At 50.1% G+C, this 72,089-nt stretch overlaps 1 long non-coding RNA gene across 3 annotated transcripts; it reads right to left on the reverse strand.

The window, feature by feature from the left end:
- Nucleotides 1-23,575: 23,575 nt before the first annotated feature.
- Nucleotides 23,576-49,656, reverse strand: LOC101904776 (uncharacterized). Of its 3 annotated transcripts, none has more exons than XR_009494721.1 (7): nt 49,357-49,656; nt 46,627-46,769; nt 37,456-37,531; nt 36,401-36,573; nt 34,828-34,913; nt 32,207-32,259; nt 23,576-31,468 (listed from the first exon to the last, which is right to left on the reverse strand). It is a non-coding gene; the product is annotated as an uncharacterized lncRNA (long non-coding RNA). The 3 variants fall into 3 exon arrangements; XR_001500438.3 differs by having other exon boundaries at nt 37,509-37,636; XR_003034900.2 differs by having other exon boundaries at nt 37,456-37,636.
- Nucleotides 49,657-72,089: the final 22,433 nt, after the last annotated feature.

Raw genomic sequence — 72,089 nt, forward strand, 5'->3', positions numbered from 1 at the left:
CTTAGTCTGAACATCAAATTAGGAGTTGGGGATTAATAGATACACACTACTCTGTACCTATATGAAATAGATAACCAACACAGTCCTACCACACAGCACAGGGAACTCAACTCAGTATCTTGTAATGACCTATAATGGAAGAGAATGTGAAAAAATAATATAGATAGATATGGAAAGAGAGACATTACCCATCAATTATACTTCAATAAAATCTTAAAATTAAAAAATACAAGGAAAGCAAGAAAGCTGGATGTGGACGATTGAAGGCACACTCAGTCACACTGGGACTCCTCATGAGTGACTCCATTGGAAACAGACCTCATTCAGAACAACAGCCCACTCCCTACTCCTTGATGACGTCTCAGTTCAGGAAAATTACTCAGTTCTTATTGTTATCGCAAATCTCCAGCTTTATGTAGTCTCCTTCAGTTACCATGTTAGGTCACGGATGTGAAGCCTCCCCCACTCCTCTTGGGCAGAGGGTGACGACAGATCTCGTGGCTGATGGTTCACAGAACCCATCACTGATGCCGCAGTGCCTCAGCCGGCAGCATCCTCAACCAGGACCAGGGGGCCTCTTCCATTCTTCCCACTGTTCATCTCAAGCAAATGTTGAACATCACTCCATTCCAGCTGGGTGTGCAGAAGACCAGTGCTCTCTGCCTGAACCCACCCGTGCCGGCCACCACGCACCCCTGCAGCAGCCCCTGCACCCACCAAGCCTGCGGAAGGCGCGGTCCCTGCTCAGGTCTCCACGGATGCAGGAAGGCCCTCCCCTTCCACAACTCTCTCGGGATTTCCAGCTTTACCTGCCTCTCCTGGCTCCTCAGAGACCCACGCCCGTGACTGACGTCGCTGGCTGACGGTTCCGCTTCAAGAACGGCCAACCTTCAGAACAGCTTGCAGGTTACCGTTTAGAGCTCTCGCTTACTGCTTATGCCTTCTGCTCTTCCCAGCTCTTAGCCTCGGGGTACCTTGAACACTTTCCTTAACTTTAAAACAAGCTTCCTGTTGTTTGTGGCCCTCGCTGTCAGGACACGTATCGCTTTTGTATGTATGTCATATATGTATGTTACATGTCAGAGGAGCATGTTCCTTAAGATCAACAGCAGCTCTCCAGAAATAATGTATCCCGCATAACTTGTACCCTTTGATTGACACAATTATTTTTTTTAAGTAAAGGGGCAGAAGGAAACTTCCAGAGGTGATGGATAAGTTAATGGCCTTGACTATGGTGATAGGTTAATGGCTGGAGACCTATCTCCAAACTCCTAAAGTTCTACATCAAATATGTACAGCTTTTTGTACATCAATCCTATCTCGATAAAGTGGTTTTAAAGAGAAAAAGACTGATATATCTGATACACATTTCCAAAACTTACTGTGAGGGAAAAAAGTTCAATATCAGACTCTGTTTCTATATATGATCAGCTTCTGAAGCAGCAGTTTTAGTAGCAGAGGTCACTTTCTATTTCTTCAGATAGAAACCAGAAGAATGAAAAGCCACTGACAGATATTTTAAGAAGATGAAGACGAATCCTTCAGGAATATCCTGGCCCATTGAAGATGCATATTAATTAGGGCTTGTTGAGCAGTAGCAACAATAGACCCCCAGATATGAGTAGCTTGAGTTCAGTTCAGTTCAGTTGCTCAGTTGTGTCCGACTCTTTGCGACCCCATGAATCACAGCACGCCAGGCCTCCCTGTCCATCACCAACTCCCGGAGTTCACTCAGACTCATGTCCATCGAGTCAGTGATGCCATCCAGCCATCTCATCCTCTGTCGTCCCCTTCTCCTCCTGCCCCCAATCCCTCCCAGCATCAGAGTCTTTTCCAATGAGTCAACTCTTTGCATGAGGTGGCCAAAGTACTGGCGTTTCAGCTTTAGCATCATTCCTTCCAAAGAACACCCAGGACTGGTCTCCTTCAGGATGGACTGGCTGGATCTCCTTGCAGTCCAAGGGACTCTCAAGAGTCTTCTCCAACACCACAGTTCAAAAGCATCAATTCTTCGGCACTTAGCTTTCTTCACAGGCCAACTCCCACATCCATACGTGACCACTGGAAAAACCATAGCTTTGGCTAGACAGACCTTTGTTGGCAAAGTAATATCTCTGCTTTTGAATATGCTATCTAGCCTAGTCATAACTTTTCTTCCAAGAAGTAAGCGTCTTTTAATTTCATGGCTGAAATCACCATCTGCAGTGATTTTGGAGCCCCCCAAAATAAAGTCTGACACTATTTCCACTGTTTCCCCATCTACTTGCCATGAAGTGATGGGACCAGATGCCATGATCTTAGTTTTCTGAATGTTGAGCTTTAAGCCAACTTTTTCACCCTCCTCTTTCACTTTCATCAAGAGGCTCTTCAGTTCCTCTTCACTTTCTGCCATAATGTGAAGAGCTGACGCATTGGAAAAGACTCTGATGCTGGGAGGGATTGGGGGCAGGAGGAGAAGGGGACGACAGAGGATGAGATGGCTGGATGGCATCACTGACTTGATGGACGTGAGTCTGGGTGAACTCCGGGAGTTGGTGATGGACAGGGAGGCCTGGCGTGCTGCGATTCATGGGGTCGCAAAGAGTCAGACATGACTGAGCGACTGAACTGAACTGAACTGAACTGAACAGTCCTAAGCTCATATTCATGCCCAAGGGCAGCTCTCCTCAGGGGTCCTGGCTCGTGGCTCCTCCATAGACTGGGCACAGGGCTTCCAAAGTTTTCCTGACAGCACCACTCCTGGGGTGGTGTGGTCACCAGCTGTGCCTGTCATCACATACAGACACACTCTTTCTCCCATGGAGACATGGAGTGTTCCATTTGACTCCTTCATCCAGCTCAAAGCCCTGATGGCTGGAGGGTGCTCCGGCCCCTCCTTTAAGTCCAGATGTGGCTCCTCCTAGTCCCACCTCCTAGAAAACACAAAGAAAAGAGACCTCTGTTCCCTCCCTCTGGACACACACACTCAGCCTAGGGTGACGGAACGGGGCGAGGAGACCCATGCACAGTTGGCTTTGGCCAACAGCATGACACTGCCCAGGAGGAGGAAAGGTCCCCTGTCCAAGGTGGGCCATGACAGACTGGAGGCTGGGTCTGCTCTCTGGGGGGCAGGGGGGGCTCCTTTGTCCATCATTTCCATGGCCCCAGTTCTCACCCTCTAGAGAGCTCTCTATTGACCACGGTCCATGGCCAAGCCCAAGCATGTCTTCTGGGGGTTTGTGTACCTTTTCTAGCCGAATTCCTATGGGTCCAAGTTCAGCAGCTCCAAGACCACGTGACTGTGCAGTAAAACCCTTCTGTAAGCCCAGCATGTGGTTTCTTTACCAATAACACTCAGTGGGGTTAGCGGAATTGAGAAACATCATTTCCATATGCCAATAACCCTACTGAAAGTTCTGTTTTTCCCAGACACCATCCACAAATCTCCATTATTTCCTAGTTTCTCTGTCCCCAAATCTTTCTCCCTCTGTCAATTTAATGGCAGCTTCCTCGAGGCTACTGGGGGGGAAGAGAAGGTTTGGTAAACAGACAGTACCCTTAATCTGTTCGTAGCTGCCTGGTTACATTCCTCTGTTTAATTGAGAAGTCTTAATGGGATTTTGGAGCTCAATGCCTTTTCAATCTTATTTCCTACTGTTTGGAATCCAGAAGTGTTTTTCCAAACCCAACTTATAGATTCTCTCTATTTTCTCTAACTTTTATTTGCAGACCAAGTAAGTGCTGCCTGAGTTTATCTCTTTCGTATAAATCTTGGCTGTAAGGGACGAGGAGCTACCAACACGCACCCGTGTGTCAGCCCTTCATACAGAAATAGGTGGAGGTCTTTATTTTCTCACCGCTGGCTAACCTCATAAAAGCCAAGCCCGCAGCACCCCCACAAAGCCATTCTGTAACAATTAGGGCACGTTAGGAAGAAATCAGAAATAGACTCCCACAATTTAATGCCTCTAAAAATGAGAAAATGATTTCATTCTCCATTAGATGGATCCATGGTAAAGAATCTGCCTATAATGCAGGAGAGACACAGGAGACATGGGTTTGATCTCTGAATCAGGAGGATCCTCTGGAGGAGAAAAAGGCAACCTGCTCCAGTATTCTTGCCTGGGAAATTCCATGGGCAGAGGAGCCTGGCAGGGCTATAGTCCAAAGGGTTGCAAAGACTCGGACATGACTGAGTACACACACACACACATTAACACATGGACTGGTCCCCAGATGGCGACTCCACCTTCCTGCATGAGGCCCTTCAGGGATCCAGGCGGACAATGGCTTTCAGGGTTGTCCTGCCTTTGCTAGGGGAGTAGAAGGTCAAGATGGGGTGTGAGGAGGTGTTTTTAATGGATCAACCTGAACAGTGACGCATGCCACTTCCACTGGTCATCCACTGGGTTGGACAAAGTCACTCCATGGAAGTGTCCAGATCCTAATTCCTAGTCATGCAGGAGTGGGTCGGGGATGGAGGGATGTGTTTTCCCCACCATGCGAATATCTGGACACCAACTGGGTGTCCTACCATCCACTCAATTCTGCCACCATCTACCTGGGGACCCACAGGTTAAGAGCTCAGTCCTCCAAGATTGTCCAGGTTGATACCTGCACTTCTGACTGTCTGGTTGTCAATTAGACATTACCAAGATGCCCCTCTTGGGTTGGGTTACTTTGTTAGAGCTGCTCACAGAACTCAGAAAACCTACTTGCTCACTAGATAGCTGGTTTATTATAAAATGATGCAACTTGGGAACAGCCAGATGGGAGAGGTATGCAGGACAAGGTGTGGGAAGGTGCTTCCATGCCTTCCAAGGGCACAACCCTTGCATACCTCCTGGTGGTAACCAGCCTGAAAGCCCTTGGAACCTGACCACTTTGGGATTTATAGAGAATTTATTACACAGGTGCAACTGATTAAATCATTAGCCATTGGAGATTCAGCTCTATCTCCAGCCCCTCTCTCCTCCCTGGAGTCAGGGATTGAGATGCGGGGATCTGAAAGTCCCAGCCCTCTATCACAAGCTTGGCTCCCCTGGCAACCAGCCCCCATTCTTAGGTGAGGTCCGAAAGTCACACTTGTAAAGTTAGCAAATGACACTTTGGCTGTTCTCATCACTTAGGAAATCCCAAGGGTTTGGAGAGCTCTGTGCTAGAAATGGGGTCAAAGACCAAATTTATATTTCTTTCCATAAATCACAAGATCATGCATGGCCATGCCTGCCAGAAGGGATCCTGAGAGGTGCAATTCAGTGTGTGCCCAGGAAAACACAGGAATTGATTTTCCCAACAGTTTACAACTTGTGCCTCAGAGAGGCTGCTATGGAAACAGTGAGAAAGTCCTGCTGCACGAAGGCGTGTGCACTCAGGGAGTGGGGCCCAGCAGGACCAGAACATCCTGGAAATGGGGTGGAAAGTGAGGTCTGGGTTGCTACTTGGGCGATGGGCGGGATGTTGGGTGGAGGTGGGTGGGGAAGGGATGTGGGGTGGAGGGAACACATGGGTTAAAGGGAGGCTTGGGAGATGGTGGATGGGAAAGGTTGAAAGAGGCAGGAAGGGCTGGGATGAGGAGGGTGCATGGAGGATGGTGGGGAAGGTCGGGGGGATTCAGGGGAGGGCTACTGTAGATTTCCAGGACTGTAGTCAATCAAATAGATAATCTGAAAAGACACACCATCAAAATTATACCTTGTTCCTCATAACCCAGACCCCAGCAACTAGCACTGGGATAACGCGGTCAGGCTAGGATGAGAGGATGATATGTGGGTCTTCGGCCCAGCACTCTCTGTGAAGGACTCAGTATTGTCCTGTTAAAGGGTTAGACTGCGTGTTCCTGCCCGAGATGGGATCTTGGCTCCCTGATCGCTTCAGATGGCTGGGTTCAGCCAAGAGGGACCTGAGAGTAGAAGCAGTAAAGAAATGGGCTTTTTGTGTGTTGGATTTTAAGCTTTACTCATTTTATCTTTTTAAATTTATTTATTTATTTAATTGGGGATACTTACTTTACAATATGGTGATGGCTTTCTCCACACATCAACATGAATCGGCCAGAGGTACGCACGCGTGTCCCCTCCCGCTCCCTCCCCACCCCATCCCTCCAGGCTGTCCCGGGCGCTGACTTTGCGTGCCCTGCTCCATGCATGTAACTTGCACCGGCCGTCTATTTTACGTATGGTAATGTGCATGCTTCAGTGTTATTTTCTCAAGAAATCGATTTTTAACATGATTTTGAAAAAACGAAAACAGAGGTGACTTAATTAAACCCGTGGTGACCCGCGAGAAAATTAGATGGGAAATGTGCTGTGTGAAGAGGGGGGTTCAGCTGGCTGGACAAGCCTTCCTGGCCCTTCCTGGCCACCTGCCTTTCTGGGGTAGGCTGGCTGCTTGACCCCATCCCAGGCTGACCTCGAGACGTCTCCTGGGGTCCCGCAGGGTCAGAGCTTCAGAGCATCACAGTGCTCCTCCACACTGAAGGTCTTTCTACAGGCCTTCATCTGTCAGTAAAATTCTGGAATTAAAAGAAAAAGAAGAACAAATAGAAGCCACAGACACACACGGCCTCATCCTTCCCCAGGTAATGCCTCCCAGGGAATTATGTGAGCCTAAAATTCGCTGAAAATCTTTCCACATCCTGAAGACATCAGGGATCGCCCCATCTAGCTTTAGAAACAATTCAGAAATGAAATAGAGCCATTTAGAAGAGAGATTATGAGACAAGAGAAAACAATGGAAAAAATACAAAACCTTTGGAAATAACAGCTCTATCAGGGGCAGTAACATTTTGGGGAGCTGAGTGCAATCAGATGAGAGAGATGTCATACAGACAAAGATGAAACAGCGTATAATTGTAATTTATAAGGTGGAAACAGAAAAAGTATGCAAACATGTAACAAAAAGACACTTGCCAGGAGGAATGGAGCACTCCAGTAAGCAGATCAAACCAGGAAGTCACAGCCCAGAGCGGGCAACAGCAGAAGATCGGCACTGGCCACGCTCAGAGGGAGATCGGGGGTGTCCACGGCATCGCGCCATTCTCTCTGAGATGACGAGGGGTCAGGCTGGCTGCAGACATCCTCACAGCAGCAGTCAAGGGAGAAAACTGAGAAGCAGTAGGTCAACATCTACAAAATTCTGAAGGAAAGAAGGCAAGCATTCTTTCTAATAAAAAATAAATAAATAAGAGACAGACGTTCCATATGCAAAACTCCAGGAAAAAACAAAACCCGAAACTCTTCCTGGTGGTGGTGGGGGACTTATCTCACTAAGAGATGAATGCAGATAAACACACGTGGAGAGACCAGTCATACTGAACATGGGCCATGGAGCTATTAAACATTAAACTGAATCAAAACAGCTGAGGAAGCTGTGGACTGGACTCCAACCAGGAGGTACGGCCATTGGTACAAGCAAAGCGAGCTAACTGCATGATAGAAGCAGGCGTGAAGCGTAACTGTGGTCATTCTTTACTCTGATGGAAGAGAGTACTTACTACCATATAAATTTCAAACACATACTTAAAAATACACAATGTTTATTTTTCAACAAGGATGTCAGAGAATTCAATGAGGAAAGAACAGTCTTTTCAATAAATGGTGCTGGGATAACCAGACGGTCACAGGCAAGAATAAAACTGAAGCTCTAATTCACAGCATACACAAGCATTAACTAAACTAGAATCAAAATCTAAATGTAAGCATGCAAATTATAAAATCTGAGGAAAAGAGAAACATAAAGCTTTGTGATCTGTGCTTAAGGACTGATTTCTTAGATATAACACCGAAAGCATAAGCAATGAAACAAATATATAAATTGTACCTTATCAAAATTAAAGGTGCTTATACTTCAGACAACACCGTCAAGAAAGCAAAAAGGTCCTTAGAATGGGAAAAAATACTTGCAAATCCTATATCTGATAACGGACTTGCTTCAAGAATTGATAAAGAACTCTTGCAGCTCCTATTAATCCAATTTAAAAATAGTCAAAAGAAGATATACAAATAGCCAATGAGCACATGAAAAGATAATGAGTATCGTTACATATTAGAAAAATGAAAATCAAAACCACAATGAGATGGCACTGCATATCCACATAGAAGGCTATTATAAAAGGACACATGTTAACAAGTGTTGGCAAAGACCTAGAGAAATAGGAATCCTCCTGTATTTTGGGCAGAAGTGTAAAATGGTGCAGACAGTGAAAAACAGTTAGGCAGTTTCTCAAAACATTAAACTTTGATATTACTACATGATCCAGCCTTTCCCCTCCAGATAGATACATATAGATATGAAATGAAAATACATGTCCACATAAAAACCTGCACACAAATGTTCACAGCAGATTTATTCATAATAACCACAAGGTGGAAATATTCCAAGTGTCCATCAACTGATGAGTCAGTTCAGTTCAGTCACTCAGTCGTGTCCAACTCCGCAACCCCATGAATTGCAGCATGCCAGGCCTCCCTGTCCATCACCATCTCCTGGAGTTCACTCAAATTCACATCCATCGAGTCAGTGATGCCATCCAGCCATCTCATCCTCTGTCATCCCCTTCTCCTCCTGCCCCCAATCTCTCCCAGCACCAGAGTCTTTTCCAATGAGTCAACTCTTCACATGAGGTGGCCAAAGTACTGGAGTTTCAGCTTTAGCATCATTCCTTCCCAAGAAATCCCAGGGATGGTCTCCTTTAGAAAGGACTGGTTGGATCTCCTTGCAGTCCAAGGGACGCTCAAGAGTCTTCTCCAACACCACAGTTCAAAAGCATCAGTTCTTCGGGGCTCAGCTTCTGTGAAGTCCAACTCTCACATCCATACATGACCACCGCAAAAACCATATCCTTGACTAGACAGACCTTTGTTGGCAAAGTAATGTCTTTGCTTTGAATATGCTGTCTAGGTTGGTCATAACTTTCCTTCTGAGGAGTAAGCATCTTTTAATTTCATGGCTGCAGTCACCATCTGCAATGATTTTGGAGCCCAAAAAAATAAAGTCTGACACTGTTTCCACTGTTTCCCCATCTATTTGCCATGAAGTGATGGGACCAGATGCCATGATCTTAGTTTTCTGAATGTTGAGCTTTAAGCCAACCTTTTCACTCTCCTCTTTCACTTTCATCAAAAGGCTTTTGAGTTCCTCTTCACTTTCTGCCATAAGGGTGGTGTCATCTGAATATCTGAGGTTATTGATATTTCTCCTGGCAATCTTGATTCCAGCTTGTGCTTCCAGCCCAGCATTTCTCATGATGTACTCTGCATATAAGTTAAATAAGCAGGGTGACAATATAAGCCTTGACGTACTCCTTTTCCTATTTGGAACCAGTCTGTTGTTCCATGTTCAGTTCTAACTGTTGCTTCCTGACCTGCATATAGGTTTCTCAAGAGGCAGGTCAGGTGGTCTGGTATTCCCATCTCTTTCAGAATTTTCCACAGTTTATTGTGATCCACACAGTCAAAGGCTTTGGCATAGTCAATAAAGCAGAAATAGATGTTTTTCTGGAACTCTCTTGCTTTTCAATGATCCAGTGGATGTTTGCAATTTGATCTCTGGTTCCTCTGCCTTTTCTAAAACCAGCTTGAACATTAGGAAGTTCATGGTCACGTATTGCTGAAGCCTGGCTTGGAGAGTTTTGAGCATTACTTTACTAATGTGTGAGATGAGTGCAATTGTGCGGTAGTTTGAGCATTCTTTGGCATTGCCTTTCTTTGGGATTGGGATGAAAACTGACTTTTTCTAGTCCTGTGGCCACTGCTGAGTTTTCCAAATTTGCTGGCATAGTGAGTGCAGCACTTTCACAGCATCATCTTTCAGGATTGGAATAGCTCAACTGGAATTCCATCACCTCCATTAGCTTTGTTCATAGTGATGCTTCCTAAGGCCCACTTGACTTCACATTCCAGGATGTCTGGCTCTAGGTGAGTGATTACACCATCGTGATTATCTTGGTCATGAAGATCTTTTTTGTACAGTTCTTCTGTGTATTCTTGCCACCTCTTCTTAATATCTTCTGCTTCTGTTAGGTCCATACCATTTCTGTCCTATATTGAGCCCATCTTTGCATAAAATATTCCCTTGGTATCTCTAATTTTCTTGAAGAAATCTCTAGTCTTTCCCATTCTGTTGTTTTCCTCTATTTCTTTGCATTGATGGCTGAGGAAGGCTTTCTTATCTCTCCTTGGTATCCTTTGGAACTCTGCATTCAGATGCTTATATCTTTCCTTTTCTCCTTTGCTTTTTGCTTCTCTTCTTTTCACAGCTATTTCTAAGACCTTCTCAGACAGCCATTTTGCTTTTTTGCATTTCTTTTCCATGGCGATGGTCTTGATCCCTGTCTCCTGTACAATGTTTCAAACCTCCATCCATAGGGCATCAGGCACTCTGTCTATCAGATCTAGAATCTTAAATCTATTTATTAAGATCTAGAAACCTTAAATCTATTTCTCACTTCCACTGTATAATCATAAGGGATTTGATTTAGGTCATGCCTGAATGTTCTAGTGGTTTTCCCTACTTTCTTCAATTTAAGTCTGAATATGGCAATAAGGAGTTCATAATCTGAGCCACAGTCAGCTCCTGGTCTTGTTTTTGCTGATTGTATAGAGCTTCTCCATATTTGGCTGCAAAGAACATAATTAATATGATTTCGGTGTTGACCATCTGGTGATGTCCATGTGTAGAGTCTTCTCTTGTGTTGTTGGAAGAGGGTGTTTGCTATGACCAGTGCCTTTTCTTGGCAAAACTCTATTAGTCTTTGCCCTGCTTCATTCCATATTCCAAGGCCAAATTTGCCTGTTACTCCAGGTGTTTCTTAACTTCCTACTTTTGCATTCCAGTCCCCTATAATGAACAGGACATCTCTTTTGGGTGTTAGTTCTAGAAGATCTTGTAGGTCTTCATAGAACCGTTCAACTACAGCTTTTTCAGTGTTACTGGTTGGGGCATAGACTTGGATTACTGTGATACTGAATGATTTGCCTTGGAAATGAACAGAGATCATTCTGTCGTTTTTGAGATTGCATCCAAGTACTGCATTTCAGACTCTTTTGTTGACCATGATGGCCACTCCATTTCTTCTAAGGGATTCCTGCCCACAGTAGTAGATATAATGGTCATCTGAGTTAAATTCACCCATTCCAGTCCATTTGAGTTCGCTGATTCCTAGAATGTCGACGTTCACTCTTGCCATCTCCTGTTTGGCCACTTCCAATTTGCCTTGATTCATGGCAACTGATGAGTAGTTAAACAAATTACGGTTTAGTTGTACAATGGATATAATTTGGCCATAAAAATAATGCTGTACTGATACAACTTGGTTGAACCTTGAAAATATTATGCTAAGTAAAAGAATCTAGTCACAGAAGATCACATATTTTTATGATTTCATTTACATGAGATGTTCAGAGTAAGCAAATCGGTAGACAGAAAAAATACATTTATGATCATCAGGAGCTAGGGCTTAGCAGAAACAGAGGATGAACAGACAGTTAGTGGGTGCGGGGTTTCTCTTTGAGGTAGCAGGAATATCCTCAAGTTAGGTTATGGTGATGTCTTCACTGCTTTGTGGATATACTAAAACCATTGATCTGTACACTCTAAATTAGTGATTTTATGTTATGTCAGTCATGTTTCAGCTTAAGCTATGATAAAATATACAAGAACTCTAATGTCCTAACACATTTAGTAGTCATTTTATACTAAACTGTGTACACATTTTTGAAACTAATAACTCTCATGAATAAATCCTTTTTGAAACTTTAAATTTTCACTACCTGAACTTCCTTTTCATTAATTCATATCTATTATGCATACTGCTTACTGTACACTCAGCACAGTTTGAAGCATCTCCATATGTTAACATCAATTCTTTTACTTCCCACAAGTGTGAAGAATATGCTATTATAATTATCTCCATTTTACAGAGTAGGAGACTTGAGGAGAGGCACTTGTTCTTCTGGAAGTAAGTGGGAACAGCAGGATCTGAGCACAGGCTGTCTTATTCCAAGCCTGAGCTCTTAAACTTGGCTCCACACTGCTTCTCCAAGTAAAATATGTCTTTTATTAAAAACTAGATGGGTCGGAGCCATTTTCACTTTAGGAGCCCGTTTCGTCTGGTTTATGCGTTTACCTGCCAGGCTGTCAGTGCAGCCTTCCATCTCTATATATTCATAGAGATGCGTCCAGAATAACTTTCTCCAAATATTATCTGTGGTTACTTCTGGGTCCTGAGAATCGTGGAATCTTTACTTTTTCTTCTGTCGGCTTGAGTCACTTCATGAGTTTATAGTAAGCTTGTGTCACGTTTACAAACATCTTTTAAAAATTATTGTTCTTTTAAGATGGAGAGACAATGAAAGACGGGCAAACGTAAAAGCAGGTAAATGGATGGATGAACATTAGATACAGAAGATGGATGTAAGTCGGCAGATAAGTAGGCATTAGATTTAGAGACAGATGGATAGATATAAATAGAAGGATTAGGTAGCTAACAGAGATAGAGATCAATTGATTCATTTATATATAGATAGATAATAGGTTGTTATTAGGTAGATACATTCACACATAGGTACAAAGACAGATACTACATAGATAATAGAGAGATGATATAGTAGATATATATATGTGTGTGTGTGTGTGTGTGTGTGTGTGCGCATATAATCAATACATACATTCGAGGATAGTAGATAGGTATGATAGACACATAATATATACCAGTGAAGTTGCTCGGTCGTGTCCGACTCTTAGCGACCCCATGGACTGTAGCCTACCAGGCTCCTCCATCCATGGGATTTTCCAGGCAAGAGCACTGGAGTGGGGTGCCATTGCCTTCTCCAGGGGATCTTCCCGACGCAGGGATTGAATGCAGGTCTCCCGTGTTACAGGCAGATGCTTTACTGTCTGAGCCACCAGGGAAGCCCTTAATATATACAGATACATGGAATAGATGACAGATACATACATAATAGGTAATAGATATATACTACATACAACATATATACACAGATAGTTATTAGACATGTAATAGATAAATAGATGGATAAATATAAAATGGAGAAGGCAATGGCAGCCCACTCTGATATTCTTGCCTGAGAAATCCCACGGACAGAGAGCCTGGTGGGCTGCACTCCCGCAGATCACAAAGAGTCGGACACGACATAGTGACTGAGCAGCAAGCCAGTCTTGGGGCTTCCCAGGTGGCTCAGTGGTAAAGAACCCATCTGCTGATGCAGGAGACGCGGGTTCCGTCCTTGAGTCGGGGAGATCCCCTGGAAAGGAAAATGGCAACCTGCTCCAATATTCTTGCCTGAAAATTCCTGTGGACAGAGGAGCCTGCGGGCTATAGTCCACAGGGTCTCAGAAGAGTAGGGCAGGGCTTAGTGGCTAAACAATAACAGAGATAATAAATAAATGGATAGATAATAGTGCACCGTAGATAGGTGGATAGATTGGGAGGGAGGAAGGAAGTGAGACACTATTAGAGGCAGATGGACGCTGGCCCAACCACAGATTTCTGGACTCAGAACCTGGGCTGAGAATCCGATGGTCGGAGCCCTCCTGAGCGGGTCCAGCCCAGCGGTCCACTGATCACCATTCGGGAATGACTGATGCGTTGGCTCACACGGGGGGCTGGGGTCCCGAGAGCGGGGTGTCCGTTTTCAGTCTACACCTACTGTCCTGCCGGGACAGGACACTCCTCAGTGGGCTTCAGATCCCCTTAGTGTCGCGCATTCGGCTTCTTGTCAATTTAACGAGTCTTTCCTGCTTCCAGGAGCGGTGTGACAGTCAGTGTAGGTGATAGAGACAGCCGTCAGCTGATTCATTTACACCCAGATGGACGGTAGGTGTCAGCCATTCTAAATTCTCAGTCTCTGTTTTCCTGTCTAGGTTTGTTTTCCAATGGCTTCTTCATTTCTGCTTTATTTCTGAACCACCCCATACGCTTCATTTCCGTTGCTCCATTGCTTTACTCCATATTCTCTCTTTCCCCATCATTTCTCTTGACATTTCACGAAAGCGTTTCCTTCAGTAATTGTGTAAGGTTATATTTTTATTTTATCCTGGGCTATAGTTGATTGACAACATGATATTAGTTTCGTGTGCACAGCAAAGTGATTCAGCTTTACATATACTTACGTCTATTCTTTTTCTAATTCTTTTCCCACTGTTATTATAGAATATTGAGCAGAGCTCCCTGTGCTATATAATAGGCCCTTTGTGGGTTTTCTATTTTAGATAGAGTAGGGTGTATATGTCGATCCCAATCTCGCAATTTAAAAACCCCCAAATTCCCCACTGGTAACTACAGGTTTGTTTTCTAAGCCTGTGAGTCTGCTTCTGTTTTGTAACTAAGTGCAGTTGTATCATTTTCTTTCGATTCCACACTTAAGTAATATCATATGTTAGTTAACTTACTTCACCTCGTATGATGATCCCCAGTTGCATCCCTGTTGCTGCAAATGGTATTATTTCATTCCTTTAAAAGGCTGTGTAATATTCCATCATATGTAACTGCAACACACCTTCTTATCCATTCTTCTGTCAGTGGATATTCAGGCTGCTTCTGTGTCTTGCTTATTGTAAACAGCACTGCAGTGAACACTGGGGTGCAGGAATCTTTTTGAACCATGGTTTTCCCAGGAGTGGGATCACTAGATCATATGGTAGCTCTTTTCTCCACATCCTCTCCAGCATTTATTCTCTGTAGACTTTTCGATGATGGCCATTCTGAGTGGTGTGAGGTGATATCTAATGCAATTCAATATCAGAAAAGCAAACAACCCAATCAAAAAATAGGCAGAAGATCTAGATAGACATTTCTCCAAAGAAGACACACAAATGGCCAAGAGGCACATGAAAAGATGCTCAGCATCACTAATTATTGGAGAAATGTAGTTTTCCAAGTTTAGTTCTGTTTGCTTTACTTTACAGATTCACACCCTTTCTCCAAGAACCCCAGCCTTCCCAAGAATTCTTTCATGGGTGTATTTACTTATCCATTCATTTATCTATCTTTGATTAATTCCAGGTACAGCATGACCAGTTGCGATGCTAAAGGCTAGGGACTAAAGTACCCGTCAGAGCCCAATTCCTGGCTGTGTGCCTGAGGACAAGATGCTGTAAATCAGGGTCTTAGCTGTGGCAAAATAAGCTGGGGCCCTGAGTGCGTGCTCCCATCTATTCCATAGGCTAAGCTTAATCATGGAAACTGCAATGTTTTCCAGGGACCTCGGATTCCAGTTGGTGGAGGTGAAGTCAACAAGTGTGGAAAGAAAACAAACTCACTTTCACACATTCTTCATCCACCCCTCGGCTGGCGAGCGGAGCTGAGCTCAATGTCCAGAAGACAGAGCCGGACAAGCACGTCCCTGCCCTGTGGGAGCTCAGGGCCACCTCTGGAGGCTGACCTGACAGCAATCACACAAACAGAAGGGGCAGGAGGGATTGTCTCCATCCAGAGGGACAGATCACCAGGAGCTCAAGGAGTCATCGGGAAAAGGATATTTCATGGACCAGAAACCAAAGATGTGGAAGCTGGGGGTCTGGGACTATAGGGCAGCTGGGGTTCCATACGGGTCAGCAGAGCGTGGGGAGGAGGGCCCTGGGGCTGGGGGGAAGCGGGGGTGGTCCAGATTGACCTCACACAGGGCACCCCTGAGGTCAGGAGTCTTTGTCCTCCTGGGGGCGCGTCAGGCAGGGACACCAGATGGCGAGTGTTGGCAATACTCCTGGTGACAGAGATGACAGATGCCAGGGCCCTGGGAGTAGGGAGGAGAGAAGGACATGGCCCAGGATTCGGCAGGGAGGGTGTGCGGGACGAGGCAGCAGACCAGAAAGCAGCCTCAGGGTTTCAGAATCCCCACCTGTGAGCACAGGGGCGTGGTGACCCCACAGACTGAATCCGGAGAAGGGGGAGGTGGGTAGTCGGGGGATAGGGTGGTGGGGTTCCAGGAATGAGCCTCCACAGACCTCCAGGTGGGTCAAAGATCGAGAAAGTGATGCTGAACTGCTGGGGTGCGAAGGAGGAAGACACTGACCTCAGCTGAGGGGCAGCAGGGCAGCAGGGCTGGGAGGGGCCCCTTGCGCTGGCTTGGCCAAAAAACTCATTTTTTCCCATAAGATGTTACAAAAACCAGAATGAGCTTTCTGGCCAACCTGATGCCTTAAAGACCTTAGATGATGTCACAGCACATAGAAGCCGAGCAGCAGCTCTGACCGTGCCTCTAGAATCAAGAACAGCTCTGGTCCTAATTTTTGACAAGATTGTGTTTAAGGGATATTCTCCTGGATTTGAGACTCTGTTTTTTTGTTTTTTTTTTTTCTTTAATTAACTCTTTTCTTACCAAAGGAAAAAGCACTAAAGCCGAAAACCCTGAAATCCACACCTTTGCACTCATAATGTTGCTGTTCAAAAATCAATTAAGTTCCCTGTGCTATACAATAGGTCCTTATTAGTTATTTCTTATATATAAGTCAGTTTCTCCGGTAGCTCAGTTGGTAAAGAATTCGCCTGCAACGCAGGAGGCGCCAGTTCGTTTCCTGGGTTGGGAAGATCCGCTGGAGAAGGGATAGGCTACCCACTCCAGTATTCTTGGGCTTCCCTTGTGGCTCAGCTGGCGAAGAATCTGCCTGCAATACATGAGACCCTGGTTTGATTCCTGGGTCAGGAAGATCCCCTGGAAAAGGGAAAGGCTTCCCACTCCAGTATTCTGGCCTGGAGAATTCCATGGACTGTATAGTCTATGGTGTCACAAAGAGTCGGACGCGACTGAGCAACTTTCACTCACATGTAGATGGTAGTGTATATGTGTGAATGGAAATCCTTAGTCCATGTACTCAATACTCTGTGACGGCCTGATGTGTGAATTGAAATCCTTAGTCCATTTACTCAGTACTCTGTGACTGCTTGTAGGGGAGAACAATCTAACAAGGAGTGGATGTGTGTATGTGTATAATTGATTTGCTTTCCAGTACAGCGAAACTAACCCAACATTGTAAATCAACTATACTCTAATTAAAAAAAAAAATTAAAGAAAAAATAAATCAAGTGAAATCATACACAAAGTGGGCCACACCAGGAGCACGCTCAGCAATCACATGCTTCCTCCCAGCGGGGGTCAGCGAGCTGGTTTCCCAGAAAGTGCTCATCTTTTGGGGTGCCCTGGGCTCCATCCTGCGGGGCCCAGCGGCCCTGGCCCCGCCGCCTCCAGCCTCAGCCTTCCGTCGTCACTGCCCGCGTCCTGGCTCCAGCGCCCACATTCCATCCAGGCAGGCTTAATGCTGCGGCAGAAATAAACATACTCGTGAAAAAGCACCGTGCTCTGCCATAAAGCCGGGTAAATACGAGATGAAATTAAAAGCTGAGCACTGGGTTTGGTCTTTACGGCTAATTGATGTGCCCGGCCTCCCCGGCCCTTTACAGCATGTGGACGGTAACGGACGCCGTCCTCCCAAAGCTCCCGCTCCCGCTTGGCTTCGCTGGCAGGACCGCCGCCCAGGCCCCCTGGACACGGTGACGATGGCAGGACTGCCGCCCAGGCCCCACGCACAGCGGCGCTGTGAACTCGGCTGTGAACACGCCTCCCTCCAGGCCTAAGTCCAGCCTCTTCTTAGATGAAGCAACTATTGGAGAGAGACAGCCTGTGACTTGGAAACTGCGTTGTCGCAGTTCTTCTCGGGTCTGCCCCATTCGTGGCCGAGGTTAGGACCCCAGGAGCCAGCCCAGCGGCCTTGGGGTCACAAAAGCACTGCCTGTGATCCCCGCACCCCCCGAAGGCCGCGGGGACTCTGGGCTCCTCCCAGGAGTGGCCGATGCCCCACATCAGTCCCTTCTTACATCTTGCATGATGCAAGGGTCTCTGAACACTTGGGAGCTTGTGCTAAATTACCGATTTGTTTCCGCACCTCAAGCCTACGTGGATGGTGGCCTTTCCAGATGTGACTCTTGTACATAACAAAGATGAATAATAATCGTAACGCAAATGAACACAGCCCGCGGTCGTCTGCAGGCGCCACACACCTCCCGGGAGCGGCTCTGTTCTCTGCCCCCCGGACTCCCCCACACACCATGTGGGCTGCTGGTCCAGGGATTCCCATGAAACCAACTTCCTTGGTCTTGCCAGGAAAGAAGGTGGCGGCCGCTTTAGAACCTCAGCTCTCTGATTCCAAACTTGGCCCTTTTTTTTTTTAACATCAAGTTGCTGTACAGCATAGACACGAAAGAGCAGAGCATCAGGGACCCCCTCTAGGAATTTTCATACGCAGGTCACCCATGTCAACCACAGCCAGATCAAAAAACCAGAAAACAGATGGCATCTGAGAAGCGGCCCTCTGTCCCATCAGGCACCCCCCCCAACAAGGCCACCCCTGGTAATGACTCACAACTCGGCACACGCCTGGGGTCTGGGCGTCACACGGTGTGAGGCTGCAGGACGGATCTGTTAGTCTGGCTGACTTCACTCAGGGCTACAGTCCATGGGGTCACAGAGTCGGACGCGACTGAAGTGACTTCACAGATGTGGTTGAGTTCTCATGGCTCTGCTGCACACCGTTGTACGACCCCATCATGTCTGCGGAGGATGAGAGTGTGTGGTTTCCTGGTTTTATAATTGTCAAGAGCACTGCTAAGACACGCGGGTCCACGCTTCACGGTGGAGGCGTGAGTGCACGTATGCCTTTCCCGTGAGTGTGCACGGGGCACGAGAACACCGGGTCGCTGGCGCGTGTGCAGCTGTGGGCGATGCTGCCCAAGACTCTCCAAGGTTGTTTCCTGATGACACATGTGCCCTCACCCCTGACGGCACTGCGACCTTCGTGCCCAGCCGGGAGCTTCAGCACTGGCCCTCCCCCAGCTCGGTCTCCTGCCTCTTGAATTTGAACATGTCCCCGAACAAAAAGGAAACATGAGGCAGACTCTGAGAAAGCCAGAGCTTGATAGATGCCACTGATCCCCCTCGGTCTCTTTCCTCTCTGTATATGACTGACATTTAAATCAGGTTGCATTCCCAGAACACAGTAGAAAGGACAGGGACCAGACAAACCCACGCCCATTCTGAGACCTGCCTGGGGAACAATAAACCACACTCCCCGGAGAACAGCACACCCTGACAATTTCTCACCAGGATGAGTCACCCAAGCCTGGCCTGGCCTTTCGGGGGACTCTGACCCCGAGCCCCTCATCCTCCAGGGTAGCCCTCAGCCCAGGATGCTCTTATGTCGGAGCAGAGGACCGAGGACAGGCAGGTCCGGACGGAATCACCCTTCGGGGTCTGCAAGTCCCAACTGAGACAGTCCCATTGGCCGCAGCCGTCTACCTGCTCAGTCTGCCCCTGGGGGAAACGTGGAGTGTGACTGGCAGATGGCATGGGTACAGGGCAGGCAGGGGGCTGATTGGGTCAGTTTCTGAAGGTGCCACAAACCCTCAACGAGGAGGGAGGCGGGCAAACATCCTTCCTTGTCTCCTGATGGAGCCGACGCTGGAAGGGCACTTTGATGACCACGGAGTTGAGCAAAAAGCAGGGCGATTGTTGTAAGGGCGTGAGGTGAGCATCCAGGAGGGTACCAGGGATCCCCAGGCTGGGACAAGTGATGCCCCACCAGGAAGGGAGATGCAAGCCGAGCGGGGAGCCCAGGGCTCCCCTGTGGAGGAGGCAGCGTGGTCCACAGCTCCCCTCCCTGCAGACATCCTTCTGAGACCCACAGGGCCAAGACGTGGGGGGAGATGCATCCCCCACTACGAATCACACACCTTCCTGAAATTTGCATTTCCACCCTGCGTTTCATCCCTGACATCAAAGTGCTTGGCTCGCCATCTTTCTGATGAGGCTCAAATGGAAAATGTCACATCATCGTTTTCTTTCACATCTAATTACAGCAGCAGAGTGGAGAGGTTGCCCGGCCTGAGAGCAAACAGGCCTCCCCTCTGCCTGTCGTCTCCCAAGGGTGTCCATCTGTGAGTACCCACAGGCAAACTCGAAAATCAGAAAGATCTCCACAAATGTTGACAGAGGAAGAGGAGCCCATCCGCAGCCTGTGTCAGCTCGCCGGGACTTCAGAAGGCAAGCTGGGGAGATGGGCCACTTCCCACAAGCTTCCTGGGAGAGAGGGATGGCTCGTGGAGCTGTGTCATCAGGCCACGGGTCTGTGGGCAGTGGGGCTCTGGCATGGGGATGGTGGGGCTCTGCCAACACTGGGGTGCGGCTGGACCCACCCTCATCTGCCAGGCTTCACTCCCAGAAGGAAGCAGAGGAGAGGACTGCACTCACTTGGAAGCTCCTGCTGCCTGCTTCTACTGGAGCCTGTAACTTTCCTGTAAAAGCAAAACCCCTCTGGTCTGGCTCGATCTGTCCCCTTGCAAAGATGAGTCAGTGGCGGCCTGAGAGGGCGAACCACCTGAAGCAGGGGACATGCACTGGAACAGCGGTGTGGCCTCGTCCCGGCAGATGGCTCATCCTGCTCCACCCAGGGGACTTGGACAACCACCTTGGCCGTCTCGCCAGGGAGGGGAGGTCTGGCTGTCATGGGACACTCAGCCGTGGGAGCAAGGGGAGCAGGGTCGACCCCAAAAAGGGAAGGGAATTGGAGTTGGTGGATGGGGACTCGGGGCCATCATGTGGGGGGGATGGAGAGGCGTTTACTAAAGTTCCTCGGTGGTTCCACTGGTGTGGGAGCGGCTGCACGTGGGAGGAAGATGGGAGGCAGACTGGACACAGCAGAGCAGCGCAGCATCACCAGGCCGCGCGTGCCAGCCCCGGGCGTCGTCCCGGGAGTCGAGTCACGCACCAGCCCTGCGAGCAGACAGCAGTTTCCGAGATGGAACAGAGGACAGCGAAACATCCCGCGTAGGAATCTACAGTGTCTGCAACGCAGAGGAAAAAAGATGTTCCCTAGGAACAGGATTATATTTTTGAGGCTAATCCACTAAGGAAAACATGAAGATGTTTTGTAATATTTCCAGGGCAAGTAGCCAGGAATAAAAAATAAAGCACCCTGAGGATGCGCATGAGATGGGGCAGGCAGCAGGCATGGAGGGGAGGGGGCTTCTAGACCCAACACCCCTCGCCTCGAGTTCCGCCCTCCTCCACTCTAAGCTCCATTTACAGGCATGGAGGCTGAGTGCTTTGTCATACCCTTCATGGGGTTCTCAAGGCAAGAATACTGAAGTGGTTTGCCATTCCCTTCTCCATTCACGGCCATGAGTTTGAGCAAGCTCCAGGAGTTGGTGATGGACAGGCAGGCCTGGGGTGCTGCAGTCCATGGGGTCACAAAGATTCAGACATGACTAAGTGACTGAACTGAACTGAATCTGACTGAGGCTGAGTGCTGGCCTCTGTGACCACAGACATGAGGGAGGCGTTAACACCCATTCCTAAGAGGAGCTCTAACCACCTACTGGAAACCAGGTTAAAAGGCTTTGGTGCATGGTGGCCTCAGCTCAGGGACCTTCTAAAACAAAATGGAAACACACAAACACACCAGGTGTGACAAAGATAATTAGCACCGATGGTGAGAGATGGGCACTGGGTCACCGTCAAGGCCGTCTAACACCCCTGTACTTTTGGAGGAGGGAAGGGATGCTGCTCAACTTTGACTTTACTAAGCCCAGAAGTGGTGAAGTGTTAAGGATAACCATCAATTAAAAATAAAATAAAATGTATAATGTTTAAATCACAAACAAAAAGGAAGGAAACGAGGCAACTCAATAAAACCAACACACGGAAAAGAGAGATAAAATTAAGAAACTAAAGAAAACCATGGCAACCAGGAATGAACCCCAATATGTCAGCCACTTATATTCATGCAGAAGGGTTAGCTCCCCACATAAGTCAAAGTCGCTCCATCGTGTCTGACTCCTTGCGACCCCATGGAATTCTCCAGGCCAGAATACTGGAGTTGAGCCTTTCCTTTCTCCAGAGGATCTTCCCAACCCAGGGATCAAACCCAGGTCTTCTGCACTGCAGGCGGAGTCTTTACCAGCTAAGCCACAAGGAAAGCCCAAGAATACCTGAGTGGGTAGCCTATCCCTTCTCCAGCGGATCTTCCCGACCCAGGAATCAAACCAGGGTCTCCTGCACTGCAAGGGATTCTTTACCAATGGAGCTATGAGGGAAGCCTCTCCTAATATAAAGTCCTAGGGGAAAAAGCAAAGCCAGGGTCCACACAGGCTGTTCCCAAGTGTCTGAAAGGTTCTTGGGACAATGAACAATTGACAGTGTGGGAACAGAAACAATCCACACCAGACCACAAATAAAAATTAGGAACAAAGCCCAGGATAACTAGAGTAAGTGTATTGATACTACATAAAACAAACCTTAGGGCTAAAAGTATCATTGTGAATAAAGAGGGCTGCCTGACAATGATTGAAGGACTGATTCAGGAGAATAAGACAGTAAACCCGAATCACTATGCACTTAATAATATAGCCTTGAAACGGACACAGCAGATTCACGTGGAGTTACAGGAAATTTTGAAACATGCACAACCCACCATGGTTGATTTGAATGCACTGCTAACCAGGTAACAGATCGAGCAGACACATCCTTAAGGACACAGAACAAGTCTGTTGTGGTTAATAAAGTTTTATTGGCACACAATATCCTCATTTAGATGGTGTTTCCCATGACCGCTTTCAAGCTACAATGAAAGAAAGGGGTAATTGGATGACAGGGACAGGGAGCTGGAAATACCACTGTCTGCCCTTTCCAGAAGAGTCTGCAAAGCCCCTGACACAGAAGCCTGGAAGGGCATCGTAATAAAGACGCTGTTGGAAAACAGGACTGAGCCACAGCTTCCACAGCCCAGTGACACGCCCTCTCCTCCAGGAGCCATGGAACTCACAAACCTCACCCATGTCCCCATCCCTGCGAAGTCTCAACGCTATGAGAAGATCAGTATCAGGCAGATCATCGTCGCTGATGGCAGTTCGACAAAAATGCATTGCCAAATGATTTGTGGGTGAAGGGAAATATGTGAGTGGAAAGGAGAACATACTCGAAGCTAAAAGAGTAATGAAAGTCCTCCTTATCACAACCTGCGTGGTGCTGCTACAGCAGGACTTGGGAGGAGATTTATACCTTCACGTGAACAAGTTCGACAAAGGAAAAACGTTAAAATTAATGACTGCTGTGTCCTCCTGAAAAATGAGAGAAAGAACATGATAAATCCAAAGAAGGTAGAAAGGGGAAATAACTTTCCTGAATATGTAGACGTGCATGGACAGCGGGCCTGCGGTGTCCTTATGGGGACATGGTGGGAGGCGCCTGGAGTTTGCAGGCTTGGCCTCTGCAGACCACGGCACTGACCTTGAGACGGAACAAGGCACCCTGGGATGCACAGACCTCCGGCAGGTGAGCAGGGACCTTCTTGTCATTTGACACATTTGACACAGATTCTATATTTGAAAAGCAGATGAATTCTGCATACCCAACAAAACCCTGCTGTTAGGGATCAAATTTTGTGTCCCCAAAAGGTATGCTTGGAGCCCTGACCCCAGGCACTGCTGAAGGTGCCTCACTTGGCAACCGAGCCTTTACAAGGGAAACCAAGCTACACTGGGATCATGAGGGTGAACCCTAATGCCCTAGGACTGTGTCCTGAGAAAAGGGAATTTGGACACAGACAGGGAAGAAGGTGAGGATGGAGAACAGCAGGGATGCGTCTATGAGCTGAAACGTACCCACAATTGTTGGAAGCGTGGAGGCTGGGAGGAGGCAGAAAGGACCCTACCCCCTAGGGTTTTGGAGGGCATGGGGTCCTCCCGACACCTGGAGTTTGGATTTCTAGCCCCTGGAACCATGGGATAAGACATTTTGTTGTTCTAAGCTGCCCGTTCATGGTGTTTTGTTTCAGCAGCCCTGGTGAATAACACACCTGCTCACTCTAATTTGTGGTTGTCAAACCAGGGGGCAGAGTGTGCTCTGTGGCTCTTGATGAGGCCCCTCTTTTCTGGAGTTTAGGACATCTGTAGGGCTGAGGACAAAGGATGACCTCACCCCCTCACCCCTGCTTTACTGCTCTCGGAATTTTAACACGATGCACCTTCTACTCATCTCCCTGGTCATTTTTCTTTCCAGCTGTGACGTGAGCACTACCAGGGCCATCTGTCCCCTCTCTACCTGAACCCCAGTGTCTGAAGCAGGCCTGGAACCTGGTGAGAACCCATAAACGGTGGAGAAAGAACGGTAACAAGAATGAATGTGAATGTATTTCAAACTCTCTTTAAAAAAAAATTAAAATACAGTAATTACAAAGATCACATGGCACAATAAACATTCAAAGTTAGCTAAGAGACAAATGACAAAAAAATAATGAGAAAGTCCTCCACATACCAGATGCGTGCTACACAGCCACTGTTATTACCAAAATTCCGAAATGGCCTAAAAATAGGCACAGAGAGAAGTGAGTGGGCTAGAAGGATATTCAGAAATAGAACACAGTATTTTGAGGAATTTAATATGAAACCAGGAAAATCCTTTAAATCGGTATAAAAATGATGGTTTATCATCCAAATAGAAGGAAATAAAGCTGAGCTCTCCCTCCACACCATACAGAAAAATAAATTAAAATGAAAAAAGAAACCCTCAGGATAAAATTTTGGAAACTACACTTATACATCTTCAGTGTTAGGGCATCAATAAAGTCTTTCCCCTAAAAAATTAAATCTAGCAATAAGAACAAAGTGAATTCCGCTGTGGAACAAAAAAGAGAGAAAAGAGACCTGTTAATTTGCTGTGTTGGGAGGTTTAATGAGAGAAGGGCACTAGCAGCCCGCACTCCAGTTCTTGCATTCTTGGCCCAGAGATAGAATGTCCTCGGGAACATGAGGACTTCGGTCCATCACACGTGAGGACTCAGGTCGTAGCCTCTCCGTAGGATGTTGTCCACAGGTGCTGAGTGCTCGTGGTCAGAGCGGGCAGGATCAGGCCCACCCAGGCCAGTCTCGCCTCTGCCCTTTTGAGGTTTTTGCACCCATTTGCTCTTGGCCAAGGGACAAGTTCAGACCTCCACCTGGCTCACCTGCAGGGGGACCTGGTCCCAACACAGTGATGTCCATAGCCAGGTCCAAATCCTCTGCTGTGTCCAGCAGAGACACAGCTGCCACGCTCCACTCCCCCCTCCCCCGACTAACACATCAAACTCAGATGACCCGTCTTCCAGTGGCTTCTTTGAGAGGTGTGAGAATTTATTTACAATTGGCTCAATTCCTCTTCCTTTATAGGGAGAAAATATTGACTGTTCTACAAATCAATATCTTTTCCTTTCTAGGTTGTGCGGATCGGCACCAAATTATCTCAGTTTTGTGACACACTTTGATAATCGACACTTGCCACCCCGGCTCCAAGCACATCAATGTGACCTTAGCTTTGATTTTCCAGTGGAAGGAAACCAGCATTATTCTGCAGAATAAATTTTCCATGTCTAGGCTCATGATTCCTTTACCTTTCTCACCCTTCAGGGAGCTATAAATCCATGAGCTGAATTTTAAAATTGTATCAACACAATTAAATGGGGTGTTTCTTAATGTGCCTGTAATCTTTCCTTTTCAGAGTCAAGCCCACTAAAGTAATTTCAGTAAAAAGTATTTCCACCATATATAAAATTACTGTGGAGATTGTAACGTGAGCCCAAGAGCCCATCTTTCAGATGTGATTGATGCTATCATGACGCCATCTTTCCTTCATGTCACAGAGACGAGTCTTATCAAACACACTGTATTATCCTCACCCTCGTTGTGATTCAAGTTAGGGAGAGGTTTGGCATTCAGATGGCTGGAACAGAAGTGGCAGCTTTATTACACCTAAAAGCTGGGTTGGAAGAGCTAACAGAGCAGGTGATCATATACGTGGGTTTGCTGATGCTCCCTGGATCAGCTGAAGTCCATGCAGTGGCCTAGCACTCGGCCATGAAAAGGAGTGAAGGAGTGATGCTCGTTATGAATCCCACACGGATGAATCCTGAGCACAGTACACTAAGTAAGGAAGACAGTCACCAAAGGTTGCATAGCATACAACTCTAATTATACAAAATGTCCAGAAGGCGCAGACGCGCACAGAGAGTAGACACGGTGGTTGCCGCGGGTTGGGGTTGGGCGAGAAGGCAGAGCAATGGCCAATGGGCACAGAGTTCCCTTTGGAGGTGATGAGAATGCTCTAAAGGAGGTAGTGGTGATGGTTACATACTCTGAAAATTTACTAAAACCCACTGAACTGTAGATATTAAAGGAGTGATCTTTTTGTCGTATCTCAACAAAGTTGTTTTAAAAAAAGGCTGTGACTACATTGTTCAAGCTGGTGTAGGTGCCCTTCAGAAGCAGAAATGTGACTATTGGGGAAATTCAGTGACTCACAGAAAAGTGTATCGACTCTGTAAGGTGACTCACACTGGAGCAGATTATATGACTTCTGGTCATGATGAAGGACATGATGCTGGACTAATCCTCCCATCTATAAATCTGTTATAAACTTTAGACCAACTGTAAAGATAAGTATCTAGATAATTATAAAGACAACCATTTTAACAACAGTTCAGTTCAGCCACTCAGTCGTGTTTGACTCTTTGTGACTCCATGGACTGCAACACGCCAGGCTCCCCTGTCCATCACCAACTCCGGGAGCCTACTCAACTTATGTCCACTGAGTCAGTGATGCCATACAACCATCTCATCCTCTGTCGTCCCCTTCTCCTCCTGCCTTCAATCTTTCCCAGCATCAGGGTCTTTTCCAGTGAGTCAGCTCTTCACATCAGGTGGCCAAAGGGTTGGAGCTTCAGCCTCAGCATCAGTCTTTCCAATGAATATTCAGGACTGATTTCCTTTAGGATTGACTGGTTTGATCTTTGTAGTCCAAGGGACATACAATGATCTATTTTGATGTTTATACCATATATGCAAATGATATATACAAAAATAAGAACACAATAGGCAGGAAGGCTGGACAGAAGGCTCTTGCATACTTTAATTCAGATGCTGCTGCTGCTGAGTCGCTTCAGTCGTGTCCGACTCTATGTGACCCCATAGACGGCAGCCCACCAGGCTGCCCCGTCCCTGGGATTCTCCAGGCAAGAGTACTGGAGTGGGGTGCCATTGCCTTCTCCGTTAATTCAAATAAATTATGATAAATTAAAAATGAGTATTGCAATCTCTAGAGCAAGCAGTAAGAGAGAAAAAAACAGGTATGACAGAAAGCCAATTGAGGGCATAGAATAGAATACAGAAATAAATGTATATTTGACTAAACCAAAGGAAACAGGAAAGAAGGGAACAAGAAGCAGAGAGCAGGGGGAGACAGAGAGCAATAGCAAGACGGAGCACACAGCCAAACACGTTTACAGCTACATTAAATGTAAACGGACCAAAGAACCAATCACAGTCTGCCAGACCAGATAAACGGGCAAGACACGCAGGCGGCCTGCAAGAGGGACTCGCCAAGTGAAAAGACACAGACAGGCTGAAGGAGGACGGCAGAAGGCCTGACACGCAAGCCATAAGCAAGAGATCTCTGTGCCACGACATTCGTATCAGGCAGGGCAGACTTCAGAAGAGGGGATGTTATAGGAGTGGAGAGGCTTGTTTCATACTGGAAACAGGAAACATTCATTAAGACTTTGAATAACGGAAACCAAAATCTGGTGTGCATGCCTCTAACGCCAGATCTTCAAAATAAGTGAGGAAAAAATGGACAGAATGCAAGAGCGAAAAAGACAGCTCCGAGACTAACACCTCGTCTCAGCAACTGATAGAGTAAAACTGAACAGACGGTGAAGACAGAGAAGGCCTGAGCAGGACGATCACCCCAAACCCGAGTGACGTTTGTAGGGTCTGCACCCAGCAACAGCAAAGCACACTCCCCTCTCAAGTGTGCAGAACACATTCACCAACATAGACCTGATGCAGACCCATAAACTCGTCACAAAAATTTCAATCGAATCAAATCCTGCAGAGTTTATCTGATGAAAACTAAGTCAAATTAAAATCCCTAGTGATACCATATCTAGAAAAATCAGCAAACATTGTTAAAATGGAAATTTCCTCTTGTTGATCTATAAATATAAAGTAATCCCAGCTGGGAATTCCCTGGAGGACCAGTGATTCCAGGCTTTCATTGCTGACATCCTGAGTTCAATCCCCGGCCAGGGAACAAAGATCCCACAGGCTGTGCTGTGCAGCCAAATAAAAAATAAAGTAATTACAATCAATATTTTAAACAGAAATTGACAGGCTGAAGCCAGACTGCATGTAGAAATATAAAGGTCTATGTAGCTGGTGAAATTAAAAAAAAAATAACACATTTGGAGGATTTTTATACTATCTTACTTCAAAATTTAGTATAAAGCTACAGTCATCAGGACAATGCGATTCAGGTTCACGCAGAGACCCATAGATGGAAAAACAGAACGGAGAGCAGGCACAGACCCACATGCATTCTGTCAGTTGGTTTTTGGCAAAGCTGCTATTGAAGAGTTTCATATTGATCATTAATTCTAACATAACTGGAATTACTGTTTATAGAAAAGTAAGATCATTGCTCTTTTTTCTCAATTATCTTTTTTCCATTATCCTTGAGCACCTCAATGCAAAATCCAAACTTCTTGCAAATATATATGTATTTCATTTTAATGTATTGCTTTTTTTCTAATGAAAGAAATAAATGCTTACATCATGGACTCGATGGATGTGAGTTTGAGTGAACTCCGGGAGATGGTGATGGACAGGGAGGCCTGGCGTGGTGCGCTTCATGGGGTCGCAAAGAGTCGGACACGACTGAGCGACTGAACTGAACTGAACTGAACTGAACTGCAAATGTAAAAAGAGTGATGATAATGATGCTACTACTGATGCTGTCTCATAATACAGCTGGTCCATCCTGCCTCGGTCCATACTGGGCCAGCGGGGATGGCTGGAAGGTCTCCATGCAGACACCCGTGGGTGCAGCCCCCCTATTTTCTCGAGAACCAGTATCCTAGGGTCTCAGTGTTCTCCATTGCGTTCTCTTCAACTGGCTGTCAAAATGGCAAAAAAGGAAGGAGCGCAGATTGTAGAGTGTCAGGGAGGGGCCGGCACTCAATCGCACGGCCCACTGATCACAAGAGGGGCTGGGAACACAAGCTCGTGGAGGGACAGAAGGAGATGAACAGGCAGAGGGGACACATGGAAGTCCACCCTGGCACAGGACGCTGCGTGAGAGGGTGCCCTGTGCCAGGCTCCACGCGCAGACTGATTTGTGTCACACTCACAGTAGCCCCCAGGATGGAGCCAGCACCAGGGCTTTCACGGGAATGCAGACTGAAGCAACAGAGCCAGGATCAGGCGGTGGCTGGAAGGGCTCAGAGGCACGAAGCAGAGCCTGGTGGTCACTGGGCTGGGAAGGAGGGGCCGGTGTGGGGGAGAAGACCCCAGAGTGGCTTCCAGGCTGAGGTCGGTGGTCCCACCAGTGACATGGGGCCACAGGGGAAGACAGACTTGGGGGAGCTGGGCCAAGAGTTGTGAAACGTCCCATTCCTATCCCAGCTGCCTCCCCAGAAGTTCCCTACATTCTGGAGGGTAGGAAGCACTCAGCTCCAACCCCGGCTCTGCTGGTGCCTGGACTGAGTCTGGCATACCGCAGGGTGGCCCTGGGCCTCAGTAATCAGGGTGGCGGCCTCCCTACGTCATGGTGCCGGGATCAGTGACTTGGACAGAGGGGCTCGAACCATGGCCAGGACAGGCCCAGGGTAGATGCTCTCGTTACCACGGCACGGCCTCCATCTGCTTCCCAGTGCCATCTGACTCTGGTGCCAGCTTTCCTTCTGTGCAGACCTCCACGTCTTTACTCCCCCAGGACCCCTTCCTCAGGGTGCCCCCTGCCCTCTCCCACCCTCCTCGTACTAAGCCATTTCTCAGCATCTTCAAGACACAGCAAGGTTCCAAGATCCTCAGGGCACCCCGACTGCTGCCTCCCCCAGGCCCATCCTGGGAGCTCCCAGGCCTCCCTGACCTTGAGCGTCTGCTTCCGTCACAGGCAGAAGATTGACCTAGAAGTAGAGGGTGCGGGGAGTGCTGAGGGCAGCTCTCTGGTTGGGTCCCGTCTCAGCATCCCTGACTCACCGCCTTCACATCAAGCCTTGGCCGCCAGCTTCCTGGTCCCGATGCTGACCTGGTCCAGGAAGAAGGCAGGATGGAAAACTACCAGCTGTTGTCCTGGGGCCACGTGAGAGGCGTTGTGTCCAAATGCTCCCAAGACATCTGGCTCCCTGATTCCTGTAAGAATGAGCTAAATGCTTAAGACAGGACATGCCGTCCTGACAGGCTGATTTGCCATTTATTTGAATGTAAAAATAACCGGACAATCACAATTTCTGCCTTGAATCTTTCTCATGCAGCAGGAAATAAAATGATGTGTTATAATAAAGATTGCATTTTTTTGTGTCTGTGGCTCCTCTGAAGCACGAACACATTTGAGAGCAATTTCTTTAAGAAAATCAAAAGATAAATCATGGCCAAAATACCTCGCAGCTCTTAAGACAGACGTGAGATTAAAACTTTGTTAGATTTCGGAGTGCAGGCTCTGGGACTCACTTTACATTTATCATCTATGTATTGACACTTTGCCTTGTTGACAGAGCATCTCAGGTGGGGACAGACACGCCAGAAAAACTCTGTGCCTGGTGAAGACCGATCCCTGGACTCTAGCAGGAGATGCATGACTCAGGCCAGGACTGGCCTTGGTGGGATCCAGGCCAGTTCCTCAGGCAGTGCTGTCAGCCCAAGATAAGAGCTGCTAACAGTGAAGCCCAGAGCCGCTGGCCTGTGCCTGCCTCTCAGGTCAGACGTGCCTTTGATGGGTCACTGTGGACATCCCCCTGCCTCCAGACTTCCAACCGAACCATTGAGGGCAAGGGCAATTCTACACCTTTCCTCAAAACGACAAGGCTCCATCCCCCAAGACACACGGTCCACACTCAGGGGCAGAGAACAGAAATCCCTCTGCAAACGGACCCGTTGGCCTCGTCCAATCTGTCTCTCACTATGCAACCCCAGCAAGACAGCTCTCAGGAGCGTAGAGAGAGAGATGTTTGAAAAGCCTGGTCCTCAGTTCAGCCCAAAGCCCACCTGACTGGGCTGCAATTCCAGGGCGAAGTGGCAATCATGGGCATGCTTCCCCCGTGTGGCACGCGCCCTCTGCGAGGACGAGCGGGTGGGGCACAGGCCCCAGGCACCCTTCACATCGCAGCTTGCACATCGCAGCTTGCACATCGCAGGTCCTTGAGGAGTGCTTCTCAGATGATGGCTTTTAGGGAGGCACTGAATGCAGTGAAAAGCAGTCAGTTCCCTCAGAAACACCGCACACACAGCAATCAGACAAACTCAGAACGTCAAGGCAGTGCATTGGAAACCGACCTGACGTTGTTTGGTCGATGATAACCACTTACCTGGGAACTGGGCAAGAACGTCAAGGGTGATTCAGCCCATCAAGCGATGAGAGACAACAGGTCTTAATGGTTCTCCAACCAAGAGCAGCTGTGAGAAGGAAATGCATGTTTGTGTTGAGGAATTGCTGTTTCATTAGCTGCAAGTGTTGGACTCGACCAGAGCTTAGCTGGGCCACCCCCATCGTGGATGGGAGGGGGCAAGGTGTGGGGAGCAGTGGGCTCAGGGCAAAGTAGTCTTGGGGTTTTAGGATCAAACAGTCTCTTTTTTTCTTTATCATAAACTGTATTTTTCTTGGTGGAGAGAACAGAAACATTGGAAATGGGAGACCTTGGCTCCATGTGTTGGCATTTGAAGCAAGTGGTGCTTGCTTGGACGTGCTTTGACATATTTCATCTTCAACAGCAGCCTTGTGGACGGGAGGTACTGTCACCCCTCCGATGTGGGGAGGGGGCTGCTGATGGCCCCTCGAGGGGCGTCCTGCGTCCGCGCCCTGGGGGGTGACTTCCGTGGCACCCCTGTCCTGACTCTGAAACCCCCATGTGATGCCCACATCCAGCAGACACCAGCTCGCCTGGTGCAGTGGAGGCTGCGTGGGACACCTGGGTTTCCGCTCTCCTACCGGCTCCTGTCGGGGCCACGGGGAGGGCCGGGCCACCTGCCAGGGTGTGTGACACAGGGAACACGGCTTTCCTGGAGCCCCCAGCCAGGGACTAGGCTTTGACGCTTCTGACCCGGCCCCGGGCTGGCTCTGCCTGACCCCATCCTCTCAGTGCTGGTGCCCAGCAAATCCGATCACCCTGACCTTGGCGGGGGTCATTCTCGTACCTTTCCCCTTCCAGTCCTCTGGCGCTCCCTGGAAGGAGCGAGTGCAGCAGAACCTGGGGGGAGAGGAAGGCGAGGTTCAGGACAAGCCCTCGGGCAGGTCCCGGCCTGTCCTGCAGTGGGACCCGTTCGCCCACCACACAGGCCCGTCTCCCCTCCAGCTCCCACCTGCTTCCTTTTCAGACGCTGGCAGAAACCCTGTAGTCACTGATTCCCCCGTCAAGGAAAATGTCGCCGGGTTGGACAATTTCCCTGCTTTCCCCCCAGTTTCTCACCAGCGATGACTCAGGCATGGAGCCCACCACCATCAGCGCAGTGGGCGTCCGGGGAGCCAGGCTGCCAGCTGCAGCTAGGATGGTGCCGGTTCAGCGACATCCGCCCTGCAGGCCGGCTACAGGGAGGTCTGGGGGACGTCGCTCAATTGCCCTCCCGCCCTGTGTTACCCTTTGGAACTGTCACCAGCTTGGCCATCTTCAAGGTAAGTGAGCAGCGATGCTCCAGAGACGCAGTGGTCAGGGGCACTGAGCCTCCCACCAGGGCCCCTGCCTGTTCTGGGCTCTGACCCAACTGCCACAGCTGGGGAGGTCCCTCCAGCCCACTCAAGCTGTCCACCTCCTCCCTGGAGGACAACGCCACCACCTGCTCCAGCCAGATCTGTCAGGGCCACTGGGGAGCAGGCACTCGGGCCTCCAGCCGGCTCCCCTGCCTGGTGGGGACCTGGTGGGGGTCTGGTAACTATTAACACGTGATGGAGTAAGAGGACAAATGGGCTTTGCTTTATTTCACTGGAAGTGTGATGGAAACGGACACCTTCCCAAGGGTGATCCGGGGCTGGCTCACACTGGCTTACGAGAGAAGGTTGTTAATTTTTCAGGCGTGTTATGAGCTGGTTGCTTAGATGTAGGTGCAGCGGGTTCCCTCGGAGCCTGTACACACGAGTTTGCTTGTTTAGAACAAGAGTCTTGGAGATGTATTAAGTTAAGGCTCCTGAGAGAGGTCATGCTAGATTTGGGCGGGTGGTGGGCTCATAAGATAAAGGCAGAAAGAGACTTGAAATTCAGATGCTCAGGGGAGGAGACCACATGCAGAGATGGAGCCCCATAAGCCGGAGGGGCAGGCAGGATTCCCGCCATGGCGGGGAGGACGGGGGCGGGGCGGGGCCCCACCGACACTGTGAGCCAATCAAAGTCTGCTGCTTTAAGCCACCCTGCCTCTTGTCATTTGTTAAGGCAGCCCTAGGAAACTAAGGGAGAAGGCGATGGCACCCCACTCCAGTGCTTTTGCCTGGAAAATCCCATGGACGGAGGAGCCTAGCGGGCTGCAGTCCATGGGGTCGCTAGAGTTGGACACGACTGAGCGACTTCACTTTCACTTTTCACTTTCATGCATTGGAGAAGGAAATGGCAACCCACTCCAGTGTTCTTGCCTGGAGAATCCCAGGGACGGGGGAGCCTGGTGGGCTGCCGTCTATGGGGTCGCACAGAGTCAGACACGACTGGAGCGACTTAGCAGCAGCAGGAAGCTAAGACAATAGGCATTGCTTCCCCAGTGGCTCAGCGGTAAAGAATCTGCCTTCAATGCTGGAGTCGCAGGAGACTTGAGTTCGATCCCTAGGTCGGAAAGATCCCCTGGAGGAGGACATAGCACCCTGCTCTGGTGTTCTTGCCTGGAGAACCACGGACAGAGGGGCCTGGCGGGCCACAGTCCATCTGGTGGCAGAGTCGGACACGACTGAAGCAACTTAGCATGCCTATGTGCAAACTTACTGTCAGGTACATCAGATAAGGACAGTGCATACTTAACAGCTCCGCCTAATAGCTTACTCAGTATACCCAGCACCTCCTAACAGCTTCGCTGCATCTCAGTGGGATTTTCACTCCTGAACTCTTGTTTACATCTGTTTTTCCTGCGCGGTGGATCGCAGTGTAACCATATGGACGCAGCATCACTTCCAAACACTGCCCCCCTTCCCGTTCCAGGAAATCACATTTTTCTTCTTTTACTTTTTATTTTGTATTAGAGTCTAGCCAACTAACAATGTTGTGATAGTTTCAGGTGGGCAGCAAAGGGACTCAGGCATACATACACACGTATCCATCCTCCCCTAAATTCCCCTTCCATCCGGACTATCACATAAAAGTGAGCAGAGTTCTCTATGCTGTATGGTAGATCCTTGTTGGTAATCCCTCTTAAATATAGCCGTGTGCACATGTCCGTACCGAACTCCCTGACTATCCCTTCCCCCCCGTCCTTACTTACTGGCAGTCATAAGAATGGAGTCAGGTTTGTATTTTGAAATCTGCTGTGGTGTGAATATTCACACCATGGAAATTGACAAATGCCATGGATCCAGGCGGCTTGCCATTTTGTGGTCTGTTTAGAAGAACGATGGAGAGAACGCCCAGGGTTCAGAGGAGTGAGAAAAACTGTGTGTGATCATAGCTGCTGTGCAGAGCATCGCAAGGAAGACGAAGAAAGATCCCTCCCGTACCTGAGCACGACCCTCCAGCTTTACAAACGAGGCCCTCCGGTCACTGGCCGGTGGTCTTAGTTGCCGAGCTTTTATCTTATGTATTACTCACAATGCAAACGGAAATATCAGCCAGCTTTCCTCCCCGACCTACTCTCATTCATCTGCTGCAGTTCTAGTTGGCTCCTTATACAAGACCGGCAAGAGTTGGTGAAAGCCTTCCATGAGAATTGACTGTCCCTGTGGAATTTATAATAAAGGAAACTGTGGTTTATTATTATTAGCTCCTTCTGGGCCACCATCTTCTCTATAAGTAAAACTTGACAAGAAACCAACGCCCCGGACCCGAAGTACCTGGCTCCGGCTATAGCTCACTTTAAAGGGAGCTTTGACTTGAAATTTCTTGGGATTAAGTGGAAAAAGCAATCTTAAAACTTCAAGAGATTGATTTACGGGAGTGCTTTATCACTCCATCCCACCTGGCATCCCCACTAAGCCCCCGTGATGGCCCGGCAACGCTGTCCTCACTGCAGAGTGAGGGATAAATTGGACAGCGAGCAGAAGGATCTCGGAAGGCATCAGAGCGCTGCCCGCTCCAGACGGCACGTGGGACTGGATTCCAGGGGTCTCAGCACCCAAGCTCCTTCTGCCAGATCACCTCCTTCATCCTGACCACGTCACCCAAGCTCCTTCTGCCAGATCACCTCCTTCATCCTGACCACGTCACCCAAGCTCCTTCTGCCAGATCACCTCCTTCATCCTGACCACGTCCCCCCGACCCACACACTCGCTGTCCCTCCAGGTAGTAGATGAGTCTCTGCATCAGAAGGACTGTGAGCAAATGGATGCTCAGGCATTTTTATTGAAACCTCATGAGAACTGGCACAGAGCGAAGAGCAACAGGCACCAGACACAAAAGAGGGTGAGGAGTGAAGAGCGAGGGCTCGCTTTTGTCCTCCTCCACGCGGGAGAGGCCCAGGGCAGGGCGTGGGAGGCCTGCTCCCGCTTGCGGGCAGACACAGGGGAGCTGAGCCCGGAGCAGGGCCGTGGCCCTCCCTCGGGATGCCCAGACCTGGCCCGACCTGCACGAACGGCCAGGGACCAAACGCAATACCGACAGCGAGCTGTGCGTGTGCGTCAGGCCAGATGGCGTGGGCGCCTCTGCACACGGGGGCCAGGTGCCCAGCTGGCCTGGTCCACGCTGACTCACGCCCGCGGCCCCAGCCAGGGACTTAGGGCGTCTCTCTTGGTCTCCACGCACTCTGGTTGGAAGGATCAACCCTTTGTTCTGTGTTCATGCCTTGCCGGCGACCCTTCCCGGACACTCCTCCCCTTGGCGACCCTTCCCTGACACTCCTCCCCTCGGTGACCCTTCCCGGACACTCCTCCCCTCGGCGACCCTCCCCTGACACTCCTCCCCTTGGCGTTTTCCTTCTGGGTTCGCCTCCCTCACTCTTGATCATCCTCCACTCAGCCTCCAGTTTTGGTCGTATTTCCTCTGTGCGATCCATCTAGACAGCCTCAACTGTCCTTCTTCTGTATTCCCATAGTGCCCAAAATTCACCAACCACGTGCCTGAGCATGACGTCAGCAGCCCCTGCTGTGCCCCACTCCCCTGACCTGGATCTTGGATGCCCGGCCCCGTGCCTTCCTGTACCTGAGCCCACAACGCCACGCCTCCCCTCCCTGGTGCCCTGCAAGTGTTTATTAGAATTACACAAACAAACCTTGAAAACGACTATGATCCGAATGAATTCCAGGGAGAAATGATGAAAGCGGCGGGGCTGCAGGTGGACCCGGGAGGGATAAGGGCTTTGTATCTGAATTAAGCATAGCTGCTTTGAGGAGGCTGTGCTTCCAGAAAGGAGACAGGGGACACATTTGTCTCTAATTTTGGTTCCTGAGAAATAAATTGAGGCAATTATTACTTCAGGTTTGCTCCTCAATATCCACCCATCTTCTTTAAATCCCATATTAATACAACCTGCACTAAAGACATTTCAAAAGTCACAACAGATCATGCTTTCTTTTTTTTTCCTAACTGAGGGTATATTTGATGCATGTAACCCAACATCAGAGTTCAAATCTCCCTGAAGGACCAGGCAGCCAGGTTCCAATTTATTCTGAGAACTCGCCCTGGTGAATAGGTGAGGATACAGCTTACCTTGGACCAAAGTCCAGAGAGGTACGAGCTCTCGGGAAGAAGGTCCTGGCCATCCCCAGGGGCTGAAACACAAGGCTTTTGTGAGCAAGGGGCATGCACCTGAGTGGTGAGCAGTCCCTGCCACCAGCCTGAAGTCTGTGTGTTCAGCAAAGCACAAGAACTGCCACTGTCTGGGAACCAACTTTGGGGTTTCAACAGACTACACTGTGTCTATTATTCCCTCGGTGCAGCAGCCGCCTTGCACTGTGTAAACGCGAGTGTGAGAGTTAGAACTCCGGGTGCTCTCACTGTCCTTCCCTCAACCCCAGGTCCGGGGCTGGACACTGGGGACCACGATGCCTGCAGTCACTGCCCTGCGACCGTGTGAGGGATGCTCAATTCCTGCAGCTTTGGAAAGGACCGCGTGCAGTGGGCCACAGCGGAGGCCCTGGTTCAGCCGAGAGGGACAGAGACCGTAGGTGAGCTTTGTGGAGGGGACAGCGCAGTTAGTGACATCACCACGTATCCTCCCAGCAAACTCTGGGGAAAATGTGCGCAAGACGCTGGCCCTGCCCTTGTTCAGCCCCTGTGACAGGTTCCCAAAGATGTCCACCATCAGGCCCAGGTCCCCATCTTTACCAAATGACATCTTGAAGATGTCTCATCCCACTCTTGACCACAGGGCTCCTCACCATCCACGTTGACTCCGTTGTGTCTGAAATATAAAGCCATGTTCAGAGTAGCTTGATGGAATGGGTCTTCTGAGTTGCCCTCAGACACAAAAATCTCCCAGACTCTGGGTAAATTACAGTATATATACCTAAAAAAAAAAAAGGTTTGGCTCGAAACACTGAAATTACCTATGAAGAAGAAATAAATCAGAACATATCAAAACCATAAAAGTTGGGAGAAGAACACGGTGCAGCCACAACGGTGGGGCTGCTCTGGAGGGACAGCTGATACTGATCAAGAAGCTAGAAGCTGGGGGTCAATGTCAGCTTGGGGTGTCAGGAATAGGATGTGGTCCCTGTTTAGTGTTGGAGCTAAGCTGAGATTTCTCCATGAAGTCAGGTTCTTGGGGGTCTATGTCTCCTGAAAAAGGTGGGGTGGGACCTACCTGAAAACCAAGGGAAGTGCCGTAGACTCTGTCTTCTCTGCTACAGTCCCAGGTGGGAAAAAACAGTGCCAATAACAATTGTCTCCATCGATTACCTGTGGTTACCCCCCTGTTCTCACAGCACCCTGAAGTTCAACTTTCCAATAACAATTGTCTCCATCGATTACCTGTGGTTACCCCCCTGTTCTCACAGCACTCTGAAGTTCAACTTTGCCTCCACTGTCACAGACTCTGGCTAAAGAATTACAGAGATCTCCTTCTGGTACCTGGTAGTAACAGAACAACTTTTTTCTGGATAAGTAAATCCTCAATTCAGATCTCTCAGAATGACCACAGGTTAAATTCAGCCAAGCACAAAGGTGAAACAAAATTTAACTAAAAATAATATAAAATAAAACGCACCCCCAAACCCAAAGAAGAAACCACCAAAATTAAGAGGCAGCATAAAAAGAGAGATTTGACATTTAACTGTTAGAAGAGTGTGAAATAATTCTATATGGAAATTTTAAAAATTGAAATATGACATAAGAAAATGAGTAAGAAGTGGTAGACCACAAAAATGACCAGACTTCATAAAGAAGTAATAAAGCTTCTGGAAATTAAAACACAATGGCTAAAATGAGCAGCACAATAGCTGAGTTACAAAGCAGATGAGACAGCTAAGAAATAAATCCAAGAACTGGAAGACAAATCAGATAAAATTACCAGAATGTGGCAGACTGAAAGATGAGATGAAATGTATGACTGAAGTGAAGAAATACAGGGAAAAAGACAAGAAAGTCTCATGTGCATGCAACCAGAATTCCAGCGAAAGAGGCTGGGGCAGGAAGAAAGAAAATGAATGTTAATGGCTGGTTATTTTTTCAGGACTGAGGAAAGGCATGAATCCACAGATATAAAAAGCAAAACACGCAACCAGAAGGACATGTGGAAAGGAAGTTACACCTGGATTCATTGTCACGGAACTGCCTGAAGCACAAAGTTCTTACAGACCTCTACAGAGAAAAGGCAGTTCCCCTCGGAGAGATGAACCGTTGCGTTGACAGCAGACCCTAATAGCAACCATAGTAAAGCTGTGTGGTAACACATTCAAGATGCTAAGGAAAAGTCATGGTTAGTGCAGCAGTCTGTACAGTAAAAATACTAGAGGGGGGTAAAAAAATTCTCAAAAGGAAAACATCAACAGATCCTCAGCAAAAAAAATCTTCTAAAAGATGTACTTCAGAAAGAAAATGACCCCAGAATAAAAAATGAGATGTAAGAAGAAATTTTGGCAAAAACAGTACTGAAGGATGAAAGAGGGGCAAGGTGCAGGAATAGATGCTGACCACACATGAGACGTGGGTAACTGAACAGAGGATGACGCAGAATTGTGAGATTTGGCAATACTATGTATATGCTTTTAGATATAGAACAATAACAGTTGGTCTACTAAAAGGACTAAAAGGACCTTTCAGGTGGGGTTGAGGTGAGGTGAGCATAACGCAGAAGTGAACGGGCCTGGAGGAACACACGGCCCTGCCGGGCACTAATTTCACAGGGACTCCCCCCGGCATCTTCGTCTAATTCTCTCATCCACTTACACCCAGGTCTCTTAAAATAGATTTCACTGCTCAATCTCTCATTTCAGATCTCTGATACATTAATGCAATTAACTTGATAAATAAAAAATAGCTTATCAGAACTTCCCTGATGGTCTAGTGATTAAGAATCTGCCTGCCAGTTCAGGGCACACAGGTTCAATCCCGAGTCTAGGAAGACGCGCATACTACTAAGCCCGTGAGCCGCATACTACTAAGCCCGTGAGCCACAGCTACCATGCACTCTAGAGCCCACGCTCCACAGAAAGAGAAGCCACCACAGCGCGGAGCACACACACTGCAACTAGGCAAATACATGAATAGCAGTTTCAGAATGATTTATCAAAACAAAAACCTCGTTCCTTTAAGAGGGGGACACTGACAACCTTCCAATGAAAAGATGCCTCCAAGCCTAGATCTGCCAGAGATTAGGAATACACATTCTGCCAGATTAGCATGATCTGGATACTCAAACAGGACATTAACACAGTTAAGGAGGAGAGCATGGTGTTATTGAAATTGATTCATATTAATGAAGGAATGAAATTTGACACCAATCCTGATGGAAACTAAAACCAAACAACACTTTCTTATGGAATAGAGGTGATTCGATAAATTAAGGTCTACGGACTTCCCTGGTGGCTCAGCTGGCAAAGAATCTGCCTGCAATGCAGGAGACCCAGGTTCAATCCCTGGGTCTGGAAGATCCCCATGAGAAGGGAAGGGCGACCGACTCCAGTATTCTTGCCCAGAGAATCCGACAGACAGAGTAGCCTAGAGGGCTACAGTCCACGGGGTCACAAAGAGTCAGACACAACTGAACGACTAACACTTTCACTTCCACTTCAGTGAGAATATCGAAACTTTGCTAGAGATATTAAATTAGGGGATTTAACGCAGGGGTTGTTGATTTGCTGAAGGCTTGTATAGCTTCCCTGGTAGCTCAGACAGTAAAGCGTCTGCCTACAATGCGGGAGACCCAGATTCGATCCCTACGTCAAAAACATCCGGTGGAGAAGGAGATGGCAACCCACTCCAGTGCTCTCGCCTGGAAAATCTCATGGACCGAGGAGCCTGGTAGGTTACAGTCCACGGGGTTGCAAAGAGTCGGACACGACTGAGCAGCTTCACTTTCACTTTCTGTACTTGTTTAATGAGGTACCCACAAGGCCATACATTCTAGGAACCGGTATAACCAGCGGGCTGGGCCAACTCAAATATAATAATATTGAGAACTGACATCACAGCCAGGCCTGAACGTAGTGGCTCAGAAGGTCATCCCCCTGCACACACACACACAGACACCGTTTGGCTGGGGCTTGGCTGTCATGTGGGAGTTACACAGCTGGTGCTCAGGGAATGGCTAACTAGGCATGGCTCATCTCAGGGGTCCTGGAGGAGCCGGGGCTGGGGTCACCCAGGGAGATGGCTGTCAAGCTGTAGGGTCTGGATTTCTGTTCCAGCTGCCTCGCTAACAGGGGCTGGAAACAGGACGAAAGCCTCCTCTCGCCTCCTTCTGCTTCCATCTCCCATCAGACCTTCCCAAGAGCAGAGCCTAATGAGATGCTGGCTGGCAAGGGAGTCTGGGAGGTTGGATTCACAGACGCCCGGCCCTGGCATTCCAGCGAGGGAGCAGGGGCAGGCTCTCAGCCGAGTGGTAACAGGCAGATCCTCGGCACAGGACGCAGGACCACGGCTTCCAGGACGGCTCCTGCATCCTAACAAATGCGGAAACATTTAAAGCATGAGCAAGCGGGAGGGATAATGGGGAGGTTGGGATGGACATATACCCACTACTGTGTGCGCTCAGTCAGTTCCGTCGTGTCCGACTCTGCAACCCCAAGCCTGTAGCCCGCCAGGCTCCCCTGTCCGTGGGATTTCCCAGGCAAGAACACTGGAGCAGGTTGCCATTTCCTTCTCCAGCCACCATGTATAAAATAGATAACTAATAAGGACCTACTGTACAGCACAGGGAACCCTACTCAATACTCTCTAATGATCTATACGGGAAAAGAATCTAAAAAAGAATGGGTATATGTGTATGCGATTCACTCTGATGTACAGCATCAACTAATACAATGTTATAAATCAAATATACTCCAGTTAAAACTTTTAAAAGAATAACATCATGAATAAGAAGCAATAATTTTTGTATCATTATTTGTGAGCTGTTCTAGACAGCTTCATAAAATAAAGTAAAAAAAAAATCAGAAAATGGAAAGGGAAATCTTATCATTATTTGGAGGTATTAATATTTATTATTGTATATATTAAATAGACAGACTTCTTGAAATATTCTCCAAAAAAGTGATTAAAATCAGTATGCATTTAGTAAAGCACTAGCTGTAAGATCAATAAATACAAAAGCACACATACTGTGTTATAATTCATCAATATTTGAAATGTCACTTTTACAGATTTTTCAGCAACGACAACGCAAGGTACACAGGCAGCAATTACTGAAACACGTGCCAAAGCTCACACGAGGAAAATTGCACATCTTTACTGAAAAGCATAAACACACTGAAATATATTTCATATTTATGGTGAGGAAGATTCAATATTCAAAGATGTCAAACCTGCCTACACCGAGTCAGAGATTCAGGGAAAATTCCAGTGCTGGTCTCTGTAGAATCTGACAAGATAATTCTAACATTTATATGGAGGAGCAAAGGGCCACGGCGAGCCAACATGCTCCTGAAGCCTACTCCGTGAGTCATAAATCCACGTTCACGATCGGAGCAGGGTGTCGGTGCAAGGACAGGAAAGAGAGACTTATGGAACGGAATAGGAAATCCAAAGAAGGGATAAAGTGCAGGACGGCGCTGCAGACCAGCAGGAAGAGAAGAGCCATTCGATGCGTGATTCGGGGCAGCTACTTATCCACACGGACCAAAAAAAATTGCATCCTACATTACCATGTTAAAAGCATCAATTATAGATTGTTTAAAGAATTAAAAGCAAGAAGCATGGCTATGAATATTTTAAAAGATGGCATTATAGGAATCCTCGGGTTGCTTAAACAAGACACAAAAGCACTAACCATAAAGCATCTTAGAAACAGAAGCCTTTGTTTATGAAATGGCATCATTAAAAAGTAAGGAAATAGCCACACAAAATGCAATAAGATATTTATAATGCATTTAATCGAGGACGAATTAGTATATCCAGAATTACAGTCTCTTATAAACCTTTAAGAAAAAGGCATGTCAACCAGTGGAAAGGGAAGACAATATATAAAAACATTTTTCACAAAATAGAAAACATTGACAGTTAATAAATGTTTTAAATGATGGTCAAACTCATCACTAATAAAAGAATGCAAATCAAAATTGCATTCAGATTGGTTTCACCCACCAGAGTGGTTAAAATTTAAGAAGCAGACAAGATTAAAATGAAAAAGGCAGCCGCTACCGAGTGTTGGTGAGAATGAGAGTATCCCCCCGCTGATGGCAGGTCTTGTGAACCGGGATAATGATACTGGAACACAGAACTCGTGATCCAAAAGTGTGCTGCACTTGTGCCTTTCCTGAGATCGGTAATTCCACTTCCGGGCACAGTCCGCAGAGGATCGTTTGTGTGTAAATGCCGGGTGTGGGGCAGGGAAAGCGTGAGCATGACTGTTCATAGTTCCACTGTGTCCAGTGACAGGAGGGGCTACAGTCCAGCAAGGAGGAACCAGAGAGCAGTGTGATCAGCCAGGATGCTTCCTTCAGTGAAAGAAACAGAAACCTCTCAAATACAGAGGATGGGATGAGACGATAGTGAGAAATGATACCATGCAAATGAAGTCCCCAAATTGAAAACTTCACAATATATTTTAGGGATATCCCCAAATAGAGAGAAATGCCATTGGAAAAAGCAGACCTTGTATATGGGAGCTCCACAGTGGGGATTGCCTTTGACAGATGTCCTGAGGAGGCTCCCTGGTGGTGCTCAGTGTCTCTACCTGCATGGCAGGTGCCTTGGTGTTTCAGCTCAGTTCAGTCCCTAGTCGTGTCTGACTCTTTTTGACCCCATGGTCTGCAGCACGCCGGGGTTCCCTGTCCATCACCAACTCCTGGAGCTTACTCAAACTCATGTTCATCGAGTCGGTGATGCCATCCAACCATCTCATCCTCTGTCGTCCCCTTCTCCTCCTGCCTTCAATAATTCCTAGCATCAGGGTCTTTTCAAATGAGTCAGCTCTTCACATCAGGTGGCCAAAGTATTGAAGCCACTTCAGCATCAGTCCTTCCAATGAACACCCAGGACTGATCTCCTTTAGGATGGACTGGTTTGATCTCCTTGCAGTCTAACGGACTCTCAAGAGTCTCTTCTCCAACACCACAGTTCAAAAGCATCAATTCTTCAGCACTCAGCTTTCTTTATGGTCCAACTCTCATATCCCTATATGACTACTAGAAACATTGGTGTTGATTTTATTCTAATTTTACCAGATATACTGTGGGTGTACACGCATGGATTTTTAAATGCGATGGGTGTAGCATTTTGTAATAAAAACAGACTCACAACAAGTGAAACAGATACTCGACCAGAGCTAATACTTGTGGTCGCCTTCCCTGTGTGGGCTTCCCTGCTGGCTCAGTTGGTACAGAATCTGCCTGCAATGCAGGAGACCTCGGTTCAGTGTTGGAAAGATCCTCTGGAGAAGGGAAAGGCTCCCTGCTCTAGCATTCTGCCCTGGAGAGTTCCACGGACTGGATGGTCCACGGGGTCGCAAAGAGTCGGACACGACTGAGCGGCTTTCACTTTGGTTCTGACCTTTGCTTCCCTCTTTGAGCCCCAGGAGGGAAGCAGCGCTGATGCTTATACTTTCAGATAAGAAAACTGAGGCTCCAGCTTGAACGTAGAGGCTACAGGTTTGCTGCAGAGCCCTGACCTTGACCACGACTCTCTACTGTGTCTGTCTAGAATTAAATGGGCCATTCGTGGAGACATGGATGAACCTCGAGGGTGTCTTACAGAGTAAGGTAAGTCAGAAGGAGAAAGCAAATATGTTTATTCAGGCGTATGTGTGGACTCTAGAAAAATGGTATGCTGCTGCTAATTCGCTCCAGTCGTGTCCGACTCTGTGCGACCCCATAGCCGGCAGCCCACCAGGCTCCCCCGTCCCTGGGATTCTCCAGGCAAGAACACTGGAGTGGGTTGCCATTTCCTTCTCCAATGCGTGAAAGTGAAAAGTGAAAGTGAAGTTGCTCAGTCGTGTCCGACTCTTAGTGACCCCATGGACTGCAGCCCACCAGGCTCCCCCGTCCCTGGGATTCTCCAGGCAAGAACACTGGAGTGGGGTGCCATTGCCTTCTCTGAGAAAAATGGTATAGACGATCTTATTTGCAAACCAGAAACTAGAGACACAGATGTAGAGAGCAAACGTATGGACACCAAGGGGGAAAGGTGGGTGGGATGAACTGGAGATTGGATTGACATACACACCCACCTTACATAAAGTGGATGACGAATGGGAACCTACTGTACACCACCGGGGACTTTGCTCAAGGCTCTCGGGTAACCTAAATGGGAAGAGAATACAAAAGAAGAGGGGCTATATGTATACTTAAGGCTGATTCCTTTGCTATACAGCAGAGACTGCCCAGCAGCGTAATGCAACTATACTTCCATAAAAATTAATTTTAAACAAGATAATTAAAGGGGATGGTGCCAAGGCCCCCTGAGAAGATATGCGAGTTCCTGGAAGTGGGGAAACTAGCCAGTCCTGTGCCAGCCCTGGGGGGCCACAGAAAGTGTGACAGCCCCCTCCGGAGGAAGCCAGAGGCAGCCCCGAAGGGGATGGGAGCGAGGCAACTCAATTCTGCTACACGAGAAGTCCGCTGATGGGGGAGGCCGGGGGGTCTGGGCCAGCCCCGGAAAGGCTGGGTCAATGAATAAGCGTCACGATAACTGAGGTCAGTTGAGGGCTTAATTGCCTCTATCAGCCCCTTCTCTTTAACCAGCTTTGAGGCTTCCAATTGGCTGGTGAACTCTCGAGGAGAGAACAGTGCTTCCTCTTCTTAATCCACACACCGTTTAGCCAAGGTCCGAAACACAGGGCACGCCTGAGGACGCAGGGCCAGGAATGGAGAGAAAAGTTTGCAGGTCCCAGGCCACTAGGAGCTGGAGGTGCGCGTGTAGACAGCCCCTGACTTTCTGCGCCTCATTCCGAGTCTACAGAGTGAGGGCCGTGGGCAGGCACCCCCGGAGGACCCACTCAGCTTTAGCACGTGTGAGTGGGGGAGTCCCACCCACTTGGATGGAGGCTTCCCAGGTGGCACCTGCCAAAGAACCCACCTGCCAGTGCAGGAGATGCAAGAGACACAAATTCAGTCCTGGGTGAGTAAGAGCCCCTGGAGGAGGAAATGGCAACCCACTCCAGTATTCTTGCCTGGAAAGTTCAACAGACAGAAGCGCCTGGTGGGGTACAGCCCATGAGGTCACAGAGTCGGACATGACTGAACTACTGAGCACACGCATACTTGGATGGGCCACAAACATGGATGGGCCGCACCCTGGACGGGCCGCACCCTGTGGGACCAGGCGCCTGGAGGGACCAGCCACCTTTAAACACCTGCTCCTTGCTGTCCAAAGTGAGACGCGTGGACCAGTGGCATCAGTGACGTGTGAGAGCTTGTAAATGAAGAGTCTCAGTCCCCAGACCTGCTGGGCCCCACCTGCGTGTGACCAGCATCCCCAGGTCATCCACACCCACAGCCAAGTTCCAAGAGCCCTGCGTCCTGTCCCTGTGCATGCTGTGGGCTCAGTCACTCAGTCGTGTCCGATTCTTGTGACCCCATGGACGTAGCCCGCCAGGCTCCTCTGTCCATGGGATTCTCCAGGCAAGAGCACTGGAGTGGGTTGCCATGACCTCCTCCAGGGAATTTTCCCAACCCAGGGATCAAACCTGCATCTCCTGCATTGCAGGCAGATTCTGTATCACTGAGACACCGGCAAAGCCCCATCCTGTCTGTGGGACTTGCCAAAATTCCTGTAAGAATCGATCCATGGCTGTTGAATAGACGAGTCCAGGACTCCTGCTATCTGATCCTGATTTGCTAAGCCTGCCTTAACAAACTGCCACAGACGTGGGGAATTAAACTACAGAGTTTATTCTCTCACCGTTCTGGAGGCCAGGAGTCCAAGCTGAAGGCGCCGGCAGAGCTGATTCCTTCTGAGCGCCTCCCTGGAGCTTGCAGACGGCTGTCTTCTGCCTGTGTGCCCACGTGGACTTCCTTTTGTGTCTCCCTGTGTCCAAACACTCCCTTTTTAGAAAGACATCAGTCTAGTTGGACAAAGGGCCCACCCTCTGCCGGATGACCTCATCTTAACGTATTATGTCTGCAGTGACCTGTTTCCAAATAAGGTCACATTCTGGGGTGCTGGGAGGTAAGCCTTTGATACATGAATTCTGGGAAGTTCAATTCATAGTGGGACCAAGGAACCCGGGTTTTTACAAAGTGTCCCCAGGGATTTGGAGGCACAGCCAGGTTTGGGGACCCCTGGGCTCTGCCGCTAAGCTGGGCGCACTGCCTGGGGGTGGAGTGTGTGGGCGGAGGGGCTGCAGGCACGGGAGGCTTGTCTCCAAGGCCCTGGCTTGCAGCCCCTTCCACAGCCTTGACACACCGTCAGTCTCTCAGCCCCTGGGGGTGCTAAGTGCCCTCCTCGCCTCCCTTCTCCACGCTTCTATTCCTCCCCAGAGGGGTCCCAGGGGGCCTTCCGGTTGCTGGTGTCTGTGTGGGAAGGCACAGCCCTGCAGCCTGGCCTCCAGGGCTCAGAAGGTGAGGGGCCGCAAGCAGGAGCATCCTGGTGGCCTCCGTCCCCACGTGGGATCTCTGCCCCGCTTCCGGTTGCTTGCTTTCCTCCTGGGATGCCATCACAGCTGTAGAGTCCTGATGTCTCTGGGAGCTGAGTGGACCTCCTGTGCAGGATGAGGTCTCCTCTGTCAGGAACAGGGCTCCTCTCGCAGCAGGGACAGCTGGTCAGCAGAAGGGGCACAGAGTCTGTGCTCACACCTCGGTCCGGAGGAGCTCAGCACGCCCTGGTCATCTGGGAGGCGGCACCCAGCGTACGGGCAGTTCTTGGGGCTTAACTCAGAGTGCGAGGACCCCACCAGGGCCGTCCAAGCCCCCTGCAGCTGCCGGATACTTGAGGGAAATACATGCGTCCCCTCTGCCGTGCCCCCTCTGGGGGCAGCCCCCCTGCTGGTCTTTGCCCCTCTAATCTCTCAGCCTTGGTATGAAATTGCAGATGCCCTCGTTGAATTGCATTGGCCAAGCACATCAGTTCCTTGACCGAAATATTTTAGCAGCCCTTAGGCAGTGTTTAGAGTTCAGTGACACCCAGAGATGTGTGTACACACAACTGTAATCTAGATGAAGATTTGGGAGCCAGGCTTCCGGGCTGTGCTCCCTGCACCTCCAGAGCTCTGGGCTGGGAAGTTCCCCGTCTTCTCCACCGGGACACGTGGCCTGGGGTCCCCGCACCGCTGGCAAAGGAAAGCTTTCAGGCAGTGGACGGGTTCACTGTGGGCAGAGGGATGAGGGGAAAAGAGCTCACGGACTGAGAAACAAGGCTTTAAAATCATTCTCGAGAAGCAGGAGTGACAAGGCCGATTACAGCCGATCCTCATCTAATCACCGCAGCAGCCCTGCGGGGCCTGCGCCTGAACATGCGGGCTGTCCATTCATTGTGGAGCGCGTGCCAGGGGAGCGGGGCCTCGTTTCTGGGACAACCATCAGTAATCGAGACCTCGATTAGAGGCGGATCCTCCGCTTCTGTGGTCCTGGACAGTGGGCACCGTGCTCTGCTCCGAGCGTTCCAGGCTGTGGTCTGCCCTGGGCAGCCACCCTGAGGGCCCCGGGCTGAAAACCCAGGCACCCTCTTCCCAGGTGTCTCGGTTAAGCAGTTTTCAGAGGGTGCGTGTGGAGGGGCAGTGCGCTCCGTTCCGTCTGCAGGGAGATCGTGCGGGGTGGTGACTGTGGGCTCCAAGCTGCAGTGTGGGCAGAGGGGACAGCGCCCACCCCACGGGCTAACGTGGTGCCAGCAGGCAGGCTGGACGAGCAGGCAGGAACACGCACCACCAGCCAACCCCAGGCTTCCCCGTGCCCTGGAGGCTGGGCGGCACTCAGGAAGGCCGAGTCTGACAGTGAGGCCTCCCCGACCCTTCCATCACCGGCCCTCCCAGGTCAGCAGCGAAACGGAACAACGACCCCCATTCCTTCCACTCCAAGTGTCGACATTAGCTTTTCAGCTTCTTCAGCTGAAAGACGATGAGATGGGGGCTGAAGACCAAGCATCTCGGCAGTGTCCCGAGTGTAGGCTGATGACATCAGTGTAGACTGATGGCCGGTCACAGGCACTGGGGGGGCAGGGCTCCCCACCTCCCGACAGGTGATCTAGCAGAGGCGTGCGGACGGCCGCTCCCGGCCCCACGCAGGCTGAGAGGAGTCCAGGCTCCTTGAGACTGGGTCCTTGTTACCCTCAGGCTCTGTGCCCCATGCCTGCTGGGCAGGAAGGGGCGAGCTGTGATACGTTTTTTAGTGGCTGAGCAAACACCCGCAACTGATTGTGGCCAAGTCTCTAATTTTAGCACAGTGGTCCCTTAGTGACCCCTCTGAGTCAGTAAAGGCCTGACTCTGGGAGGAGAAGCCGGGCGCGAACCTCAAGGGGATACAAAATCAGATTCAGCCCCGGACCGTCGCCCGGGGAACCACAGACACACCTCGGCAGGGAGGCCAGCACCCAGCGGTGTGTCTGTTACGGCCCGCTGGTCGAAACCTTCCCCTTGCTTTCTGTGTGGCTCCACCTCCCAGGCCAAGTCTGGAAATCCAGGAGGAAGATGGCACTCACCACTCAACACTCCGGAGACGGGAGTGTTCTGAGAGAAGGAATCCACGGACGGCTGCCAAGAAGTGGGGGCGTCTGAACTCCCGGGCTGTTGAGCAGGCCAGCCGCCCTGCGGGCCCTGCAGGCCCATCTGGCTGTGGAGGTGCCGTGTCTCACTGGGCCCTTGATCTGACGCTCATGGAGGGGGCCTCGGTCAGAGGAAGCTGGCGCATCGGTGGTCCATTTCGGTCTCCTACCAGGGCCGGGATGCCACTCTGCCGTGGAGAAGCTGTGTCTGCATACATGCAAGCTTTCAGGACCTGATTGAAGTGGAGACCCCAAAAGGGAAGCAATTTTTTAAAAAAGCTAGTGATCCTCATCTCACACTGTATAGCAGGAACCATTTTTGAATTAATCAAAAGTTCAGCAGATCTCTGCCTTATTCTCCCATCATAAACGTAGGTGCAGGTCAACTGCTTTGCTTACGTACATAACTGTATAGGGTCAGAGAGCTGGGGTTTGGCCATGACCCTGGAGCTGAAAACGTGGTGAGTGCCATCTTCCTCCTGGATTTCCAGACTTGGCCTGGGAGGTGGAGCCACACAGAGAGCAAGGGCTCCACCGATGTGGCTAAAATGCATGTTTGCTGGCACAGTCGCCCCAGATAACGGGGGAGCACGGGGGCCTGACCCAGTCAGTGGAAAGGTCTTAGTAGCAGAGCAGAGGATTCCCGGACGGGGAGGAAACCCCACCTGTGCCGAGGGGTCCAGCCTGCCCTTCTCGAGGGCCTGCCTTGCAGACGCAGACCAGCCTGGCTGGACCCCAGGGTCACAGAAGCCGGGTCTGCACTGTGTCTGCACGGACATCTCCTCCAGGCTGTTTCTCGCCCCCGACCTTCAGAGCGAGGCAGGAGCATGAGCGTTTTATTCTTTATTCCATTCACAGCTCACTGTTTGCACCAGCCTGTGCCAGGGCTCACAGTCCACACGCACAGAAGTGACCCCTCCTGGCGCCGGCCTTGACCACTCACTCTGACCGTGAAGCCTCCCCATCGAGCTATCCACCCAAGAGCCAGGGGACCACCCCTTGGCTCCCCCAATGCCGCCCCTTCACCCCAGGGGGAGCAATCATTCCTGACCTATCAGACACAGGCCCACCGGCTCTCCAGCCTGCTCTCCTCACCACCACCACCGCTCTCCTGACCCTCACCTGGATGAGGCGCTAGGAGCCCACGTGGCCCTCCCGAACCCCAGACCTTGTCTGGCAGCTTTCCTGTTTAGGGCAGGACTGAGTTGGTAGAAGACTCCAAGGCAACCGTGTCACTCAGGACGGGCTTTGTTATGCAGCAGGAAGAATCTAAAAACACCAGCATCTTCGCAAGGTGCGCACTTCCCACCTCCAGCACCCACCCATCACAGGCTGCGTGCGGGCGTGCACACTCAGTTCAGTTCAGTGCAGTCGCTCAGTCGTGTCTGACTCTTTGCGACCCCATGGACTGCAGCACGCCAGGCCTCCCTGTCCATCACCAACTCCTGAAACTTGCTCAAATTCATGTCCATGGAGTCAGTGATGCCATCCAGCCATCTCATCCTCTGTAGTCCCCTTCTCCTCCCGCCTTCAATCTTTCCCAGCATCAGGGTCTTTTCAAACAATTTAGCTCTTTGCATCAGGTGGCCAAAGGATTGGAGTTTCAGCTTCAGCATCAGTACTTCCAATGAATATTCAGGATAGATTTCCTTTAGGATGGACTGATTGGATTTCTTTGCAGTCCAAAGGATTCTCAAGAGTGTTCTTCAACACTACAGTTCAAAAGCATCAATTCTTCAGTGCTTGGCTTTCTTTAAAGTCCAATTCCCACATCCATACATGGCTATTGGAAAAACCATAGCTTTGACTAGACGGACCTTTGTTGGTAATGTCTCTGCTTTTTAATATGCTGTCTAGCTTGGTCATAGCGTTTCTTCCAAGGAGCAGGTGTCTTTTAATTTCATGGCTGCTGTCACCATCTGCAGTTATTTTGGAGCTCAAAATGTTTCCCCATCTATTTGCCATGAAGTGATGGGACTGGATGCCATGATGTTAGTTTTCTGAATGTTGAGTTTTAAGCCAGCACTCAGTCGTGTCCACCTATTTGCAACCCCATGGACTGTAGCCCCCAGGCTGCTCTGTCCATGGGATTTCCCAGAGAATACTGGAGTGGGTGGCCACTCCCCTCTCCAGGGGAACTTCCTGACCCAGGGATTGAACCCACATCTCTTACATCCCCTGCTTTGACAGGTGGATTCTTGACCACTGCTCCAGCTAGGAAGCTGAGACTGACATTATCTCTCACCAGTGCCAGGATACCCGGCCTGACTGCGTCTCCATCACAACTGCGTCTCCTGTCACTGTCCAAGGGCAGGGGAGGCCAGGACAGCCAGGAGCTGGCTCCTCTGGGGTCTGTGCAGAAGGACACCTGCCCGTAGCCAAGCACATCAGGCAGACCTACCGTCACCAGGCAGGGCCATCTGCCACTCAAAGAGGGCGGCTCAGACACGTCGACGTCACTGCACCCACTCCAGCCTGGGCGCGGGAGAGCCAGCGGCCTTTGTGTGGCACAGGTAGGAGCCAGGTGAGGGGAGAGGCCTGCAGAACCCACTCCCCCCGCAGGGCCAGGGGAAGGCGGAGGCCTGGCGGGAGTGGCGGCGTGCTCTGACCGCCCAGCCTGGTAGGCGTTTTCAGCGAGCCAGCTGCACCATCTTGGCAGACTGGGGGTTCGGAGCAGAGGTGGTGCTCTGAGTCTGTACCCTCGGAGGTGACCCGGTTCCTTCAGGGTCATCCCAGCCCTCGCGGATGAGGATGTGCTCAAGACGAATGTTCAGTTGTCTATGCTGCCCCCTCCCTGGCCACAGCCCCCCAACCCAGCGGAGCAGGCAGTCCCTCGCTGATTGTGGGAGGAAGCGTGGCGCCGTGGGGCCTCAGAGGGTGTCCACGTGACCCGACGGGGCTTGGGCTTCGTGGGGACCCTGGGGGAGGGGTCAAGGTTGTGTTCCTTCTGTGCTCTGGGCAGGACTCTTTCTGGAAGGAGGCTAATTCTATGCTCAGTGCCTTTGTTTTTAAAGGGGATGTAAATCCCATACTATAAAAATGGCGCTTTTAAAAATACACTTCTTGATTTTCTAGTATCTTCGTAAGATTGTGCAAACATCACCCCATCTAATCGCAAGCTTTCATTACCTGCTTAAAGGGAGCCCCAGCATGGGCAGTCCTTCTGAACCCCGCTCCAGCCCCTGGCAACCACGCATGCGCTTTGTGTCGCTGTCTTTCGCCCGTTCTGGACGTTTCCTACGTACGGCCAGACGCTCACGTTAGCCGGTTTTCGGGGACTGGCTTCCCTCACCGAGCAGCACGTTAGAAACGTCCCTCGCTGCCGTAGCTGCATCGGTGCTTTGCTCGTTTCTATCTGAATAATATTCTAGTGCATGCATGGACCACATTTTCTTTATCCAGCTGATGGGGTTTGGGTCCTTTCCACCTTTGGGGCTGTTATGAATGATAACAGTGCTATGAACTCGTGGACGTCTGTGTGTGGACACGTTTCCATTTCTCCTGTTCGGCCAGGGGCAGCACCACTGGGTCACAGGGCAGATCTGGGCCTGTGACCGAGTCTCTTAACACGTGTCGTCCGGGATGAGGGGGAGGGCTGCCTGGTACAGGTGAAGTGGGGTTGGTAGAGGTCCCCTGGGACACAGCCCAGCTGGGAGGAGGGGTGTCACGTCCACGCTCTGCCAGTGGCCTCGTGTCTGCGCTCAGATTTCACCTGGGTGTGGTCTCCTTTTTGTCGTCACCACGTCACAGAGGGACCTCGTCTCTGCTGGTCTCTGGGGAGGCTGCCTCGTGCCCATCAGGGGACATGGTGGCCTCGCCGTGCCTGCCCGGCTCCCGTTTCAGGGGGACGTCCTGCAGGAGGGCTTGGGTGGGCTCTGGTCTCGCCAGAAGGCTGCCTGCTCAGGTCGCCCCCTCCAGCTCGCTGCCGCCTGGAGCCCCAGGCCAGACAGCATCCACACCTGCGGCAGGGACAGGCACCCGCCCCCTGTTCCTGGGCCTCCTCCTGGCTGTGGTCCCTGTGCAGGCCACCATGCCCACCACCTCCCCGCCCTCTGCCTGGACCACCTCCTGAATGTCACTTGCGGAGACCCACCACTCCCACCCCACGCATCCTCAAGGCTCTGTCTTTCTGCTTAATTTCCCTTCACGTGGGTATCAGAGAACAGGACGAGGGGGGCGCCCACGGCAGGCGCTGAGTGAGTATTTACTTAGTGAATGAACCGAGGCTCGGCGTCCCTGCCTCTGTCCACCGTCCACGCAGCCTGGCCCGGACCGCCGTCTCTTACTGGACAGCTCCTCGGGCGTCTCCCTGTGCTCCTGTCTACTTGGCCTTAATCTAAATCTTCTCAAATGCAGAAGCGGCCATGAGGAGGGGGACCACATCCCCACCTCTGGTATCTCTGCCCACGAGCGACGTGGCCATTGGCAATTTGGGGAGGGCAACCTCAGTTGGCAGGACACCTCACTGTCCCAGGCCCCTCTGTGCTGGCCCCTCACTGGGCACCTCGGATCCAGGACCCCACGTGGTCAGACCCCACAATCTGTGGAGTCCCCAGGTCCCTGGTGAGAACTGGTTGTTCCCACACTTAATCAGGAGGAAGCACGTTCACCGACTCAGAGCTGGAGCCTGGGAATCTCTGCCTGTCCCCACCATCCCCTCCTGCTAACTAGGCACTTCCGTTTTCACAGAACCTCAGCAGTGACCTTGACCCACCAGAGGCAGGAGGGAAGACGGCTGCATACCAAGGTCCCAAGTGCCTCTTACATTCTCCCGTTGTTTGTGGCTGAATGATTCCCAAGCGTGACTGTGGTTTATCAAAATGCTCAACAATTCTAAGCCAACCAGGTGGTGGGGGTGATGGTTTAGTCACTAAGTCGTGACTGACTCTTGAGACTCCACGGACTGTGGCTCGCCAGGCTCCTCTGTCCTTGTGCCAAGAATACTGGAGTGGATTGCCATTTCCTTCTCCAGGGGATCTTCCTGACCCAGGGATTGAACCTGAGTCTCCTTTATTGCAGACAGATTCTTTACCAACTGAGCTATGAGGGAAGCCATAGTAAACAAGACCCATCCCCAATGCTTAGCTGGGGCCATGACTTCCCTGCATGAGATATGAGGCCTGCAGCTTCCTCAGGAGTTTAGAATGACGGTTCAGGTGAATGATAAGAAGATAATTTTTTCCTATTAAAAAATGAAAATAACTCCCCCGACAGTGTGTTCACTTTTTCTAAACTGCAATCACAGGTAAACACAATGAAATATCACCTACGGTTTTCCTCTAAAACGTCGTTAAGTCTCCCGCTGTGAGTGGCAAAGCTTAAATATTGCAATTTAACACGTATGTATCGTGTATCTACTATGGGTCCAATCCACTCTGAGAAAGGTATTTTTTTTAAAGATAGCAACCGGGAAGCATGGGGAGGGTGGGCTTGAGGGCAACAGAGGACCCAGGACAGACACTCGCAATGCACGTTCCAGTCGAAGTCCTTCTCGTGAAGGACGGAAGCCGTGCCTCCTGTCTCTCGGTCACTAGTGTCTCTGGCTAATTCTGCAGAAGGCGTTTACTTTCTATGAGGTGTCCATGCTGCTGACCTGTGCCTTGACCTCGGGGGTCCCCAGAGGAGAAGGTCCTGGGGGCCCCCGGCTCTGTGGAGTGTCCTCCCCTCCTTTCCTTAGCCCTGGGGCAGGCCTGACTCTGCTCACCCGTGTCCAAGCTTCCTTCCCTGCCCAGACCCAGGACAGACTGTGCCCTCTACCCCCAAAGTGAAGTGCCACAGGGGTCCGAATGGGACCCACGGGCTGTGCCTGGAGGTGACAGGTGCACTTGCTATGGATGGTCTGCTCTCTAAATTCTCCTCACCACCCACATGGGGGCAGGAGAAGAGGCTGAGCTCCACACGAGTCAGACTCGAGAAAGCGGAGCCTCTGTCCTCCTGGACAGAGGAGTATACCCTGGCAGACGGTATGGGGAAGAGTTCCTGCCAAACCATGCAGAATCAGGAAGTGAGCAGTCCTCAGATTCCACCATTACTTGTCACTGAGGCAGTTTAACTCACCCCAGCTGATCCGTCCCTGGAAATCCATTCTCCAGCTCTTGCTGCCGCAGGGAGCTCTAACACATAGACACAGAGGAACCTGGAGTGAGTTTGGAGTTTGGGTTTGTTTTGAGTGTCCAAGGCATTGTCCATGGTGCCCCTGATGGCTTAGTGGTAAAGAATCCACCTGCCAATGCAGGAGACCTGGGTTCGATCCTTGGATTGGGAAGATTCCCTGGAGAAGGAAATGGCAACCCACTCCAGTGTTCTTGCCTGGAGAAACCCATGGATAGAGGAGCCTGGTGGGCTACAGTCCATGGGGTTGCAGAGCGGGACACAACTGAGCTTGTGATGATTATATATGACATTGTCCATAGAAAGATGTGGAATTTGGTTAATCCAATTGTAGAATATTCTTGAAAAAAGACAAATGAGTGCTCTCTGGAGAGTGCATGAAGCACCTATCTTACACTATATGAGCTGACACACTACTTTGTCTGGTTCTTTATGGAAATATAGTTGGTTTTAAGTTGTGTTGGTTTCTGGTGAACAGCAAAGTGGCTCGGTTATACATATACACATATTCTATTACAGTTTATTATAGCATATTGAAAATAGCTCCCTGTGCTAAACAGTAGGTCCTTGTTGCAGGTTGATTTTACGTATGTAGAATGTGTCCAACTCTTTGTGACTCTATGGACTGTAGCCCACCAGGCTCCTCTGTCCATGGGATTCTGCAGGCAGGAACACTGGAGTGGGTTGCCATGCCCTTCTCCAGGGGACCCTCCCGACCGAGAGATGAAGCCCACGTCTCTTACACCTACGTGCACTGGCAGGCGGGTTCTTTACCACCAGCGCCACCCGAGAAGCCCATGTTACACGCACTTGTGAATACATGTTAACCCCAAACTCTAATTTACCCTTCCCCGCCTTCCCCTTGGGGACCACGCCTTTGTTTTCTATGTCTGTGAGTCCGTTTCATAGATGCGTCCATCTGAGCCACGGTTTAGACTTCACACATAGGTGACGTCATGTAATACTTGTCTTTCTTTGTCTGGCTTACTTCATTGACTATGATAACCTGTAGGCCCATCCATGTTGCTGCAAATGGCACTATTTAATTCCCTTTTACGGTTGAGTAGAAGAACTATATGATAAAGGTCTTAGTGACCTGGATAACCACGATGGTGTGGTCACTTACCTAGAGCCAAACATCTTGGAGTGTGAGGTCAAGTGAACCTCAGAAAGCATTACTACAAACAAAGCTAGTAGAGGTGATGGGATTCCAGCTGAGCTATTTCAAATCCTAAAAGATGAAGCTGTTAAAGTGCCACACTCAGTATGTCAGCAAATTTGGAAAACGTAGGAGTGGTCACAGGACTGGAAAAGGTCAGTTTTCATCCCAATCCCAAAGAAGAGCAATGTCAAAGAAAGCTCAAACTACCGTACAATTGCACTCATCTCACATGCTAGTGAGGTAATGCTCAAAATCCTTCAAGCTAGGCTTTAGCAGTATGTGAACTAAGAAGTTCCAGATGGTCAAGCTGGATTTAGAAAAGGCAGATGAATCAGAGATCAAATTGACCGCATTTGTAGGATCATGAAGAAAGCAAAGGAATTCTGAAAAACATCTACTTCTGTTTCACTGAATACACTAAAGTCTTTGACTGTGTGGATCACAACAAACCATGGAAAATTCTTAAAGAGATGGGAGTATCAGACCACCTTACCCGTCTCCTGAGAAACCTGAATGCTGGTCAAGAAGCAACAGTTAGAACCAGACATGGGACAACAGATTGGTTCAAAATTGGGAAAGGAGTAGGTCAAGGCTGTGTATTGTTGCCCTGCTTATTTAACTTATACACAGAGTATATCATGTGAAATACTGGGCTGGATGAAGCACAGTTCAGTTCAGTTCAGTCACTCAGTCGTGTCTGATTCTTTGCGACCCCATGGACTGCAGCATGCCAGGCCTCCCTATCCATCACCAACCCCCAGAGCCTACTCAAACGCATGTCCGTTGCATCGGTGATGCCATCCAACCATCTCATCCTCTGTCATCCCCTTCTACTCCTGCCTTCAACCTTTCCAGGCATCAGGGTCTTTTTCAATGAGTTGGTTCTTCGCATCAGGCAGCCAAAGAATTGGAGTTTCAGCTTCAGCATCAGTCCTTCCAATGAATACTCAGGACTGATTTCCTTTAGGATTGACTGGTTGGATCTCTTTGCAGCCCAAGGGACTCTCAAGAGTCTTCTCCAACACCACAGTTCAAAAGCATCAATTCTTCAGTGCTCAGCTTTCTTTATAGTCCAACTCTCACATCCATACATGACTATTGGAAAAACCATAGCTTTGACTAGATGGACCTTTGTTGGTCTCTGCTTTTTAATATGCTCTCTAGGTTGCTCATAACTTTTCTTCCAAGGAGCAAGTGTCTTTTAATTTCATGGCTGCTGTCACTATCTGCAGTGATTTTGGAACCCAGAAAAATAAAGTCAGCCACGTTTCTACTGTTTCCCCATCTATTTGCCATGAAGTGATGGGACCGGATGCCATCTTAGTTTTCTAAATGTTGAGTTTTAAGCCAACTTTTTCACTCTCCTCTTTCACTTTCATCAAGAGGCTCTTTAGTTCATCTTCACTTTCTGTAAGGGTGGTGTCATCTGGATATCTGAGGTTATTGATATTTCTCCCGGCAATCTTGATTCCAGCTCGTGCTTCATCCAGCCCAGCGTTTCTCATGATGTACTCTGCATGTAAGTTAAATAACAGGGTGACAATATACAGCCTTGACGTACTTCTTTCCCAATTTAGAACCAGTCTGTTGTTCCATGTCAGTTCTAACTTGCTTCTTGACATGCATACAGATTTCTCAGGAGGCAGGTCAGGTGTCCTGGTATTCGGAATTAAGGGAGAAATATCAGCAACCTCAGATATGCAGATGATACCACTCTAATGGCAGAAAGCAAAGAGGAACTAAAGGGCCTCTTAAAGAAGGTGAAAGAGGAAAGTGAAAAATCTGGCTTAAAACTATCTGGTCCCACCACTTACGGCAAATAGAAGAGGAAAAAGTAGAAGCAGTGGCAGATTTTATCTTCTTGGGCTCCAAAATCACTGCTGATAGTCAGGAAATTCAAAGACACTTTCTCCTTGGAGAAAAGTTATGACAAACCCAGACAGCATGTTCAAAAGCAGAGACATCACTTTGCCAACTAAGGTCCATATAGTCAAAACTATGGTTTTCCCCTGGGTTGGGAAGATCCCCTGGAGAAAGAAATGGCAACTCACTCCAGTATTCTTGCCTGGAGAATCCCACAGACAGAGGAGCCTGGCAGGCTACAGTTCATGGGGTCGCAAGAGTCAGACACAACTTAGCCACTAAACCATGGTTTTTCCAGTAGTCATGTACGGATGTGAGAGCTGGACTATAATAAAGAAGGCTGAGCACCAATGAATTGATGCTTTTGGATTGTGGTGCTAGAGAAGATTCTTGAGAGTTCCTTGGACAGCAGGGAGATAAAACAAGTCCATCCTAAAGGAAGTCAATTCTGAATATTCATTGGAAGGACTGATGCTGAAGCTGAAGCTCCAATACTTTGGCCACCTGATGCAAAGAGCAGACTCACTGGAAAAAACCCTGATGCTGGGAAAGATTAAAGGCAAAAGGAGAAAGGGGCACCAGAGGATGGGGTGGTTAGATAGCATCACTGGCTCAACGGACATGAATTTGAGCAAACTCTGGGAGACAGTGGAGGACAGAGGAGCCTGGCGTGCTGCAGTCCATGGGGTTTCAGAGTCGGACACGTCTTAGCTATTGAACAGCAAAGTATTCCATTGCATGTCTTCTTTATCCATTCTTCTGTTGATGGACATTCATGTTGCTTCTGTGGACATGTTGCTTTTTGAACTGGATGACTCAGAGGTGATTTTACACCTATTTTTTAAGAGTGCACATCAGTTACTTTGTAAAATGTCCCTGAATTTTGGCTTGTCTTGTATCTCCCAATGATTAGGTCTGGTTTACACATCTTGGCTGAAATACTACAGAAGTGATGTTGGTCTTTCTAGACAGCCACAAAGGACTCATTTGTGTGTTTGCCCCTAATCTCAAAACTAATTTTGAACACTTGGTTAAAGTGTGACCTGGTTTCTCCACTGTACAGTTACTAGTTTTTATTTTGAAATTAGCAATTGCTCTATAGGGAGATTATTAATTTTGAGATGATACAAATACTCTGTTCCTCAACACACATCATCCTGTCTCCCAGACATCAGAACCACCGAGAGTTTGCTAAACAAATTGTTATTAAGATGATTGCATACATGCACGCCAAGGCACTTCAGTCCTCTCTCTTTAAAACCCCACAGACTGTAGCCCACCAGGGGTCTCTGTCCATGGGATTCTCCAGGCAAGAATACTAGAGTGGGTTGCCATGCCCTCCTCCAGGGGATCTTCCCAACCCAGGGATAGAACCTGTGTTTCCTTACATCTCCTGCATTGGCAGGTAGGTTCTTTACCACTAGCATCTGGGAACCCTAAAATGATTACAAGTGACATTTTCTAGTTTCCTCCTTCCTGGGTGTTTACTAGTGGACATTTCACTCAGGAAATCCCTGTTCTCCTCTATCTAGTCAACTATTAATTTACTGTGGACTGCTTGTATGTATTTATGTACCTAGGGCTACCTAGGTAGTACTAGTAGCGAAGCATCCACCTGACAGTGCAGGAGACATAAGAGACGTAGGTTTAATCCTTGGGTCAGGAAGATCCCCTGGAGAGGAAAAGGGTAACCCACTCCAGTATTCTTGCTGAGAGAATCCCATGGACAGAGGCGCCTGGTGGGCTACAGTCCACCGGGCCGCATAGAGTTGGACACGACTTCCACTTGAGAACACACACACATTAACTTATCTAGAGTAAGGATGGACTCACTGGTCTTGCTTTATTTAATGGGCATTAATCCATGACTCTTCCACTGTCTTGGTGTCCAGATTGTCCCCGATTTGGCCAGTGGATGCTCCTCCGAGCAGGCACATCTATTGTTTCTCCCACCCCTGTCATGCCTGTGAACGCATCTGTAGCTTCTGGCACAAGATGTGTACAGCCCAGTAGGCACCTTCCAGCCTCAGCTCCTGAGTCTGCTTTCTCCAGGGAGCCTCAGCTCCTTTTAGGGAAAAGACAAAGCTGAGGAATGTGCCAGCCACAAACGGGCACTTGCCATGTACCTCTACAAAGACCAAATCACGAGCTGCTGCAGCTGGCAACCTTCAACACCCTCCGAAGGGAGCTCAGGGTGGAGCTCAGGAATGGCGTGCTCTGTGCTCTGGGGAAAATAGGCAGAACAGGATCGTTGGATAATTTTAGATTTTATGACCCCGATTCTTGTATTTATTCATATCTAGAAAAACACTAAGATCCTTCAAGCTGAGGCCTGTTCCTCATGGCCAGCAGTGACCTTTCATAGAAAATATGTTTGATTGCATATTGAGTGCTCCTCTTTCACAAAAGTCACACATGTACTGAGCTTCCTCCCTGCCTCTTTGGAGCAGCCCTTCAGAGCTATCTGAGGTGCTATTTCGTGGGCTAGGGGCTTCCCTGGGTGGCTCAGATGGTAAAGGATCCACCTGCAATGCAGGAGACCCAGGCTCAATCTCTGAATCATGCCCCTGGAGGACAGCATGGCAACCCACTCCAATATTCTTGCCTGGAGAAATTCCATCGACAGAGGAGCCTGGCAGGCTATAGTCCACGGGGTCGCAAAGAGTCAGACATGACCGAGCGACTAACACACACACACACTCCTAGGCTAGAGTCCTCATTTTGCCCCAAATAGAACTTAACTCACAACTCTTACATCGTCCATTTTTTTTTCAGTTGACAAATGTTCTGAATGAAAGGAGACTAAAGAGATGCGACAGCTAAATGCATTGTGGGACCTCAGCTGGATTCAGAACCAGAAAGAAATGCTACAGAACACACTGTTGGGACAAGATGTGAAATTGGAATGCAGGCTACACATTAGATTACTTAACCACTGATCCATTTTTCAATGTGACACCCATACTGTGATTATTTAAGAGCATATCCTAATTTTTTGGAAATCCACACCGAATTATTAAGTGGAAATGTGACTCACCCTCAAAAGTTCACACAGCAACAGCAACAGTAATAATAATGAAGACCGAGTGCCAGAGATAAAGTGATAATACGTGATATTGCGTATCAGGGAAACTGCATAAAAGGGCCTTTTTTTTGAAACTGAATTTTCAATTTTTCTAAGTTTTAAATTATTTCAAAACAAGTCATTTAAAGAGAGAGAACCTGAAAACCAGAGCTCATCTCCCCCCCTCCACCCTGGTTGGGCGGGCTCTTCCCACTGGAACACTCTCCCTGCCCTGGAGGGAGCATCCCTGAAGGCGGGTCTTGGGGAGGCTGGGAGGTCAGGAAGTCGACCCCGCACCACTCCCAGGGGCCAAGACGCTATGGAAAAGGGTCAGGTTGACACAGATTCTGTGGGCTCCCTCCCAGCTTGGCTTCTGCCCCTCAGCCCCTCCTGGGAGACACTTGTGGGACCTATGTGAAGCTGGATGGAATTTTTACATGCCCTTCACATGCAAGTAAAAATATGAGAATAATCAGGAGGAAGACCAAAACCAAAGTGAGTGCACATTTTCCCTTTCTTTACAGAGGATGAGGTGGTTGGATGGCATCATCAACTCAATGGACATGAGTTTGGGCAAACTCTGGGAGATGGTGATGGACAGGGAAGCCCGGTGTGCTGCAGTCCATGGGGTCACAAAGAGTAGGACACGACTGAGCGACTGAACAACAACCGAATAAGGAATGGAAGAGTCGGTTGTGGACAGACGTCACAGGCTGACGCTGGCTCACGGCCACGGCCTTCGTGGATGGCCTTCTCTGAACCCGTCTCCTCCTGGGTGGGAGGAGGGAGCTGATGACTCGTGGCCGCACAGCTGGTGGGGGTGATGGGAGCACCCAGGAAGCTCCCAGCACAGGTAACAGAGTCCCAGGACAGTCACTTCACTGCTTCCCACACGACACAGGAAGGGGCACCTAGCCACAACGTCCCATCCCCAGGAAGGAGGGTCCCTGTGACTTTGGCAGGTGGGGGCTGGCCGTCAGGACCAGGCCTAAGTCTTCCTGTAGGACAGAGAGACCACCAAGTTCCACGAGGTTTTGCCTTTCAGCAGCATAAACTTTTCCAGGAATCATGCTTATATTCAAAAAATGTATCACATAGAATAAAACTACCTAAAGGAGTGTGACTCAAAAGCTTGCTTCTAACTTAAGCAAATGGATTTCAGTCTGCAGTTTGCAAATTCTTCCCTGGAGTTGTATTTTGGAGTCACTTTGCACAGTCTTGCTCTTAGAATAGTTTTCAAAGAGAGAAAATGCCTAAAGCAAAAATTCTCAATTCAGCCGACTCTCTCGCTCACCCTCAGCTAGGGTCCCAAGGCTGGAAGGGACCCTGCTCAATGCCCCCCTCAATGTGACTCACACTCAGGGCCCCCGAGGGGACGTGAAAGGCTCTGCGCTTCTGCAGGGCGGGCAGGAAGGGCTGGGGGTGTCCCTGGATCCTCCCAGGCTGCACAGGGCTGCCTGGACCCGTCAGCACACCTGTTGGGCCAGGGGCTTTCAAGAGTGTGTAAAACCACCCTTTGTCCACTGGTCCTCCCATCACGGATGCACACAGGCTGGGGAAATTGGCTCATTGCTCTAAATGCCAATTTTAACAACAGCTGGTGGCAGGGGTCTGGGGTCACAGACAGCTGGCTGTGAGTCCCCCACGCGGTCACTACCATCTGCAGGGCAGGCAGGGCCCCGCTGGGCTCCTCTGGGGGAGGTCCTGACCCTGTGAGGGTCTGTGGGATGAGGGGACCCCCCGTCTCCTTGGAGGGCTGATCCCCGCTTCCCAGCAGCTGCAGCCCCCACCCCTGCCCGGCTCTCCAGCCTCGGCCCAAGCCCCGCCTCCACCCCTTCCACCTGCTGCTCTCGGGGGGCTCCAGGGACAGGATCCCCACACCACGGGGCTCCCCGCTCTGCAGGACATGGCCCGGCTCCCCTCCCCCTTGGCCAAGTGCGTTCTCCTTCATTTTGTGAGATAACCTTGTTAAGTGCCCACAGGGCACAGCTTGCCCCTCCAGCAGTGCAAAGGCGCTACGTCGGCCCCACTACCGGAGAGGGACCCCCGCCTGCCTTTGGCATGTCTGAGCCGCAATCCGCGGGGCCCGGCCTCCATCACCGCCTCTCAGCAGGCGCCCCTCCAGCCCTGGCTCCGCCTCAGCCTGCTCTTCCGGCTCCTCCGCGGCTTCCTCCTCAGCCCTCTGCTTCCGCTTTCGGCTTCAGCCGGAAATGTGCGCGTCCGCTCAGCGCTCGCCGCCCCCTTCCGCCGTCGCGCCTGGGCCGCCTCGCCCGCTCGCGGGGTCTACGGGCCGTCTGTTTGCAGAGACGCCTCTGCTTCTTCAGGCCCTCGCCCTCCCCCGTCCTTCCCCTCCTCCTTCCGGCTTCAAGCTCACAGCCAACCAGGCCCCCTCGGACGTGGACGTTCAATGAGCACTGAGCTGGGACACCTGGGACCCCACGCTCTGGGTTTCTCCCTGGAACCCACTTCCCCTACCCGCCCGGCCCCTGATACCGGGAAAAGGTTCTTCCATTCTCAGGCCCGAGTCCTGGGAGGGCCTCAACTCCCTTCTGCCTCTCATACCTCGTCTCGGATCCAGGAGCAGGGAGCAGGGCGGCCACACCGCGTCCAGACCCCACACCCTGTCCAGAGCCCCACACCACATCCAGACCCCACACCGCGTCCAGGGCCCACACCACATCCAGAGCTCCACACCAGCATCCAGAGCCCACACTGTGTCCAGACCCCACACCAGCGTCCAGAGCCCCACACCAGCGTCCAGAGCCCCACGCCGGGTCCAGAGCCCACACCGCGTCCAGGGCCCACACCCTGTCTGTCTAGAGCCCCACACCGCGTCCAGAGCCTCACACCAGCATCCAGGGCCCCATAGCCCCGCCAGACCCCACACCACGTCCAGACCCCACACCACATTCAGCAAACTCCTCCCTCCCTCCCTCCATCCCACCTGCCTGTTGACCTTGTGAGAGCAGGGGTGTGGGTCCTTCCTGAAGTGGCTCCAGCATCTCAGCAGCAGGAGGACCGCTAGACAGACATGGGAGGAGGGAGGGGGGAGGAGAGGAGAGGGAAAAGGGAGTAGGGAAGAGGGAGGGAGGGAGCTGCCCTCTGTCATCACCGGATCCTGACTCCGTCTGGACCCCTCACTGCACCATCTGTTCGCGTCCAGCCTTGCCGTCTCCTGGGACCAGCAGGCCTCTAACCCGAGGGCTGTAGTCTCCCTTCTGTGAGCTCGTCTCCCCGGGGGATCACGGCCGGTGCTCTCAGCCAGAGGTGGTGTGACTTCAGAGCCCTGCCCCGGAGTAGCCCCATTTACACACCCACTGTGCTGTGAGCTCTTGAAACTGCCGTCACCTGTGAGCCCTGGGAGGGCTCAGCATCTCCGGCAGAGGCTGGTCTGGAACCGCAGGGGCTTGTCCTGTGCAGGTGACAGGCTGTTTCAGAGGCCGCAGGACACCCACGAAGGTCAAGGGCAGACACACCCCCACCCCAGTCACCCACGGAGACCAAGGAGGACCCTGGCGACCTCACGGGTGGGCGCCCGCTGCCTTCCTGGTGGCGGACACCACGCCGTGGGGCCAGCCAGCCTGGTGCTCGCCTGGGCCGTGGGGACAGGGTGGGGCGGGGGGCGCTGGGAATGCACGCTCCACTCCACTCCGAGGTGCATCCCACACCGACCTCCTCATCACCCACTCCGCAGCAGTCGCTTTGCTGAAGGCAAAGCCTCTTCAACAAACAAACTGAATTTACAAAGAAGCTTTACCACCAACTTAACCCCCGGATCTGCTGACTTTTCTCACAGGCGGCAAACCTTCTCTATTTCTCCACCCTGGGCGCGAGGACCCATGACGTCTCCACAGAGGCTGGGGGGTGGGGCGGACATCAGGTCTGTCTTTGACCCTGGCCCCTCACCTGCCTGGGTAAACAGAAGCCCATTTTCTCCCGGGTTTCTCCACTCTGCTTTCCAACAGCAGCGGATTGGGGAAACCCGGAGACAGATGTTCAAGGGGGCGCCGAGTGACACCGCGCTTTGCACAGCAGCTGTGTGTGCCACCCAGCTTCTCTTGCCAGCTCCCGCTTCACCGTGCCCAGGCAGAGCCTCTGCCTGGCACGGCTTTGCCCTTCCCAATGGACTGCCCACCAGAGGACCACGAATGTACTCGCAGGTGAGCCAAGGCGTTGCCAGACCCCTGCAGAAATTGGAGGCAGGAGGACAAGCAGACGTTTCATCCAAATTCTAGGACTTTCCCTAAGGGGCTGAAACACAACAGACATTGACTTAGAAGCTGGGAGATGCTGAACGTGGAGTCAGGGAGTGTGGGCTCCGGAGTGAGGTCGCCCTGACAGTCGGCCGACACACGGCTCACGTGACAGCTTCTGGACCCTGGGATAGGTGCTCACTGCCGCTGACAGAGACGCCCTTCACTCTGGCCCTGGGGATAGATGCTCACTGCCGCTGACAGAGAGGCCCCAACTCCTGCAGGAAACGCCCAGGCCACATTTCCCGAGGGTAGGGTCCAGGGACAGGCCTGAGGACCACGTGTAGGAGAAGGCGTCCCCGAGGAACTGGGGGAGAGCCGCAGAGGGACAGGACACAGCAGTGGCAAATCCGCAGGGAGGGGAGGCCAGGGGACTCAGTCCCCAGGGGGCCGGGCCCAGGGACCCCGAGGGCAAGGGAAAGTTCACACCTGCCTCTACTTCCCTCAGCCCCTCAGCCCCTCAGCCCCTCTGACAGGCCAGGGGGACAGTTCCCGAGTGAGTGAACCAAGGACTGTGGGAGCTTCTGAGAAAACAGATGCTGGAATCTGAGCCAGTGGTGAGATGCCTCTTGGAGAAGGTGTTGCTGTAACGGAACAAGTCTGTGGTGCTGAGTCGGCAACTTTCAAAGTGTCTCCTGGGTGGACTGGGGTCCTGGGGCCAGTGAGAGGCAAGACAGATGTCCCGAACACTCCGGCCTGGGCTGAGTCTGCATTTCTGCCGGGCGTGGGTCCACCAGCCCCCTCTGTGAGTCTCCCGTTTCTCAGGGAAGAGACAGCTTAGCCCCAGCTCCTCCAGGCCTCCAAGGACTGCCTTTCAGAACCCGCTGTTCATCTACAGAGCTGACCCAGAGAATAATCACCCAGGGCGCTCAGCAACCAGCTTCTCTCCCCTACAGCACACAGGGACCCTGCAGCCTGTTGCTCCCTAAAATCTCGGAGTAACCGGACGGGTGCTGCCCGTCTTCGTCAGGGTTCTCCCCGAAACATTTACATCCACTGTCTCCAAAGCCAACGCTGTGCAAATCTGACTCCTGTGAGGGGTGTTGTGTGCCGTTTCCATGGAAACATTCTCCCCCACCCACCCCCCACCACCGCTCTCCGGTTTTAAGCTTAATTCTGTAAAAACATGCAATTCAGCTGGCAGGAGCTTTCAGATTTAAATATAGAGATTGGATTAAGTTGGTGTTGAAGCTGTGTTTGAATTCATAGTGCAAGAAACGAATAAAATCTGATAATGTTCTGGAAGGTGGGAGAAAACTGAGACAGCGAGCTTGGGCCACACCAGACGCGCTCCGCAGTGTCAGATAATGCTCGATTTAGCCTTAGCATTGGGTGTTTCGTACACTCGTGCGCCAAGACGCCTCTAAGGGCAAAATCGGTGCTTTTGTTTTTGTTTTGAAGCAGAGACGCTGAGCTCCGCTTGCATAACTCATTTTCTGGGTCAGTTTGCAGTAAAGTTCCCAGAGGCTGCGACTTTTTCCCTTCCTCTTGGCCCTGAAATGTGAGTTGGCCTTGGGACAAGAAGGGACGTGCAGATCCTGACCTTGGTCTTCTGAAGCCACGCACACTGGAAACCTGCGGCTACCACGTGAGAAAGCCCCAGCTGGCCTGCCGGGGGGACAGAGGCATGCGGCCCAGGCATCCAGGTCTCGGGCCCACAGCCCCGTGACGAGGCTGCTGGCCGCCAGCTGACCACAGACACGTCGTCCACCAGCCAGGGCCAGAAGACCTGGCCGCTGCTGCTGTTCCTCAGTGGCTACGTTGTGTCCGGCTCTGCAACCCCATGGACTGTAGCCCGCCAGGCTCCTCCGTCCATGGGATTTCCCAGGCAAGAATACTGGGGTGGGTTTCCATTTTCTTCTCCAGGGGAGCTTCCCAACCCAGGGAGGGAACCTCCGTCTCCTGCACTGCAGGCGGACTCTTTACCAGTGAGCCACTGGGGACGCTCCCTGCCTGCTAAATCCAATCCAGATGGTGACACCTCAGACCTAGGAGTATATACATGATTCTTGTCTTAAGATGTTGAGTTTTGAGGTGCTTTGTTATGTAAAAAAAAATAATAAAGCTAACTGCAACAAGGTCCAGCAATAAATTGTTAGGTTACCTTTGTTAAAGGAAGTGGCGGGGGGGTGGGGGGAAACCCTGCTACTTCCAACAACAACTTCCCTCCATAGTGCAGGGCATTGAACGATTGGTGAATAAGAGCTTGCTGCTGCTGCTGCTGCTGCTGCTGCTAAGTCGCTTCAGTCGTGTCTGCCTCTGTGCAACCTCATAGACGGCAGCCCACCAGGCTCCCCCGTCCCTGGGATTCTCCAGGCAAGAACACTGGAGTGGGTTGCCATTTCCTTCTCCAATGCATGAAAGTGAAAAGTGAAAGTGAAGTTGCTCAGTTGTGTCTGACTCTCAGTGACCCCATGGACTTGCAGCCTACCAGGCTCCTCCGTCCATGGGAGGTTCCAGGCAAGAGTACTGAAGTGGGGTGCCATTGCCTTCTCGGGAACAAGAGCTTAGCTTCATGGAAATCCCATGAAGTTGGGATCATATAATCTGTGTCCTGGCCTGCTCCCCTCTCTGTCTCCACACAAGTGGACAGGTTGTTCCTCTAAGCCAAGCCTCGTTGTGGCCAAGTTCAAGGGGCTCCAAGCTGCTGCCCAGTCCCCCTGCTGATCAGGACGTTGAGTGGAAATGGACTCAACGTGGGGTTTTGGAATGATCCTCATAGAACAATATGGATCTTTTGGTCCAGGCTGTTATGATCATGAACTTGACCGTCCAAACAGTGCTGAGCGGACCACAGGATGGCAGCTGAGCGGACGCCTGCCCGTGCTTGCAGATGTGGTAAGAGCTCCTGTCTGTTGGGCGAGGAAATGGCGGTGCCTCAGCTCTGGTGTTGTGTGGAACTCGAGCAGGGGGAGCGCAGCCCGGGGTCCTAAAGCCTCGAGTGGAGGTCTGCTGACGATGACCCCCGCGAGGCTGGTCTGGGCTTGAGTTTCCGAGCGCGGGTACAGCGGGATGCTGGTCCTGCAGTGCCTTGTCTGCGGGGTCATCGAAAGGACTTCACGCATGTCGCTGGATGCACAGACGATGTTGTTAAATGGTGACAAGAGTTGTTACGGCTTTGATAACTTTCAGATTCAGGACTGGAATGAGCCCAGGACTCATAAACATTCCCACAGGGCGGTCTTTGCTTGCTTGAATTTCACAAAGCCCTCCCTCATCTCACTCCACGTCACTTGTCACATTTTCTGTCTTTCCCTTGGAAATGCGGGGAAAAGCAAAGAGCCGGAGTCTGCTCCTGTGTGTTCTTGTCTCAGAAATGTTCAGAGTCTTGGATTGACAATTTGGCTCCTGTTTTAATGATTTTTACCCTTTTCAAATATTGAAAGCATCAGGCTACTCTCATCTCTCCAACAACCCTTCAAGGCAGATGGCATGATCCTGTTTCAAAGAGTCAGATGCAGGGGCTCAGAGAAGACAAGTCCTTGCCAAGGTCAAAGGCGAGGATGGAGGCGCAGAGGAAGAGGCAGTGTCGGTGCCCAGGCTGACGCTGGCTTGCTGTCCAGCGGATCCTGTTCCCAGGAGCCTGTCCCTTGGCACCTTTCCCAACTTACCCAGACGACTCCAGCGGAGAGCAAACCCGGCCCATTTGCATGTTTCCTGAAAAACAACCATTTGGGGTTGCACAAAGTATGCAGGATCCAAACAGGCATCTCGAAATGATTTGGTAAAGTGCGTTCATGAACCTCCAGAAAGCTTCATCAGGGTGAGCGCACTGGGCGTGTGTTCATGGGCAGCTATTGACCATCTGCCACAAGGGAATGGTGCCAGCACGCACCCCCCACGTGACCGCCAGTTCTGTGGCAGGAAAACCTCCCAGAGGAGTCCCACGGTGTCACCCCGACATTGTGCGTTTCTGCACCGGCCACCGAAACGCTGGAGTGTGTTTCTCACCAGCTTCCAGGGAGCACGCCAGAGCATGTTTAATTCACGAGGGCGACTCCCCCATTTCTGTTATTTTTATAAGTCTAAGATATTATTACCAAGTGGTAGAACAGTCAGCGCTAATTACCACTCGGTTGAGTTGCCTGCCTTTGTCATTAAGGCAGGAGTAACATCTTGCTAACTCTATGTTTAATTCCAAGCAGCATCCCTTTGCACATGCTCTGGCAGTAGGCTGGCTGCAGAGAGAGGTGGGGCGCCTCCCGTCCAGGTTGCTCGGTGGCTGTGAACCTACTGTGCGTCTGCGACAGGAGATGGTACCACTGTTGACCCCCAAGCGCCTGCAGGCTTGGACGTCCCAGGTGGCGCTGGTGGTGAAGATTCTGCCTGCCAGTGCAAGAGACACAGGAGATGCAGGTTCGATCCCGGGTCGGGAAGATTCCCTGGAGTAGGAAATGGCACCCTACTTCAGTATTCTTGCCTGGGAAATTTCATGGGCAGAGGAGCCCTGTGGGCTACAGTCCACGGGGTTGGAAAGAGTTGGACACAACTGAGCGGCTGATCCAAGCCTCTAGCCAGTTTGTAGAGATGCTTACAAAGCCCATATCCTTGCATCTGCCGGGATCCTGGGGAATACCAGCCTACCCAGTGATGCAGAGACGTGAAGGCAACCCGAAGGAGGGTGAGGCCATCCTCAAGTGAGGATTTAGCACAGTGTGATTTCAGATTTCACGGTGAGTCATCAGTGAGTAAGGGACCATCTGCTTGGTCTTAAGGGTGGTGTTCTGAGGATGAAGTAAGTCAACACAAGCGATGCACTGAGAACAGCGGCCCCTCACCTGCCTCAGCAGCATCCTCGTCACCACCAGGCACCGTAGGTGGTCTCCAGAGCTGGCTGGCCTTGGTTCCTCCCCTGCTGACATGCTGCTGGTCAATCAGCAAGGGAGACTGAGCCCGTCTCCTTGAAACTGGGCTAGCCTCCATGGGAGGCTGGGACCAGACCACTGGAATCAGAAAAAGTGATATTTTGGGGATCCCACTCTGTTCCAGCAATGCCATGCAGCTTGTGCCTTGGTTTCTTGAGACACTGCCTCCAGGAACCAGGCGCCATGACTCACAAGGATCTGCCCATCAGCAGCCCCAGCTAAGATCTGTGCCCACAAAGTCCACTCTCCACTGTGGGACCAGCTGTCTGCTTTTCAGTTCTATGGAAATATCATTTGGATATAGATAACTAAATCACTCTGCTGTACAACGGAAACTAACAATACTGTAAATCAACTACATTTTAATTAAAAATAAGAAAAAGAAACATTATTGACATACAGCACCGTATAAACTTAACAGTAAACAGTACAATGATTTGACTTAAGTATATTGTGAAATAATTGCCACAATAGGTTGAGTGAACACCCATCATCCCATGTAGATACAACATTAAAGAACGAGAAGAAAATGTTCTTCCTTGCCAAGAGAACTCGAAGGATTTACTCTCTACCAACCTTCCCAGCTAACGTACAGCAGTGTCCGTTACATTTGTCATGCTGTTCATCACAGCCGAACGCTCATCTTAAAACTAGAGGTCTGTACCTTTTGACCACCCTCGTCTGAAGTCCCTTAGCCCCGCTCTGTGCCTATAGGAGCCACAAACCCGGTTCCTTTTCTGCTATGAGTTTGCCTCTTTATAAGGTGTAATTGACCCACAACACTATGTGAATTCCCGGGACCCAACATAGTGATTTCATATTTCTATACATTTCAAAAGTATCACCGTAAGTCTAGCTGTCATCTGTCACCATAAAAAGATTTTACATAATTATTGGCTATATTCCCCACACTGTACATTTCATGTCTGTGACTCATTTGTTTTGTGACTGAAAGCTTGTGCTTCACGATGTCCCTCAACTCTTTCTCTCCTCCCTTACCCCTTCCCACGGGCAACCACCTGTCTGCTTTTCCTCTGTATCTGGCTCCGTTTTTGTTCCATTTCCTTGGTTGGTGTGGGTTTTAGGTTCCACATATCAGTGAAATCCTCCAGTATTTGTGTTTGTCTGACTTATTTCACTTAGCGTGATACCCTCTAGGACTGTCCATGTTGTCACAAGTGGCAGGGCTTAAGGCTGAGTAACATTGTGCTGTATATATACACACATACACCACACCTACCTTATCTGTTCACCTATGCCCGGGCACTCACAGCGCTTCCACGTCCCGGCTGTTGTAGATAACGCTGCAACGCAGCTAGAGGTGCATGCATCTTTCCAGCTTAGTGCTTCTA

Source organism: Bos taurus, chromosome 5 (genome assembly GCF_002263795.3).
Source record: "Bos taurus isolate L1 Dominette 01449 registration number 42190680 breed Hereford chromosome 5, ARS-UCD2.0, whole genome shotgun sequence".
Taxonomy (NCBI): Eukaryota; Metazoa; Chordata; class Mammalia; order Artiodactyla; family Bovidae; genus Bos; species Bos taurus.